At 39.4% G+C, this 72,089-nt stretch overlaps 3 protein-coding genes and 1 pseudogene across 4 annotated transcripts; all 4 read left to right on the forward strand.

The window, feature by feature from the left end:
* The first annotated feature begins 3,525 nt into the window (after window positions 1-3,525).
* LOC133786122 (uncharacterized) lies at window positions 3,526-13,810 on the forward strand. Its single transcript, XM_062225337.1, has 20 exons — window positions 3,526-3,624; window positions 3,727-3,836; window positions 3,938-4,035; window positions 4,119-4,283; window positions 4,794-4,902; window positions 5,281-5,937; window positions 6,021-6,381; window positions 6,469-6,682; window positions 6,774-7,302; window positions 8,962-9,070; window positions 9,586-9,695; window positions 9,991-10,088; window positions 10,183-10,347; window positions 10,418-10,526; window positions 11,467-12,016; window positions 12,279-12,376; window positions 12,454-12,699; window positions 12,787-12,901; window positions 12,978-13,191; window positions 13,275-13,810. The coding sequence occupies exons 1-20, from the start codon at window positions 3,526-3,528 to the stop codon at window positions 13,808-13,810; spliced, it is 4,692 nt and encodes a 1,563-aa protein (XP_062081321.1).
* A 2,046-nt stretch (window positions 13,811-15,856) lies between these two features.
* Window positions 15,857-19,455, forward strand: LOC133783421 (subtilisin-like protease SBT5.4). Its single transcript, XM_062223047.1, has 11 exons — window positions 15,857-15,946; window positions 16,030-16,139; window positions 16,235-16,332; window positions 16,417-16,581; window positions 16,669-16,777; window positions 17,247-17,796; window positions 17,909-18,006; window positions 18,089-18,334; window positions 18,421-18,535; window positions 18,620-18,833; window positions 18,920-19,455. The coding sequence occupies exons 1-11, from the start codon at window positions 15,857-15,859 to the stop codon at window positions 19,453-19,455; spliced, it is 2,331 nt and encodes a 776-aa protein (XP_062079031.1).
* A 1,021-nt stretch (window positions 19,456-20,476) lies between these two features.
* LOC133786123 (subtilisin-like protease SBT5.4) lies at window positions 20,477-38,606 on the forward strand (annotated as a pseudogene).
* A 2,410-nt stretch (window positions 38,607-41,016) lies between these two features.
* Window positions 41,017-45,989, forward strand: LOC133783418 (subtilisin-like protease SBT5.4). Of its 2 annotated transcripts, none has more exons than XM_062223044.1 (11): window positions 41,017-41,145; window positions 41,255-41,364; window positions 41,468-41,565; window positions 41,673-41,840; window positions 42,531-42,642; window positions 43,236-43,800; window positions 44,095-44,195; window positions 44,338-44,583; window positions 44,668-44,782; window positions 44,883-45,096; window positions 45,318-45,989. In XM_062223044.1, exons 1-11 carry the CDS (start codon window positions 41,044-41,046, stop codon window positions 45,854-45,856), a joined length of 2,370 nt encoding a protein of 789 aa, XP_062079028.1. In that variant the 5' UTR covers window positions 41,017-41,043; the 3' UTR covers window positions 45,857-45,989. The 2 variants fall into 2 exon arrangements, with proteins under 2 accessions (XP_062079028.1, XP_062079029.1); XM_062223045.1 differs by having other exon boundaries at window positions 44,359-44,583.
* Window positions 45,990-72,089: the final 26,100 nt, after the last annotated feature.

Raw genomic sequence — 72,089 nt, forward strand, 5'->3', positions numbered from 1 at the left:
TTCGAATAATAATTGGAATATTATTAGAATCTTCTCAATTAATCAGTATGGGCCTAGACTTCTTTCTTAGCCTTTTACATAGTCCATTGGTCAACTCCAGGCCTATCCAGGGCTGACCCTGAATCTTGGGACCCAATGCGAAAATATAATATTTTTGCAACAAAATTATATATTAAATTGTATTTCTCAAATTTGGTTGCTTGTTGTATGTAATAAGTGATCTTATTTTAAAAAAATTATAATTTCTTTATGTAGAAATTACTTGGAATATAATTTTTTTTTGCTATAAGTTTGATAAATATGGAGTTTTTAACTGTGTATTTTTAATGGCTTTTTTTAATTATTTATTTTTATTTTTTATGGCTTTTTTTCTTCCATATTTTGATAATATTATTTTTGTTTACCATATATATTTACTTATGTGATGATAACCGTTTATTAATGTCAAATAAGTTATTTTAGTGTGTTAGAAATCGGTTACCATTATCAAAATAGATTTTATTTTATCAACTTTTAGTGTGTTAGTGATTGGTGGTAACCAAATTATCAATTTTTTTGTGAGATGTGGGAGTAACTAGTTATCACTATCAAAATCTTTCTTATTTTTTTTAGTGATTTGATGGTAACCGGTTACCACTATCAAAATTACGCTAACAACAATTGGATCTGAAATATTAATAAAAAATAAGTTACTTAACCTAAATCTGAATTAAAAATAATATTAGATTTGAAAAATACATGTTTTAGAACATGATAGTAATTGATTATTTAGTCAGATATTAAAAAACAACTATATTCCACTGCAGAAGAAGAAGAAGAGCAGCGGTGCTTTTTTCGCAATTAGGGGCCGGAAAAACCACCACTGAAGAAGAACGATATTATGATTTTGTTCATGATAATCTATTTATTATAATTTATTGAATTTCCCATATATTAAACCTTTTTTTTTTGTTAATTTACCATATTTTATGGCAGAAGTTAAATGCCCATAATATAATAATTAACTTAAAATTTATTATATTTATGTTTATGTAAACTTTTCTTTTTCTCACCTCGGGGCCATATGAGCATAGCTTTTCATAATAAATTTTGAGAATCATAAACTATACATTTGGAGTGATAATTTTTCCAAAATTAAGAAAGGTTTTGTTTCCATTTACCAATTTTCTAAATTAGAGAAATCTTTGATTTTTTAAATATATATAAATTTTTTATTATTAAAAAAGGATGATCAATCAAAAGATGTATACCAAATATACAAAGGCTATCAAACAAAAGTTTAAAATGGCAAAATGTATTAAATTAGGGTATACTAGTAAACTAGTATTTAAGTGAGTCTTTTATTTTTTGAGTATTAAATAAATATCTCACATTTTTCATAGACATCCAATATGAATGAGATTCTTTTTAAAGACAATAATATTGTATTATATAAACTAATCCTAAATTAGTAACAACCATGTGATAAAGATAAATACATTTATTTCATATACCAAATACACTCGGATAAACATTGTGATAAGAACCCAAAATCATATCAAATAAAAGTTTAAAAAGGCAAAAAGAAAATTATGCTTAAAGGAACTCTCTTCAATATAATTTATCCCTCAATAAATTCCACACTCAATATAAGCTTCGTAATTAAATAACTTTTTCAAAAGTGACATTTTTTCTCTTAACATCTTAATGGTATTTGCCTATGCATACTTTCAACCCCTACTATATATTTTATTTCTAATGAAAATAATAAAAAATGATAAAGAGTTTGAAATCAGTACACGCATAATTAAACTATTTTGGTTCATGCCATCCACACACTAAAATAAAAATTGGTCAAAATCTAGGGTCTATTGTCTATGTTCATTTATATAAATATAGAGAGGGTATTGTTATGGTGCATATTTTTGTGTTTTTTTGGCTCGTGAACAGTTATATATAAGGTAATTTTATAGTACATTTTTTTATATGTGTAGAAAACAATCTGTTTGAACTAGTTTTCGGGCATTATAAATTATTCAGAATTTTTTAAAAATTTGCAGGATGCTCTAAACAACTATAATAAACACAGACATAAAAAAACCGTATCGAAAACTGTTAATGAATCGAGAAATATAAAAAGTCATATGGTTATGCACCATAGAATTACCCTATATATATTAGCCCATTTTTAAGTCAACATGAGTCAACCACAAAGCTATATTGCTCACCCTCCAATATGATATTATTGGAATTAATAATAGTAACACAAGGTGAGTCACAAATCACTTCATTATTATTTTCCTTTTGATTTTGTAATTGATTTTCTTGATATAACACTTTCCTATTATTTACTATTCACTATTCTTGGCTATTATTGTTATTATTATTATTATTATTTTTGACCTGTCAACATCTTCCACTTGCTCCTGTTTTATTACAAATAATAAAAATAAAAATATCTAAGATCCTTAATTAAGTTAATTTCATGCCTAAAATGGTTAAGAATTAACCAATGTTCATTATTAGTGGAGATGAAAACAAATCAATCCAAATTTTGTACACAAATTTTAGAAAGTTTACTTAAACACCAAAGTTTGGATTTAAAAAAAAATTATATAATATAAATAATATTAACTAAACACAAATAAAAGGGTATGACTTCATTGGCTTGTATTTCTCTTCTTGGTTTCTTAGACGATTTGTCAAAAAAAAATTTGATTTAAGAAAGAAAAAACATGTAAGATTCTGAAAAAAGTTTTCAATGGTTTGAATTGGGAGATTGCTAATTGGATTTTGTTCATTTTTTACAATATGACATAATTAAAAGCCAATGTAAAACCTTATAGAATGTGAATATTTTTTTTAGTGGTCCTTAAACCAAAATAATAAATAAATAAATAAATAAAAAGGCTTTATTTGGCTCTAAAGTATTTAGTTGTTGAAACGTCCAGCAAACAAAAAACTTCCCCCAAAAGGTTAAATTTAAGAGGAAAGTTTTAAAAAAAATATTTAAAAGCATTTATTATAATTTATCCTTTTTGTAAGTTGGAAGTTTTCAACATTTAAGAAAGAAAAATATAATTTTCCAATAAAGGTAAATACTAAAAATTATCATTCTGTCTAATTTTGCCAGTTATTGTTTATCTTAACTGAATAAAAAAAATGTACATTTATAGTTTTTTTTTTTTTTTGTGTGTATCTAGACAATATTTGTAGGAAGTTCCATCTGATATGAATATTCATATTTTCAGGCCTATAATTTCGGATTTTAATTAAAGAAAAAAAAATCATATCTACAAAAAATTGTATCGTTGACCAATGGATTGTGATTATTTTTCTATTGATTATAAAAAATAACTGATTTGTGTCAAAATGTAAAAAAAGATCAAAACATACCGTTACACTGAAAATATTTGGTTCCAAAAATAGTCAAAACAGAGCCTTTAAAAACAGGGGAAACCGCAGCCTCCTCTGCATACCAAAAAACAGAGGATTGAAACAGAGAGAGAGAGAGAGAGGAAAGAGATATCAAACCCCAAGAAAGCCATGGCACATCTTGTGCTTTCTTCTTCTTCTTCTTTTTCTGTTATCTCATTTCTTCTTCTCTCGTCTCTGTTTCAATTTTCGACCGAAGCCATCAAACAGGCAAGCGTTTACACACACCATTTTCGGTCACCTTCTTCTCTTTGTATTCAACTCATTCTTTCTTGCTAATGTCTTTTGCTTTGAATTCTCTTATGTTTGCAGTCTTACATTGTCTATTTGGGAACACATTCGCATGGTCCGAACCCCACCACGCTCGATCTCGATACTGCTACTAATTCACATTACAGTTTGCTCGGAACATACTTGGGAAGGTACTCGAATTGTTTTGTTGTTGTCTTCTCTGTTTTGGTTTTTCTCTCATGCAATGAACAATGAAAATCTCTACTTGTTTTCTGTTTGAATTTTCGTGCAGCGAGGAGAAGGCGAAAGACGCCATTTTTTACTCGTACAATCGATATATCAACGGCTTTGCTGCGGTCATGGATGAGGCAGAAGCTTCTGAGATTGCAAGTAAGAATCTTGTATTTGCTCTGTTTTTCTACTCTGTTTCGGTGTCTTGGTTTTGACATTTGGTTTTCTTTCCCCAACATTAGAGCATCCGAATGTGGTATCGGTTTTCTTGAACAAAGCCAAGCATCTTCACACCACTCACACATGGGATTTTCTTAGATTGGAAAGAAATGGTGTCATCTCTAAGGATTCCCTATGGAGCAGAGCTCGGTTCGGCGAAGATACCATTATTGGAAACCTCGACACTGGTTAGTTTCTCAGCTTTTCGATATTGTTCGAGTGCTGCATGATTTTGTTTAGTTGTACGGATTCATGTTTTGTGGCTTTCATGATTCTTTGAATGAATCACATAAAGTTTACTTTGACAATTTATTTCTCTTTTTGATTGTGAACTGAATCCACATTACATGAAATCATTATTATCTAATTTTTCTTAAAAAGCTTACGCTTAAGTGCATACTTGAAAGTGATTTAATCATTTTTTTTATTTTGACTTTCTGCCAACCCAATAGCACAATATCTTATTGCCCAAATCCATATTTTGACCTTTCCACTTCTAAGTTTAAAAAAAAGCTGAACCATAGTTTTTGACCTATGTAAGAGTAAACAATAAAATACTCATTTTCCATTGAAGTTCCACTAATATTCTCATTTGGGTCATAGTTGTTACCATCTGCTATAAAAAATGACTATTCATGTTTTGTAATTTGTTAAAACTTTGATTGCTATTGTAACATTATGCTATGAAATTATGGTAGGTGTTTGGCCTGAATCGAAGAGCTTTAGTGATGAAGGGATTGGACCCATTCCATCGAGATGGCGTGGGATCTGTCAGCGCGGTGTCAACGATGGATTTCGCTGCAACAGGTCCATCTTCTCATCCACTTTTCTTTGTTTTGTCTTACTATTTTTAGTAGAAAATTCCTTTTTTCCTCGTCTTTTCATAACTTTTTGACCACTTAATACTGCAGTTTGTCCAGGGCGTTATACAATTTGTGGTAGAACATCATCCATAATAGAAAAGAAAAGTGACTTTTAAAAGAAGTAAAAATTTTACTTTATTACAAAGTTTGAAAAGAAAACTATGGCCCAAATGCTTAAGTTTTAGAAAGTTGACGTACTGTTTTTGAATAGTATATAATTCCATATTATTAATTTTCTAGTATCTGCATTTTTTTTCCCTATCTTTTCTTATATTATCCTATAGTTATTTGCCTTAATATTACCATAACTTTTTTCTTTTAGGAAGCTTATAGGAGCAAGGTACTTTAATAAAGGATATACTTCCTATCTTAAGACTCAAAACATCACCTTCTCCCTTAGACAAAACTCCACTCTATTCACTGTTCGAGACCATGGTGGCCATGGCACCCACACCCTTTCAACAGCTGCTGGTAACTTTGTTCCAGGTGCAAATGTTTTCGGCAATGGAAATGGCACTGCAAAGGGTGGATCCCCGAAAGCTCGGGTGGCTGCATACAAGGTGTGCTGGACACCAGTTGATGGCAATGAGTGCTTTGACTCGGACATTATGGCTGCCTTTGAGGCTGCAATTGCTGATGGGGTTGATGTGCTTTCAGTCTCACTTGGTGGTGGTACTACTGAATTTTTTGAAGATGGTATCGCCGTTGGTGCTTTCCATGCTGCTAAGAATGGCATTACTGTTGTTGTCTCAGCTGGAAATTCAGGACCACTTCCAGCCTCCGTTTCAAATGTTGCTCCATGGATGTTAACAGTTGGAGCAAGCACAGTTGACAGAGAATTCAGCGCTTATGTTTCTCTGGGGACCAAAAGACACATCAAGGGCGAAAGCCTTTCTGCCTATGCTTTGCCAGTTCAAAAATTCTATCCTTTGATTAGTGGTGCTGGTGCTAAATTAGCGAATGCATCAGCTTCTAACGCGTGAGTTTAAAATAAAATTGTTTTCCTTTCTTTTCTTTGACATGACTCGAAAATGTTTGACATGCTTTTTTTTTTCTTTGCAGGCTGCTATGTATGCCTAAAACTCTTGACCCAGCAAAGGTGAAAGGGAAGATCTTGGTATGCCTTAGGGGAGAAAGTGCAAGAATCGAAAAGGGTGAAGTGGCTGCTCTTGCTGGTGCGGTTGGGATGATTTTGGCTAATGACCTCAGCAGTGGAAATGAAATCATTGCTGATCCACATTTTCTCCCTGCTTCTCATATCAAATACTCGGATGGAAATTTGGTTCTAAACTACATCAACTCTACCAAGTCTCCTATGGCTTATCTTACTCGCGCAAAGACTGTACTTAACATAAAACCAGCTCCATTCATGGCTGCATTCTCATCTAGAGGCCCCAATAGTATTGAGCCATCTCTCCTCAAGGTCTCTGCATACTCATTTTTCTTGTTTAAGATAGGTTTTATGAACACATTGTTAACTTATTTTTTCCCTGTTATTTTTTTGTTGCAGCCTGATATTACAGCCCCAGGAGTGAACATCATTGCTGCATACACAGAAGCAACTGGTCCAACTGAGGTAGAAATAGACAAGCGTCGAGTCCCATTCAATGTCGAGTCAGGAACTTCCATGTCATGCCCTCATGTTGCTGGTGTTGTTGGTCTTCTAAAAACCCTCCATCCAGATTGGAGCTCTGCTGCTATTAGATCAGCTATCATGACTTCTGGTAAACAACAATCTCAAATTACTTAGCTATTTTCCCTCGTTCTGAATTCTAAAGAATTTTATTTACTTCAATATTCATTCTTTTCTTGCAGCAAGAACAAGAGATGACAAAAAGCAGCCAATGCTTGACTCAACCATGGAAAAGGCAACACCTTTTGCCTATGGTGCAGGCCATATCCAACCAAACCGAGCTATGGACCCTGGACTCGTTTATGACTTGAACACTGATGATTACTTGAACTTCTTATGCGCCCGTGGCTACAATGGAACAGTACTTAAAATCTTCTCCACCAATCCATACAGATGTCCCAAGTCAACAAGTTTGTTAAACTTCAACTACCCTTCAATTTCGGTCGCTAGTGTTGGATCTCGGCCAGTGATTGTTACTAGAAGAGTTAAGAATGTTGGCGCGCCAGGAACATACAGGGCATTCGTGCGAGCCCCAGCTGGTGTTTCGGCTTATGTCAAGCCTGCAGTCTTGAATTTCAGCAAAGTTGGTGAGGAGAAGACATTTGAGATTGTTTTGAAGGCTGAGGTTGTTGGAAAGCCTAAGGATTATGTGTTTGGGGAGTTGAAATGGTCAGATGGGAAGCACAATGTGAGGAGTCCTATTGTGGTGAAGTACTAGCAAGAAAAGAAAAGTGTGTCAAAATAGTTGGATAGGAGATTGTGTACATTGGTATAGTTCATAATGGCCTTTGTCCATAAATTATTACATCCTTTTCTGTCCTATTGGGAAAAAAAGATTGTTTGATGGTGGAAATTTCATGCAGAAATAAAACTTCCATGAATTAAATGAAATGTCAATATTTTTTTTTTATTCTTGACACATCTTATAATATATATATATATATTTTTGAATTTCCTGTTATGATATATATAATTCATATGTATATAGTTATATTATTATTCATCAAGGCAGACCATTTTTTTACATTAAAATCATGAATTTTAAGGGTCCATCGAGCTGGGCATCGATGTACATTGAGGTGTATTGAGGCACATCGGGTTTTCTGCAAATTTTAATATTTCAAATTTAAAAAAATTGCAAAAAAACTAAAAGAAAAATGCAAAAAAACTAAAAAAAAAAAGCTTACCTAGATCTGTTTGAAATGCATATATTAATGTCTAAATTGAACTTTAAGTTCTAAATCATCAAAAACTATTTTTGGATTATTACATAAATACCGAATATTTCACACTTGTTAGAGTTATATACCTAATCTTTTATTTTTACGGCAACAATACACAATGTTCAATATATGTTAAAGATAAATACTTAATTTTTTTTCATTGCAGCAAAAATACCTAAAGTTACTAAAACATTGCTTTTATTAGTACCTCATCTATTGAAGTTGTTATGTGTTGACTCACCAAATATGTATCATTCCGTAATTTTGGTATTTTTGTCCTCAATATATGTATTTTTAAAATTTGAATTAATTTAAAATGTATTTTTAATTCATTTTTCTAATTTAAAATGTTTTTTAAAAAAAATTATGAAATTGACCGATTGCAGAGTGACAATGTCAGCTTAATCAACATGTTTAACATCTCTAACATGCAATGTTTTGGCAACTTTATGTATTTTTGCCGTTAAGAAAAAAATAGGTATTTATCTTTACAATATATTGATCATTGTTTATTTTTACCGTAAAAATAAAATATTAGATATTTAATTGTAATAAGTATAAAATATTGAGTATTTCCTTTTTTTGTTATTATATCTATAGTCTAAACCCTTGTATCGTAATAGGAGGAAAAACTATTCTAATTCAAATCAAAGTTCAACCAAAAAAAGAAAAAAAAATAGACAGAAAAATGACCAAATGCATAATCAAAATAATCATTAATCCAAAATATTACATTATCCATTTTTATAAGATAACTTTATTAAGGGAGGATTAGTATATATATATATATATTCAAAATCGATGCTTTGAATTTTGAAATGAAATTAAGCAAAGACAAATGTTACAACAGATTTTTGTTTTATCGTTTATGACCTCTATGGAAATTTGTTAAGTTGACCAAAACGAATTGTCATTACTATTATTATTTAAAAAAAATAAAGACAAAAAAACTGCCCTGGCTCATTTATAGGTTTCTTACTTTCTTTTAGTAATAATGGGAGATAAAGATCACAACATGCAGTTATTCATAATAATATATTGCTTCCAATTATAGCCAAAATCAAGCTTTAAAAACAGGGGAAACCACAGCCTACTTTTAAAGCAAAAAAAAAAAGAAAACAATCACATTGTTTTTTCTTTGACACAGAGAAAAAGAAATGAAAGCCATGGGACATTGTGTAGTTTCTTCTCTTCTTCTTGTTCAAATTTTACTTCTTTTCTCTTTGTTTCACTCACCAACCGAAGCCATTCAAAAGGCAAGTAAAGCATAGACATTGGGAAATTATATGGTATGCACCCCCCAAAAAGGGCTGCACTGTACACCCCATCAAGTTTTCAATACCTGGATGCTTTTTGGCGCAATTTTTTCTATGACATTGTATATTGTAATTATTTAGAATATAGTGCAAATTTTTCGAAAAATTCCCAATAACTTACAATGCTAAAAACAAAATTAAAATAGTTTATTGAACGTGTGACTATTTTTTTTATACGTGTGGAAAATAACACATTTAAACTCTGTTTTCGACACTTTAAATCATTCGAAATTTTCTAAAAATTTATAGGATCTTTTAAATAACTACAATGTACAAATCATAAAAAAAATTGTGCCAAAAATCATCTAAGTATACCGAAAACACGAATGGTGTGCACCATACACCCTATTTTTGGGGTGCACCTAGAATTTCCCTAAACTATTTTCTCTTTCATTTTCATTTTCTTTTCTTTTCTCTATACTCAAAACTCTTCACTGTTTTTGATGATTATGCAGCCTTACATTGTCTACATGGGAGCACATTCCCATGGCCCGAATCCTACCTTAGCTGATTTCGAAAGCGCCACATCTTTTCATTACAACTTGCTCGGATCTTACATGGGAAGGTACTTGGATATGATACAAAAACTTCTCTTCTTCTTTTTCTTCTATGTTTTTAGAGAATTGCTAGGAGACACCACTCGTGCCCAACACCACAAAAGGGTGGCGTACCGCTGTTGGTGCAATCCAATATCAGATTCCACACATTTGAATTTAATAAATATTATGAGATATCGCTATCAACTACATAGTGTCACCTCAAGTGGTATTTGACACCTTAAGGTGTCAAATAACAACACTTCTGTTTTTATGAATTGTTTTGCATGTTCTCTGAAATTTTTTCGATCCAATTTTACGCAGTGAGGAAAAGGCGAAAGAATCCATGTTGTACTCGTATAATAGATACATCAATGGTTTTGCTGCAGTCCTTGACGAGGCAGAAGCCTCTGAGATTGCAAGTGAGAATCTTACTCTGTTTTCCCCTGTTTTCTCTATTTTTTTTCTTTATCTTCGGGTGTCTAATTACTTAAGTTTCTTATTCTCCTAATACAGAGCATCCAAACGTAATATCGGTTTTCGAAAGCAAACCGAAGAAACTACACACAACCCATTCATGGGATTTCCTTGGTTTGGAGGAAAATGGGGCTATTCCAAAGACTTCGATTTGGAAAAAGGCGCGGTTTGGTGAAAATACAATTATTGGAAACCTCGACACTGGTAAGTATCTCAACTTAGTATTGTGAAACCCCATGAAATGTTTGTAACTTTTTGCATGAAATTTTGATAGGTGCTTGGCCAGAATCGAAGAGCTTTAGTGATGGAGGGATTGGACCCATCCCATCGAAGTGGAAAGGAATCTGTCAAGATGATGTCAAAGATGGATTTCGTTGTAACAGGTTCATTCTCTTTGTTTTTTTCATTCTTCTATTTTTGGTACCAAATTCTTGACTTCTATTGCAGTTGCAGTTTGTTTTGGTCATAAACAAAAGAAGAAAGAATGTGTAGCTGACATAGTTTTAAGACTACGTAATGTTAGCATGGGAATGGAAAAGTATGAAGATATACTTATTTTATAGCATACTTGTAATTTTCTATAACGGAAAAGTGATGTCATTAATTTTTATTATTTAAATATTTATATAATTTACAGATATACACAAGAATATAAATATACATAGGGTGTTTTTATTGTAGGGTCTTGAAAAAGAGATAGGTGTACCTCTTTTGTGTTTTTATACTAGGAATAATTTTCAGAGCAATTTTTTTTATCATGTATATCGTAAATAATTAGAACATTTTGTAAATTTTTGAAAATTTACAATAATTTACGGTATAAAAAACTAGCCACGTGTGTAATGATATGTTTGCATATTGTTTTTGGCTGTGTAAATTATTTGGAATTTTCTGAAAATTTGTAGTATTTTCTAAATAACTAGAATAAACACGGCTATAAAAAAAAAAAAATCGTACGAAAAACTATTCAAGGTTGAGAACAAACTATTTTCTAACCCATAGCAAACAAAAATCCTGTATACATATATATCTTTCATCACTAACCACTACTTTTTATATTTCTAGAAATCATTTGGACTTTTTTAATCACAACATAACTATTATATTCTCCTTTTCTTAAGAAAAATCAAATAATTATTTTTAACTTTACGTACCAAACCACTTCGTTAATAAAAAATCTTACAACTGAAGAGTGCTTTCATTATATTAATTTTTTTATTTATTTAAACATTTAGACAAATATTAGTTATTACATTCCTACAGATTGTAGACAAATTTTTTAAAACAATATATATATATGTGTGTGTGTGTGTGTGTGTACAGGAAGCTTATAGGAGCAAGGTACTTTAACAAAGGCTACTCTATGTTTCTCAAGGCTGCCAACCAAACTATAACCCCTGAACTCAACAAAACCATGTACACTCCTCGAGACCATGGGGGCCATGGCAGCCACACCCTATCCACGGCGGGAGGCAGCTTTGTTCCCGGAGCAAATGTGTTTAGCAATGGCAATGGCACAGCCAAGGGCGGCTCTCCAAAGGCACGCGTGGCTGCGTACAAGGTATGCTGGGGAGGAGAAATGTGCTTTGATGCAGACATTCTGGCGGGCTTTGAGGCTGCGATAGCTGATGGAGTTGATGTGCTCTCGGTCTCTCTCGGTGGTGCACCTGTCGAGTTTTTTGAAGATGCCGTTGCAATTGGCTCTTTTCATGCTGTTAAGCAAGGCATTGTTGTGATTGCCTCAGCCGGCAATGAAGGGCCCTCTTTGGAGTCAGTTTCTAATGTGGCACCATGGTTGATAACTGTTGGAGCGAGCACCATTGACCGCGAATTCACCGCTTTTGTCTCTCTTGGAAATGGAAAGCACCTCAAGGTGAGTGATGAGTCTCACTCTTACTATGCTTTTTTGCTTTAACATTCAAGAATGATTCTTAAGGTTTAGAGGTTATTTCATGTTTGCATCTTACGTGTGTTTGTCGCAAAACTTTTGTAAATACAAAGCAACATTTAACCAATGTGTAACCTTACCATATTTTTCAAAATAAGAGAAAAAAAATACAATATTTTTCAATAAATATTTTAAATTCCCATATCTAATTTAAATTCTCTTCAACTTCAACCAATGTGTATGGCAGGGTCAAAGTCTTTCCTCCATACCTTTGCCATCTCCAAAGTTGTATCCATTGATAAGTGGAGCTGGTGCTAAGTTGGCCAAAGCGAAGTCTTCAGAAGCGTGAGTAAAATCTAAAAGTTTGTTAAAAAAAATATCTATACTTTTATACACTAATAAAGGTAATAATTTTATTGCAGTTTGCTATGTAAGCCTAAGACTCTTGATCCCAAGAAGGTGAAGGGGAAGATCTTAGTCTGTCTTAGGGGAGATACTGCTCGAATCGAAAAGGGTCAACAGGCTGCTCTTGCTGGTGCAGTTGGAATGATTTTGGTAAATGATCTTAGCAGTGGAAATGATGTTATTGCTGATCCACATTTCCTTCCAGCTTCTCATATCAATTACAACAATGGAAATTTGGTCTTTAGTTACATCAACTCAACCAAGTACTAGTCTGCAACTTTTCCTTTTCTGATCATAAGAAAAGAAGTTTTAGATATTTGTTTTGACATGTCACTTTTTTCTTCATTCAGGTTTCCTATGGCTTACATTGCTCAAGCAACGACTGTCTTTGATGTGAAGCAATCTCCGTCTATGGCTGCATTTTCATCTAGAGGGCCTAATTCCATCGAACCAACTATCCTCAAGGTTTGCATACTAATTTTTCAATGATGGGATTTTTTTTTAAAACAAAAAATTGAGTTTTTAATATTTTTTTTTGCAGCCTGACATAACAGCTCCTGGAGTGAACATCATTGCTGCATACACAGAAGCCAGAGGACCAACTGATGTTGAATCCGATCATCGCCGAGTCCCATTCAACGTCCAATCAGGAACTTCTATGTCATGCCCTCATGTTTCTGGAATTGTTGGCCTTCTCAAAACACTTCATCCAGATTGGAGTTCAGCTGCTATAAAATCAGCTATAATGACATCTGGTAAAGCATAATCATTATGTGTTATAATAAACATTCTACAACAACTCCATGTATTCATGCTAAAATTCTCACTTGAATTGCAGCCAAAACTAGAGACAGGACTAGAAAGCCTATTTTGGATTCAACCATGGAAAAGGCCACACCTTTTGCCTATGGTGCAGGTCATATCCAACCTAACCGAGCTATGGACCCTGGACTTGTCTACGACATAACTTTTGATGATTATTTGAACTTCCTATGTGCTCGTGGTTACAATGAAACAACGCTTAAGATATTCACTGGAAAACCTTACAGATGTCCCAAGTCATTCAGCTTGTTCAACCTCAACTACCCTTCGATTTCAGTCCCCAGAGTTGGTTCTCGACCGGTGACTATTACTAGAAGAGTTAAGAACGTTGGCTCGCCGGGAACATACAAGGCGTTTGTGAGAGCCCCAGTTGGCGTTTCGGTTTATGTCAAGCCTGCAATCTTGAAATTCAGCAGAGTTGGCGAGGAGAAGACATTTGAGATTGTTTTGAAGGCTAAGATTGTTGGAAGGCCTAAGGAGTATGTGTTTGGAGAGTTGAAATGGTCTGATGGAAAGCACATTGTGAGGAGTCCTATTACAGTGAAGTTCTAAGCTGATTTATGTGAATGTAATAAGTATTAGGATTGAAGATAATCTGTATACAACAATTTTACACAGAAATTGTTGTGATTACTAGAAAATTGTAAATTCAAGAATGTGCATTCTTACTACATATGAATTTTTATATACTTTTCATTAAATGTTTTTTTTTTAATATTAAAACCCTTTGTTGTTCCATCTATTATCAAAGACTATATATATATAATCTCTTTATATATAGAAGCGTGTATGACATAGAGATTTGTGTTTATTTTGCAAGGATGTCTCATTATGTATAATTGTGTGGTAGAGAGAAAAAATATTAGGAGACATTGCTCTTAAAAATTCTTATTAAAACTTATAATTATTTTTAACTTTAGTCTTGACAAAATAATAATTTTTGGAGCATTATATTTGCACTTAAAAAATATATTTGAAAAAACTCTTTCTTTTTGACAAATTTATATATATATTTTTTGTTAAAATTTTTATTTTATTTAAATATTTAAAATATATATTGTTTAGAATATGAAAATGAAAATTTTTTTTTAGAAAAATGTGAGCATAAGTTGATAAGAATAAATATCAAATTTTGAGGGGCAAATATAATCACCCTTATTTTTGTTAATTTATTATTTCCATATACAATATATGTATATATTTATATAAAACTATTATTGGTTACAGCTACAAACGTACACAATTATAACATATTATTTTGTTTTTTTAAATACCTATTTTTATATAAAAATTAGTCCGTATTTTGTGGGATTTACTTATGAATTCTTCCTATTTTCTTTTTATCATATTGATTTTTTGGCCTAATTTAAATTATCTTGATATATGCCTTATGTGTCACCATTTGAATAATGCATTTCCCCTTATACATATTATATCTTTGGTTGGAAGTTAAGGTGTCATACATTTCAATTTATTTATTTTACATGAATAATATTGACAATCATTAATTATTTATTTTTCTCTATCAAAATATCTCTATCTATATAGAATAAGACTTTTAAATATATTTTTTTTTCCTTTTTTTATATTATTCTTTTTCTTATTAATATATTTCTTTTGTAATTGGAATTTCGAACACACTTTCTTTTTTGACAAATTTTTTTAATATACTTACTATAATATTCAATGAATGGTTTTTATTAGGTCTTAATTTCTTTTGGCCTTAGACAATAATATTTTTCTAAACATAAATTTATATTCGAATATATGTTGTAAATATTTTAAGCTTTACTAGAAGTGAGTATGCATATAAATAAAATCTATAAGTTTAACTTTAAATATTATTTATTTTATTTTTTGTTCTTAAATTTTACCATCACATGATACATATAAACAACAAAATAACTTATTTTGAAATCATTTAAATTGATTATTAGATTTATTACACTAATGAAAGGGGTAGATATCACTATGAATGGGGTATTTTCCCACATATTATATATATATATATATTTTTTTTTTCACATGCTCTAAATTCTAAATATTGGATCATAGTTATATATAATAGAAGCAAATATACAGAAATTCCAAGTCAAATCAATAGGCAACATAAAAAAAGAAATAAAAAATCTTGGACAGAAAAGTGGCCAAAATGCATAATCAAAATAGTCATTAATCCAAAATGGCACATCATCCATTTTGGTAAGAGACCTTTTTTAAGAAATGATTAGAGCCTTCAATTTCCAGGCCAATAATTTAGGGATAAAATCAAGCAAGGACAAATGTTACTACAGATTTTTGTTTCACCATTTATGACCTGTATGAAAATTTGTTAAGTTGACCAAAATGAATTGTCATTACTATTATTATTTAAAAAAAATGAAGACAAAGGAAACCACTCTGGCTCATTTATAGGTTTCTTATAGTAATAATGGTAGAAAAAGATCACAACATGCAGTTATTCAAAATAATATTTTGCTTCCTAAAATAGCCAAAATCAAGCTTTTAAAACAGGGGCAACCGCAGCATATACTCTTCAAGCCAAGAAAAACACTTTGTTTTTTCTCTGATTGATACAGAGAAAAAGAAATCAAAGCCATGGGACATTGTGTAGTTTCTTCTCTACTTCTTGTCTCAGTTTTACTTCTTTTCTCTCTGTTTCACTCACCAACCGAAGCCATTCAAAAGGCAAGCAAAGCACAAACACCATTTTCTCTTTCTTTTCAATACACTTAGAACTCTCTAACTGTCTTTGATGTTTGTTTCTGCAGCCTTACATTGTCTACATGGGAGCACATTCGCATGGCCCGAACCCTACCTCGGCTGATCTCGAAAGCGCCACATCTTCACATTACAGCTTGCTCGGATCATACATGGGAAGGTAATTGGTTTTGAGACAAAAACTTACTCTTTTTCTCTGTTTTTTGGTGTTGTTTTTCTCTTCTCTAAAACTTTTTCGATCGAATTTTTACGCAGCGAGGAGAAGGCGAAAGAATCCATGTTGTACTCGTACAACAGATACATTAATGGATTTGCTGCAGTCTTTGACGAGGCAGAAGCCTCTGAGATTGCAAGTGAGAATCTTACTCTGTTTTCCTCTGGTTTCCTCTGTTTTTTTTTTGTTGTCTAACAACTTTGTTCTCATTCTCCTAAAATAGAGCATCCAAACGTATTATCGGTTTTCGAAAGCAAGCCAAAGAAACTACACACAACTCATACATGGGATTTCCTTGGTTTGGAGAGAAATGGAGTTATTCCTAAGAGTTCGATTTGGAAAAAGGCTCGGTATGGTCAAAATACAATTATTGGAAACCTTGACACTGGTAAGTTATACATAATCTATTGAGTTTTTTGAAAGTCCATGAAATGGTTATAACTTTTTGAGTACTATTTGTATGAAATTTTGGTAGGTTCTTGGCCAGAATCAAAGAGTTTTAGTGATAGAGGGATTGGACCCATTCCATCTAGGTGGAAAGGAATATGTCAAGATGATGTTAAAGATGGATTTCGTTGTAACAGGTTTATTCTCTTTGTTTTTTCATACTACTATTTTTGGCACCAAATTTTAAACTTTATTGCAGTTTGTTTTCGTCACAGAAAAAGGAAAAAAAACTGTAGGTGACATGGTTTTAAGACTAATGTTAGCATGGGCATATTATTTTATAGCATAGTTGTATTTTTCTATTATGGAAAAGTGATACGAGTCATTTTAATTGGTGAAATATTTATATAAATTTATGAAAACACACACAAATGTTAATATATACACTTTTCAAGGCTAAACAAGCACTCTTCTTTTACCTTCATAGAAATTATTTTTAAAAAAAAATTATATCACAACATACTATATTATGAACCATTTTGCTAATAACAAGTGAAGTTTGCTCTCGTAATATTAAAAATTTATTTATCAATATATTTAAACAAATAATAATTATTACATCACAAGAGATTATATACAATTTTTTAAAAAATTCACATTTTACAGGAAGCTTATAGGAGCAAGGTACTTTAACAAAGGTTACTCTACGTTTCTCATGCTTGTCAATCGTACCATAACCCCGGAACTCAACAAAACCATGCACAGCCCTCGAGACGATGGAGGCCATGGCAGCCACACCCTATCGACTGCGGGAGGTAGCTTTGTTCCCGGAGCAAATGTGTTTAACAATGGCAATGGCACAGCCAAGGGCGGTTCTCCAATGGCACGCGTGGCTGCATACAAGGTATGCTGGGAAGGAGAAATGTGCTTTGACGCCGACATTCTGGCAGGGTTTGAGGCTGCAATAGCTGATGGAGTTAATGTGCTCTCCGTCTCTCTCGGCGGTGCTATTGACGAGTATTTTGAAGATGCTATTGCAATTGGCTCTTTTCATGCTGTTAAGAATGGCATTGTTGTCGTTGCCTCGGCCGGCAATTCTGGACCCTTTCCGGGGTCAATTAGTAATGTGGCGCCGTGGCTAATAACCGTTGCAGCCAGCACGAATGACCGTGAATTCACCGCTCTTGTCACTCTTGGAAATAAAAAGCAGCTCAAGGTGAGTGATGAATGAACATCACTATCACTATTCTCTTTTGCTCTTAACATTCGTTAATTTTTAAAAATGTTTAATTGAAATTCTTTTAACATTCTACCGATGTGTATGGCAGGGTCAAAGTCTTTCCTCCATACCATTGCCTTCTTCAAAGTTGTATCCGTTGATAAGTGGAGCTGGTGCTAAGTTGGCCAAAGCAAATGCTTCAGAAGCGTGAGTTAAATCTCAACTGTTTTTTTTAACAAAGTTCTAAATACTTTTATACACTAATTAAGAACATGATTTTTTTTTGCAGTTTGCTATGTAAGCCTAAGACTCTTGATCCCAAGAAGGTAAAGGGGAAGATCTTAGTTTGTCTTAGGGGAGACACTGCTCGAATCGAAAAAGGTCAGCAGGCTGCTCTTGCTGGTGCAGTAGGAATGATTTTGGCTAATGATCTCAGCAGTGGAAATGATGTCATTGCTGATCCACATTTCCTCCCATCTTCTCATATCAATTACAACGATGGAAATTTGGTCTTTAGTTACATCAACTCAACCAAGTACTAGTCTACAACTTTTTCTTTTCTGATCATAGGAAAATATGAATTAGATATTTGTTTTGACATGTTTCTTTTTCTTCATTCAGGTTTCCTTTGGCTAAGATTGCTCAGGCAACCACTGTCTTTGACATTAAGCATTCTCCATCCATGGCTGCATTCTCATCTAGAGGGCCTAGTACCATTGAACCAACTATTCTCAAGGTTTGCATACTAATTTTCCAATGTTGGTAATTTTTTTATATTTTATTTGTGTTTTTAATTTAGTTTAATATTTTGTTATTGCAGCCTGACATAACAGCTCCTGGAGTGAACATAATTGCAGCATACACAGAAGCCAGAGGACCAACTGATGTCGAATCCGATCATCGTCGAGTCCCATTCAACATCCTATCAGGAACATCCATGTCATGTCCTCATGTTTCTGGAATTGTTGGCCTTCTCAGAACTCTTCATCCTAATTGGAGTTCAGCTGCTATAAAATCAGCTATAATGACATCTGGTAAAACATAACAATTTTGTGTTATAATAAACATTCTACAACAACAACTCCATGCATTTACACCAAAACTCTCACTTGAATTGCAGCCAAAACTAGAGATGGGACTAAGAAGCCAATACTGGACTCAACCATGGAAAAGGCCACACCTTTTGCCTATGGTGCAGGTCATATCCAACCTAACCGAGCTATGCACCCTGGACTAGTCTACGACTTAAATTTTGATGATTATTTGAACTTCTTATGTGCACGTGGCTACAACGCAACGACGCTTAAATTATTCGCTGGAAAACCTTACAGATGCCCCAAGTCATTCGGCTTGACTAACCTCAACTACCCTTCAATTTCTGTCCCCAGAGTTGGTTTGCGCCCGGTGACTATTACTAGAAGAGTTAAGAATGTTGGCACTCCAGGAACATACAAGGCTTTTGTGAGAGCCCCAGTTGGCGTTTCGGTTTATGTCAAGCCTGCAATCTTGAAATTTAGCAGAGTTGGCGAGGAGAAGACATTTGAGATTGTTTTGAAGGCTAAGATTGTTGGAAGGCCTAAGGACTATGTGTTTGGAGAGTTGAAATGGTCTGATGGAAAGCACATTGTGAGGAGTCCTATTTCAGTGAAGTACTAAGCATATTTATGTGAATTTAAAAGTATTAGGATTGTTTGTACATGGATTAATTTGGCAATGATTTATTATTGTTATTATTATTATTTAATGTTTGTTTGGAAAAATATATATCTCTTTTATATAATAAATGTGTAAATAACGGAAATTATTAGTTTTAACAGCTTTTTAATTTTTAAATGTTAATTTTAAGAGAATATTTCTTATATTTAACATAATATTCTTATATTTAACAGTAATTTCTAAATACTTAAAGTTAAATAAAATAAAATAAATAATTAAAAAAATTAAAATAAGATATTTTTGAGATATTTTATCATGATAATTATTTAGAAATAATAAATAATTAAAAAAAAATCAAAATATGATATTTTAAAGATATTTTACAATAATAATTATTTTAAAATAATAAATAATTAAACAAATTAAAATATGATATTTTTAAATATTTTATAATAATAATTATTTAAAAATAATAAAATCATATGTTTTATAATTTAAATAAAATTTAATTAAACTTAAACTCATTTATTAGAATAACATCATTTTAAACATATAATATAATCTACGGTCACTTAGCAACAAATTGTTTTTTTTAAAAAATTAGCAAGAAACTTAAATTTAAAATCTATATATAATATTTAATATTACATTAAATATATAATATATAATCTCTTGTTCCTCTTAAATTTAAAAACTAACTTAAAAAAATTATTTAATTAAAATAAAATATTTATTTAAAATTTATATGACATTAATATAAATTTTATAAATAAAATTACATATTGCAGATATATCTAGTGTTTATATATATATATTTCATGCAAGCCTAACACTCAGAGTTACACATACTCATCGAATATACAATTAATCTAAGTGCCAAGAAAATCAGCAATTAATGCTGAGAAGTGAAATCATTAGGCACTTGAATGCGTTAAAAAAAATTGAAGTTCATAAGGGATATAAATTAATTAGTTATACAAGTTTGAAATATTTTACTATTACATTTAGAAAGTGTTGTTACATGTCGAAAGTATAAATATTAGAATATTTGACTAATCACTTCCCGAAATGAAATAAAATGTCAACAAAGAACACTAATTTTTTTTTTTATATTTTTTTTATTGATAGGAATTTTTCCTGATGGTGGTATAATCATTAAAAATTTAGCCAAAATATATATTTTTTCATTTTAAAAGAAAATATAATTAATTAATAAGAAATTGGTGAAAATAACTTATTTTTTTTAGTAATTTTATACTCTGATCTATTATTTTAATAATCTTTTACAAAATGACATCTGTCTCAAATTCGTCTAAATTTTTTGACAGCAAAAAAAGTCTAACCTCCCAACAAAATTGTATAACTAACCAAGGTGAGTCCTAACATAATTTATTTAGGTTACTAAATTGAAGGATTAATTTAATAACTTATAACTTATAAATTATATATTATCTCATTTTAGAAGCCTCTTGGCTACAAGAAGAACAAAAAGGGGACCATCACAATGTAATTAACTTCTTGTTGATAACATCTTAAATAACTTTTTTCAGTATTTTAATTATAAATATTTATTGCAATCTCAATCCTTTTCCCAAAAAACATAATTTGCAATCTCAACAAGTGCTAGTCCATTAATACAATATAATAATATATATTTTGACCAAATAACTCCCACGTTATACACACTGAAAATTAAATAAAAAACATTATGGTCATTTAGTGACCCACTGGAGTCATCATCATGTCCTTTTGTAATAATTATAAAATTCCAACTCAAATGGGTTTCACTTTCTAGTACTGTTCTCTTAGTGAAATATCTTAAATTGCTTGATTGTTATTTGCCAACCAAATGACTTCATTTAATTGGTCTTTATTTGAATAATTAAAATAAAGATGATTCCACTAACATCACTTTATCTAAAAAAAATCATAATGAACCAAACAAAACCCTACACTTAGAGTTTTGTACCAAATAATCTTCTTGTCAGTGTTTGTACAAGACTTAAAATTCAAATAAGTTGTATATTTTTAGTGTTTAATTGGATTCTCATATTTTCAAATATACATCATTTATCTTCAGAATTACTCTTTTGTGAATTTTCAAATATACAGTTTTCTCAGAATACTTAGTTATAAATCAAAATATGTTAAATAACTAAATATGCTTTCCCATTGTGAAAAGAATTAAGGACCATATATAATTAAAAATGATAGGAAATTATGAAAATATTTTCTTTATTAAACTTTCCCGAATTTTTTTACTCGTTAAAATTACTGATCGTCATTTCAAAAATAAAGGTTGTATTTGGTAAATTTTTTGTTTTCGAATATTTTAAACACAAAAATAGAAATTTTATCTTATTTTTATTTCTTTATTTTTAAAAAATAAAAATATGTTTGGTAATTATTTTTGTTTTTTGTTTTTAAAAACAGAAAAAATAATAAATGCGCTTAATAATTTTTATTTTTATTTTTTGTTTAACAATATGATGTGTTGATTTAAAGAAAAAAAATAAAAAATTGAAAACTATTTAAAAAAAAATTGAAAGTAAAAATAGAGTTACCAAATAAGTTTAATTGTCAAATATTTAATTAATTAAATACAAAATTATATTTTTATGTGTTACCGAACAGCACCAAAGTATTGGAGTAAATTATATTCCACAAACTTTCTTACATACTAATGGAAACACACATATAAATAAAGGAGAAACCGCAGCTAGCTGCTTCAAACAAAAACAATGGCAGCACAATATATTGTAGTGTTGTTTCTTCTTCTCTTCTTTCAATAATATTTCTTATTTTCATTTTGCTTCAATCACCGGTGGAAGCCTCTAAAAAGGCAAGCATACCAATGTGTGTGTATATATATATATATAAATTTATACCAATGTGTGTGTGTCTATATATATATATATATAAATTTATAGACCCTCTTTTATTTGTTTTGTTTTCTCTTCATTCATCTAAAGTTTCTCTTATATGTATGTATTTAGCCATATGTTGTGTACTTGGGAACACATTCACATGGTCTGAACCCTTCTTCAGTTGATCTTGAAAGGGCCACAAATTCTCATTACAACCTTCTTGGATCATACTTAGGAAGGTACGTAGTAATCTACCTTAACAATGCTATGTATATTTGATACATCGTTTTATGATTTTGTTTTCTCACAGATATATTATATATATGCATATATATATAAATGTTCGTATTGTGTAGTGAGGAAAAAGTTAAGGATGCCATCTTTTACTCGTATAATAGACACATTAATGGCTTTGCTGCAATTCTCGACGAAACAGAAGCTGCAGAGCTCCAAAGTAAGCAGCCTTTCAATCATTCATCATAATGTGCTTGATCAATATTTTTTGTTATATTTCTAAGAATTGGTTCTACTATATATATATATATATATATATATAACATTAATATTATTACAGAGCATCCAGACGTGGTGTCAGTTTTTTTGAACAAAGGAATGAAATTGCACACAACACGTTCATGGGAGTTTCTTAGATTAGAAAGATGTAATGGATTCGTTCCTTCGAAATCTATTTTGAAAAAGGCACGCTTTGGTGAAGATTCAATTATTGGAACTTGGATGGTGGTATTTTTCTTAATCTCTACCTTAAACTCATATAAATCTATATATTCTCTCTCATATATACATTTAGACACAAAACTGAACTTTAGATAATTCCAATCAATCAATGATATGTGTTTTGTGGGGTTGTGTTTAACACGAGAATATTTTATATATAATTAAGTAATTAAATTTTAATTTTAATTCAAAATTCATACAACTGTGAACATATTAGTAATGAGTAGTGACTTGATTGGTAGGTGTTTGGCCTGAATCAAAAAGCTTTAGTGAGTACGAAGGAATTGGACCTGTCCCATCAAGGTGGCGTGGAAGTTGTCAACTTGTAATTAATGATAAATTCCATTGTAATAGGTTCATCCTCTATCTTATGGTGCATTTTTTGCACTATTAGTTTCTATTTTGTTATTAAATTGTTAGTTTCTATCACTGTTTTTTTTTTGTTGAATTTTCCATTGTTTAGGAAGCTAATAGGAGCAAAGTACTTCAACAAAGGATATTTAGCATATCTAAAGACTCTGAACGCCTCCACAATCCCATCCTCTATACGTAAACTAAACTTTTTCACCAGTCGAGATGCTAGTGATGGACATGGCACTCACACCCTTTCCACAGCTGGGGGTAGTCTTGTCCCTGGAGCAAGTATTTTTGGGAATGGAAATGGCACTGCAAAAGGTGGCTCTCCCAAAGCTCGTGTGGCTGCTTACAAAGTTTGTTGGTCTCCAATCAATGGCAACCCGTGCTTCGAATCTGACATTTTGGCAGGATTTGAGGCTGCAATTAGTGATGGTGTTGATGTGCTTTCAGTCTCTCTTGGTTCTCAAGCAGTTGAATTTTTTTATGATCCAATTGCTGTTGGGGGTTTCCATGCTGTTATGAACAACATTGCAGTAGTTGTCTCAGCTGGAAACGATGGACCTGATCCTATGACTGTAAGTAGCATTTCACCATGGTTATTAACTGTGGCAGCTAGCACAATTGACCGTGAGTTTAACAGTTATGTAATTCTTGGAAATAAAAAGCAACTTAAGGTAATACAACACACTTTAATCTCTCAATAATTTAATCTTGTGATTTATGAAAATTACTTTCGATAACAAATATATGTATTTTTTGTTGGGTTTATATATTTTTTGTCATATTACTTGTCTGGATTCTGTATTTTAACAAATTACTTTTTGGAACCTGTATTTTGTAAAATGATTTAAATAGAATCCTAAACTCAATTTTGGTCGAAGTTTTCTCAACTGAAATCACAAATAATTCATCAAACTAATAATTTAGAATAAAAATAAAATCATTATGCATAAAAACTGTGTTGTTATATTCAATTTTTTCTTCATCAAAATTGATTTTAAGGATCTATTTGAACAATTTTACAAAATCTAAGGTCTAAAAATGAATTTTTTAAAATACAAGATCCAAACAAGTAATCAGAAAAAACACAGGGGTCAAATGTATAAATTATTTTTTGTAATATAATGTTAGGGAGCAAGTCTTTCTTCAAGTAGTTTGCCATCTCAAAAGTTTTATCCATTGATCGAAGGGGCTAATGCAAAAGTTCCTAATGTTAATCGTACTGACGCGTGAGTATATTTGATATATATATATTTTAAAATCATAATAATTATCTTATTTTCAACATTAATATTTGATAGAGTTTCATGTTTTATAATCCAGTCAACTATGCAAGCGTAAGAGTCTTGATCCAAAGAAAGTAAAGGGGAAGATCTTGATTTGCTTTGTTGGTGGGGACGAAATGGTACCTCTTGAAAAGAGTCAAATGGTTTCTCGTATGGGTGCTGCTGGAGTGATTCGAATTAATCTAATGTCAATTGATGACACCGATGCTGACACCCATGTTCTTCCAGCATCTAATATCAATGCCACTGAAGGAGAATTTATACATGAATACCTCAAAACTACAAAGTAGTAATTATAATTTTTCAGTTTATATCTCCAAGAAATAATTCTTTTAATTATCATCACTTTGACCTATATATATATTTTTATATATATATGCTAGTTTTGTGAATTCAGGTATCCTGTAGTTTACATAACTCGGGCAAAGACTGATGTCAGGTCCCGACCAGTGACCCTCGACCAGAGGGCGCGCATCCTGCGCACGGATTCGTACGGACGAGTGGGCCGAGTAATGTCACGACCAGTGACGCGGCCCACTAAGGGCCCATGGGGCTTGGGCGGTTTAGGGATTATTTAGCATGGATGTACTCCTTCTTCTTAAGTAACTTAGCATAGTGGGTTTACTCCCTTAATGAGCCGGCCATTTAGTTTATGGGCTTGTCCACATGCTTTAGATAGATATTTTAAGGGAAATGGATAGTGGGGAGCTTGCCACTTGTCAACCTAGAGTGTTCTCTAGTTGCCTATATATATGGCAATGCCCACACATGTTTAGGGGCTGCCATTACATTTCTCTATACTTGTAAACACATTTGTTATCAATACAAAGCACGGATTCTTTGTACCTTGTTGCCTTGTTCCTTTCATTAAGTTGCTTACACTCTTTCGGAGTGGTTTTCCATACCCACTCTTTTAGGCTGACTTTGCCGACGGACTGGTGAAGTGCCGCACTCCCTAACCTCGGTGGGTTCGGAGCGTGTCAGGTGGTATCAGAGCTGATTGTGTGGAGAAAGAGTAGAACTAATGGCGGAAGCCACGAAGCAAGTGTCTAAAAAGAAATCTGATCTTAGAGAAGTAGTAACTGAACTAGAAAAACGTCTCGAAACGAACATTTACCTTGTCCATGCCATGGATTCACGAATTGGAGGCCTTGAAGAAAAGTGCAATGATCTAGAAGCAGAAGATGCTGCTATACACGGCTCCATTTCGGATGCACTTCAAATGCAGGCCGAAAGTCTGCGAGATGAAGTTGGAACCATGAGGGATTTGCTGCTCGCAGAAGTAAATTCCATACGAGCCCGGCTCGATGTCATGGAGGTAAACGAAAGAGAGAGAGACGCAGAGTATCGAGAGATGCTCAACCGACAGGAGGAGGCGAATACAGCCACCATGGCCAAGCTTGAAGAAATCCAAGCCGATTGGGCCATGTGTAGAACAGCTGCGTCCGGAGGTGGAGTTTCCACCCCCTCGGTTCACAAAATCGAAATACCAAATCCAAAGTCATTTGGTGGGGCCCGAAATGCCAAGGAAGTTGACAACTTCATATGGGGCCTGTCTCAGTATTTCGAAGCTACCAATATCACCGATGAGGCAGTAAAAATTCGAACCTCGGCTATGTACTTATCCGATACTGCCATGTTATGGTGGCGCCAGAGGCATGGCGAGATTGGAAGACAACTCTGCGTGATGGACTCTTTTGAAGATTTCAAAAGGGAGCTAAAGAAGCAGTTCTACCCCGAGAACGCACTAGATGATGCGAAGGGCCAGTTGAGACGGCTTAAACAAACTGGCGGGATCCGTGAGTATGTAAGAGATTTTACAACTTTGATCCTAGAAGTCCCGAGCACTACCGAAGAAGACTCACTGTTTAACTTCATTGATGGGTTACAACAGTGGGCTAAAGTTGAGTTAAGGCGGAGGAATGTTCAAGATCTTTCTTCGGCCATTGCAGTGGCCGAGAGCTTAACCGACTATACTTCTAAAGAATCCTCCAAACCGAAGGAAACAAAGACGTTTGTTAACCCGAGGAGCGGAGGAGGAGAACGATGGAAGGCTAGAGGGACGACCGATGCTAGTACGAGTCAAAAGGGGAAGACTAAGGAAATGGCCACACGAGACACTGTTCGATGCTTTGTCTGTGCTGGGCCACATTGGGCACGGGAATGTCCACAAAAACGGCTGTTGAATGCTCAGGCAGTCGTTAAACAAAGGGAGCTCGAGGAACAACAAAGACTCGAGGAGCAAGGAGCCAGATGCGGCTCGATGAAATTGTTGAAAGCCCTGAAATCCAGGCCACGAACAAGAGCAGATGGCCAGATGTTCGTGGATATCATCCTCAACGGAATGAAGATGACGGCGCTGGTTGATACAGGTGCGTCTCACAATTTCTTGTCACCCTTTGGAGCGAGGAGCGTTGGGGTAAAGCCTGCTCACGAAGGCGGGGCACTGAAGACGGTAAATTCGGTGCCTATCCCAATAACCGGCGTTGCCAATGGCGTTGAAACCAGTCTTGGTGAATGGACTGGTTGGACTAATTGGTCGATAGTGAACATGGACGACTACAATGTTGTCCTAGGGATGGAATTCTTTGATCAGACAAAGGCCATCCTCATTCCCTACGCCAATCAGGTTTGCATCTTTGATGATGCCGGTCCATGTGTTGTTTCTACCCGAACAGCCATGGAAATTGAAGAGCGAGCGTTGTCCGCTCTTCAATTTAGGCGAGGAATGCACCAGGAGGGTGTGAGTTACCTTGCTATACTGAAGGAGTTTGATGATGAGGTATTATCAGCCCCAACAGTGGAACTCGATGAAGTACAAAGCGTACTGAATGAGTTTGAGGATGTAATGCCGGATGCCTTGCCTACGCAGCTACCCCCTCGACGTGGTGTGGACCACGAGATCGAGCTAGAAGCAGGTGCCAAGCCTCCCGCAATGTGTCCTTATCGGATGGCTCCGCCGGAGTTAGCCGAGCTGCGTAGTCAGTTGAGAGAGTTACTCGTCGCTGGCTTAATCAGACCCTCTAGGGCACCCTTTGGGGCGCCTGTGTTGTTCCAGAAGAAGAAGGACGGGAGCCTTCGGATGTGCATCGACTATCGGGCACTTAACAAGATTACCATAAAAAATAAGTACCCGATACCGCTGATCGCGGATTTGTTCGACCAATTAGGAACTGCTCGATACTTTACCAAACTTGATCTTCGCTCCGGCTACTATCAAGTAAGGATTAAAGAGGGCGACGAGCTGAAGACCACGTGCGTGACTCGATACGGCTCGTACGAATACTTGGTGATGCCTTTCGGTCTTACCAATGCCCCCGCGACGTTTTGCACATTGATGAATAAGGTATTTCAAGATTACCTTGATAAATTCATTGTTGTCTATTTGGACGATATTGTCATATATAGCAACACTCTGGGAGAACACCTTGACCACTTGAAATTAGCTTTTGCGTTGCTAAGGGAAAATCAGCTCTTTGTTAAAAGAGAGAAGTGCACCTTTGCGAGCAATGAAGTAATGTTCTTGGGTCACAAAATCAGAGATGGACTTCTGATGATGGATGGGGCCAAGGTGATGGCCATCCAAGATTGGGAACCCCCGAAGAAAGTCCCCGAACTAAGGTCCTTCCTTGGTTTGGTGAACTACTATCGACGGTTCATCAAAAGCTACTCTGCCCGAGCAGCTAAACTGACCGACATGCTTAATAAAAACAAACCTTGGGTATGGGACGATGCTTGCCAAAGCGCGTTCGATGAATTGAAGGATGCGGTTGCTGTTGAACCTTTGCTGGTCCTGCCTGACTGCGCAAAGCCCTTTGAGGTGCACACCGATGCATCTGACTTTGCCATTGGAGGAGTCCTAATGCAAGACAACAGACCGGTTGCCTTCGAGAGCCGCAAGCTCAACGAGACCGAGCGGCGATATACGGTCCAAGAAAAGGAGATGACGGCTGTGGTTCATTGTCTGAGAGTATGGCGCCATTATCTCCTCGGATCCTTCTTTGTTGTCACGACTGACAACATAGCCACAAGTTACTTTCAAACTCAGAAGAAGCTGAGCCCGAAGCAGGCTCGATGGCAAGACTTCCTTGCTGAGTTTCGCTACTCGCTAGAGTACCGACCAGGGAAAGTAAACGTGGTCGCAGATGCATTGAGTAGGAAGGCATCTCTTGTTGCACTCAGTCGACCACTGGGCACTCTTGTGGCTCGGATTAAAGAAGGATTGGCACACGATCCTTTGGCCAAAAGTTTAATCACTATGGTCGAGGAAAAGAAGACGCGAAAATTCTGGCTGGTCGATGGTTTACTCTATGCCAAGAGTCATCGAATATATGTGCCTAAATTTGCCAGTCTTCGAAAGGAGCTCATTAAGGAATGCCACGACTCCTTATGGGCTGGGCATCCGGGAATGAAGCGCACTCTGGCGCTCATAAAGGCGATTTACTATTGGCCTCAACTTCGTGATGATGTTGAAGCCTATGTCCGCACCTGTCTTGTCTGCCAACAAGACAAACCAGAACAGCGCTCACCAGGCGGGTTGCTGGTCCCTTTGCCCATTCCTGATAAACCATGGGAGAGTTTATCTATGGATTTTATTACTGGCTTTCCAAAGTCAGATGGTTGCGTGAACATAATGGTGGTTGTTGATCGATTCAGCAAGTATGCAACCTTTATCCCGGCCCCGACCGAATGTACGGCGGAAGTAACAGCGAGACTCTTTCTGAAACACGTTGTGAAGTTTTGGGGAATACCCTCAAGTATCATAAGTGATCGAGATCCTCGTTTTACTGGTCGCTTTTGGACCGAGTTGTTTAAACTCCTTGGTACGGAATTAAACTTCTCAACTTCGTTTCACCCTCAAACCGACGGACAGACTGAGAGGGTGAATGCGCTGGTCGAGTTATATCTGAGGCACTATGTTAGTGCGAATCAGAAAAATTGGGCAAGTCTGCTTGACGTTGCCCAGTTTTCATACAACCTTCAGCGAAGCGAGTCCACGAGCAAGAGCCCGTTTGAGCTGGTCATGGGAATGCAACCTCAGACGCCTCACGCGCTGGTCGCGAATTACGACGGGCAGAGTCCCGAGGCGTTTAGGTTTGCGAAAAATTGGAGTGAACAGGCCGAGTTGGCCAGGGCTCATTTGATGCGAGCCCAGAAACGGATGAAGAAGTGGGCGGATAAGAAGAGAAGGCAAGTCGAATTCCAAGAAGGTGATCTTGTCTTGGTGAAGATGTTGCCTCAGCAGTTCAAAGCCTTGCGGAGATTCCACAAAGCTTTGGTTCGGAAATACGAAGGCCCATTCCCGGTGCTCCGGAGAGTAGGCCAGGTCGCCTACAAACTTCAGTTGCCTCCACAGTTGAAGATTCATCCAGTATTCCACGTAAGTATGCTGAAGCCTTATCATGGTGACAAAGAAGACCCCGAGCGGGGAGTGTCTAAACGAGCCCCTACGGCCATGACTACTTCTTATGATAAGGAAGTCGAGTGTATTCTGGCCGATAGAGAGATTCAGAAGAAGAGGATCCCCAGATACACGGAATACTTAGTTAAGTGGAAAGGTTTGCCAGACGAAGAGGCTAGTTGGGAACCAGAATCCCTTCTCTAGCAATTCAGAGATCACATCCTACGTTACAAGGATGGTGATGCGACGGGGACGTCGCGAGCTTAAGTGGGGGAGGGTGTCAGGTCCCGACCAGTGACCCTCGACCAGAGGGCGCGCATCCTGCGCACGGACTCGTACGGACGAGTGGGCCAAGTAATGTCACGACCAGTGACGCGGCCCACTAAGGGCCCATGGGGCTTGGGCGGTTTAGGGATTACTTAGCATGGATGTACTCCTCCTTCTTAAGTAACTTAGCATGGTGGGTTTACTCCCTTAATGGGCCGGCCATTTAGTTTATGGGCTTGTCCACATGCTTTAGATAGATATTTTAAGGGAAATGGATAGTGGGGAGCTTGCCACTTGTCAACCTAGGGTGTTCTCTAGTTGCCTATATATATGGCAATGCCCACACATGTTTAGGGGCTGCCATTACATTTCTCTATACTTGTAAACACATTTGTTATCAATACAAAGCACGGATTCTTTGTACCTTGTTGCCTTGTTCCTTTCATTAAGTTGCTTACACTCTTTCGGAGTGGTTTTCCATACCCACTCTTTTAGGCTGACTTTGCCGACGGACTGGTGAAGTGCCGCACTCCCTAACCTCGGTGGGTTCGGAGCATGTCACTGAGGTAGAAATAAAGCCATCTCCAGTTATGGCTTCATTCTCATCAAGAGAACCTAATATCGTCGAGCCAGCTTTGCTCTACCTTCAAAATTCTATAACATATTGTGATTTTTCTCTTCTCTTTGTTAGTATGTGTTATCTTATCATTTATAAGAGCATACATTACTCCACTCATCACCAAATTAGTTTTGAGATAAAAACCTCATGCTTCTTATCATGCACTATTTCCTACTTTCTAAACCACTTTTCACATTCTAACATTGTATCATGAGCTAAATAAAACTCTAATAAGTATGTATCTGATCCAAATCAAACCGGTCCAAAAAGAGAGGGAAAAGAGCTCATTGTGATTCAGGGATAGTGAGTCGAAAAGAGCCAAAACAGCCAAAGAACCACCTATGATCAAGCTGTGCAAGATTGGTGAGCAAAATTAGCAAACTCTAACGAGTGTGTATTCGATCTAAATCCAAAACCGGTCCGAAAAGAGTGCCAAAAAGAGTCCATTGTGATTCGGGGATAGTGAGCTGAAAAGAGCCACTTACGATCAAACCGTCAAAATCTGGTGAGCAAAAATAGCCACCATCTTGGGGATGTTAGAGAATAGAATCTCACATGAAAAGTATGTGTGGGATCATCGTACTATTTATAAGAACACGAGTTACTCCACCCATCATCAATTGGTTTTGAGATGGAATTACATGCTTCTTATCATGCATCATTTCCTACTTTCTAAACAACTTTCCACATTCTAACCTTCTTTAATGAAATGTTAACTAATTTTCTTCACAATACATTAATTTACAGCCGGACATCACAGCACCCGGAGTGAATATTCTTGCTGCATTCAGTGAAGCTATTGGACCATCTTATCTAACGTTTGACAAACGTTGGGTCCCATTCAATACTATGTCGGGTACTTCAATGGAATGCCCTCATGTTGCTGGGATCGTTGGTCTTCTTAAGTCTCTTTACCCAGATTGGAGTCCAGCTGCTATTGATTCAGCTATCATGACTACAGGTATATATATATTTATAGTACAATTCTCCGATAGAGACTACACTTTAAGCTCTATCGGTGGAGCTTTTCAGTGTTCTCGACTCGCGAACAGTTTTCAGCGCGAATTTTTTTTATGACCGTATATATTGTAGTTGTTTAGAGCATCCTGTAAATTTTCAGAAAATTCTGAATAATTTACAGTACCGAAAACTAGGTTCAAACATGTTGTTTTCCACGTGCATAAAAAAAATTACTCACGCATGCAACAACATGTTTGAACCTAGTTTTCGGTACTATAAACTATTCATATTTTTTTTAAAAATAGCACCGATGGTCTAAATAGCTACAATATACACGGTCATAAAAAAAATTACACAAAAAACAGTTCAAAGAACGAGAACAATGAAAGCCCTACCAGTAATACTTAAAGATTCCCAATATTTATATACAACAAAATATTATATGTGTTAGGATATTCCATATTATTACTCATTAAAGTAAACTATTTGCAGCCAAAATACAAGATAGCAACAAAGAACCATTGTTGGACTGTAATATGAAAAAAGCAACACCGTTTGAATATGGTTCAGGCCATATCCAACCAAATCGAGCTATGGACCCTGGACTTGTGTATGATATAACTATTGATGATTATCTGAACTTTTTATGTGCTCATGGCTATGATGAAAAATTGCTTAAAAAATTCTCCAAGAAACCACATAAATGTCTCACCTCATTCAACCTAGCCAACTTCAATTATCCTTCCTGTTGTGTGGATCCAGTCATAAGCCAATACCAGAAATCAGTTACAACAAACTCTTAACAGTTTAGCAAAAACAGTTTATATCTAAACCTTACCAAATACAGAGATATATACATATATAAATACAACTAGTTCTGTAGAGCCGAATCTCACCAAAGCTTCAAGACTAGCGAGATCCAATAACCCAGCCCCTTTTTCCTTCTTCCTTGTATTCTCATTCCGAGAGAGAGAGAGTGAGGTTTTTGTTTTCATGCAAAAGAAAGAAACAGAGAGAAAGTGAGATTGATAGAAAAGAAGAAAGAAATAGAGAGTTTAGAAGAAAAGTTACAAGAGATTACCAGCTGTTCTTCTGTAGCTTGGAATCTCAGAAATTGTTGTAATCACCATTGTTTTAGTGCAAAAGCCAACCACATCTCTGAGGCGAGCTCAAGAGGACGTAGCCCAGTTTATTTGGGTGAACCTCCATAAATATGTGTGCTCTTCTTCCCTTCTTCCTTCTCTTCTTCTTTGATTGTTTTTGGGGGTACTTGCTGTGTATTTGTATATGTGCCCTAACATTCGTTTTATCTCTGTTTTGTGTGGAACAAAAGGAAAGCTTCATCTGATAAGTACAAAAACAGATGCTATATTAAATATCATTGATAAAGTAGAACAGTAAAGCAAACGTGTCTAAATCTTGGCCATATTTCTGTATTGAGTGAAAGGTCAGGTTTGACCTTGTGGTGTCTAATCTTTTTGCTGAGTTGGTGTAGGGTTATAAGGGTAATTAAACCTTACAGTGGTATCAGAGCCAGGTTTCTTGGCTGGAAGGTTCAACTCAGAGGTGACACCAAGATTCTACAAGATTGGAGGAAGAAGATCCCCAAGTGGCAGGAGACAATCAAGAAGAGTTTGAGGATATTTCATTATCCGAACCTACTGAGAATTCTAAACCTTTATCTCGTTTAAATTCTAAATTTACTAAAATAAGCAATATTAAAGTAGACATTGACAAGTTTGATGGGTCTGGTGATTACAGAATTTGGAGAAGAAAAATCAGATCTTTACTTGCACAACAGAAGCTATTAAGGGTGTTAGAGGAACCAATTGACTGGCCAGAGGGTACAACCAAGATACAGCAAGAAGAATACCTAGAAACAGCTATAGGGATCATTATCTTCAATCTTTCAGATGCAATAATAAGATTGGTAGATAAAGAGGAAACACCAGCTAAAATCTGGAAGAAGTTGGAGGAGCAATTCCAACAGAAATCACTCACAAACAAGATTTTCTTGAAGGAAAGAATCTTTGGGTACAAGATGAGTCACTCTAAGACTTTAGAGCAAAATCTTGATGAATTTTTAAGGATGCACATTGAGCTTGCAAATTCAGGGGAGAATGAGGCATTGAGTGATGAAAACCAAGCTATCATTATTCTAAATTCTCTACCAGATTCTTATAGGGAAGTCAAGACAGCCATAAAGTATGGTAGAACAGAAATCACATTGGAAGAAGTGATTTCAACACTCAAATCAAAGGAGCTTGAAATGAAGAGCGAGAAGTTGGGCTCATCAAATGGGGAACTTAATCTAAGTCATGGAAAACCACATCACAGAAAGCAACATCATCACAGAGGACGAAGTCATAGTCGTGGATTTAGTAGAGGCCCAAACAATGGAAGAGGCAGGGATTCAAAAGATGGAAAAGTCATACTAGGCAACAACCAATCATGTCAGATAGAAGGTTCAGGAACAGTAAGTTTTAAAATGTTTGATGGGGGTGATTAGATCTCTCACAAGGGTCAGGTATGTTCCTAAACTTGCTAGAAATTTAATTTCTATAAGTATATTAGATGACATGGGAATTGTAAGTAAAATTGAGGCAGGAACTATGAGACTAAGCAAGGGAGCTATGACAATTATCAAAGGCCATAAACATGAAGGATTGTACTACTTACAAGGAGAACCTGTGATTCAATGCAACAACACAGTAGCTCAATCACCTGAAGATCTAAAGGCTGTCCTATGGCATAAACGATTGGGCCACATAAGTGAAAAAGGGTTACAAATGATGAGTGAGCAGAATTTACTTGGAAATGATAAGGTTAGTAAGGTTGATTTCTGTGAGTCTTGCATCCTAGGCAAGCATCATAGACTTAAATTTAAAACTGGTTTGCACAAGACTAAGAAAATACTAGAATATGTTCATTCAGATCTTTGGGGGCCTGAAAAATGATCTACTTTTGGGGGCTGTGTTTATTTTATGTCCATTATAGATGATTATTCTAGGAAAGTATGGGTTTTTCTACTTAAACATAAGAGTGAAGCATTTCAAAAATTTACTCAATGGAAAATTTTAATGGAAAACTTAACTAATCATAAGGTCAAGACCCTAAGGACAGATAATGGACTAGAATTTTGTAATGATCAATTTGATAATTACTGTAAAGAGACAGGTATTTAGCGACATAGAACAGTAAGGTTAACACCACAACAGAATGGTGTTGCCGAGAGAATGAACCGAACCTTAATGAATAAGGTTAGGTGCTTACTAATCCAATCTGGATTAGCAAAAGGATTTTGGGGAGAGGCTGTTTTAACAGCAGCCTATCTCATTAACAGATGCCCATCTAGTGCTATAGACTTCAAAACACCAGAAGAAATGTGGTCCGGTAAGCCACCTGATTTGTCAAATCTGAAGGTATTTGGTTGTGCAACCTATGCACACCAAAGTGTAGGAAAGCTAGAACCTAGAGCACTTAAATGTATTTTTCTAGGCTATCCTGAAGGTACAAAAGGTTACAGGTTATGGGTAAGGGAAAATTCTGGTATGAAAACTATTATAAGTAGAGATGTTATATTTAAAGAAAATGTTTTCCCTTGTGTTTCTAACTCTGATTCTAGTGCAGGAACTCTATTAGAAACTAACAATGCAGGCACAACAATAAGCTACCAATCTAACATCCAATAAGAAACACAAGAGCACCATGAACCCGACACAAATCAGGTGGAAACAACCCAAAATGAAACAAATCAAGATGATATTTTTTAGGTGGAACCTACAGCAGAAACACAGCAAGAAACAGAACCCCTAGTTGACTATCAGTTAACAAGAGATAGAGCTCGAAGGATACCCAAGCCAAATCAGAAATTCAATTTCAATGCCTAGAATGATGTGTTGGCATATGCATTCCTAAGTGCTATGGAAATAAACTGTTCAGAACCTAACAGCTATGAAGAGGCAGTAAATGGCAGCAACTCAGTAAAGTGGAAAATGGCCATGGAGGAGGAAATGAAGTCTCTGTTAAAGAATCAGACTTGGAAGCTAGTAACTAGACCTAAAGGGAAGAGCATAGTGGCATGCAAATGGTTGTACAAATTAAAGGAAGGAAACAGTAAAGAGGAACCAACAAGGTACAAGGCCAGATTAGTGGCAAAGGGCTTTACTCAGAAAGAAGGAGTGGACTTCACTGAAATATTTTCCCCAGTTGTAAAATATAAGACCATAAGGATAATGTTGTCTCTAGCTGCTCAATACAACTTAGAAGTGAATCAAATGGATGTAACTACAACTTTCTTACACGGGGAACTAGAAGAAGACATCTATATGGAGCAACCTATGGGTTTCAAAGCTAAAGGAAAGGAGGAGTTGGTATGTAAATTAATCAAGTCTCTATACGGACTCAAACAGTCCCCTAGACAATGGAATAAGAGATTTAATGCCTTCATGTACAAAAGGGGGTTCACCAGGAGCTATTACAACACATGCTTGTATTTCAAAGGTTCAAAACTATATGATGTGATCTATCTACTACTCTATGTGGATGATATGCTGATTATAAGTAAAGAAAGGTCAAAAGTAGATATGATGAAGGGTTGGCTCAAAACTGAATTCGAAATGAAAGATCTAGGGGAGGCTAACAAGATTCTAGGTATCGACATCAGAAGAAACAGAGACAAAAGAACACTTACACTATCTCAGGAAGATTATATTGAAACGATTATAGAAAAATTCTCAATGAAGGATGCCAAGACCACTAAGCAACCTATGACCAACCAATATCAACTAAGTAAAGAGCAATGTCCCAAAAGTCAGGCAGAAATAGAAGATATGCAGAATGTTCCCTACTCTAATGCTGTTGGATCCATAATGTACCTAATGGTATGCACTAGACCTAACCTTGCCTATGCTATAAGTGTACTAAGTAAATATATGTCTAACCCTGGAAGAGAACACTGGAATGCAATGAAATGGGTTTTCAGATACTTAAAAGGCTCTACTCATATTGGTCTTAAGTTCACTAAGAGGCCAAACAACAACCTAATTGAAGGGTATAGTGATGCAGATTATGCTGGAGACAGAGACAGTAGAAAATCCACCTCTGCCTATTTTTTCTTACTAGGAGGTGATTGTGTAAGTTGGAGGGTTCAACTACAACCTGTGGTTGCCCTATCCACTACTGAATCAGAGTATATAGCAGTTACAGAAGCTATTAAGGAGGCAATCTGGATCAAAGGCTCAATGGAAGAACTACAACTACTCAAGGAAGAACCTATAATCTACTCAGATAGTCAGAGTTGTATACAGTTATGCAAAAACCCAGTATTTCACGACAGGACAAAACATGTTGAAATCAAATATCATTTTATCAGGGAAAAAGTGACACAAGGAATTGTACAAATCGAAAAGGTACCTACTGATGAAAATCCTGCAGACATGGGTACTAAAGTTGTATCCCTTAACAAGTTCACTCACTGCATGAACGTGCTAGGGATCAGTAATGGTGGATGACCATTACACAACTAAGAGTTAGGACCCTCAGAGATACTTGCACTATACTAAGTGACTTATGAATGAATCCAGGTGGAATTTGTTGTGTGGATCCAGTCATAAGCCAATACCAGAAATCAGTTACAAAAAACTCTTAACAGTTTAGCAAAAACAGTTTATATCTAAACCTTACCAAATACAGAGATATATACATATATAAATACAACTAGTTCTGTAGAGCCGAATCTCACCAAAGCTTCAAGACTAGCGAGATCCAATAACCCAGCCCCTTTTTCCTTCTTCCTTGTATTCTCATTCCGAGAGAGAGAGAGTGAGGTTTTTGTTTTCATGCAAAAGAAAGAAACAGAGAGAAAGTGAGATTGATAGAAAAGAAGAAAGAAATAGAGAGTTTAGAAGAAAAGTTACAAGAGATTACCAGCTGTTCTTCTGTAGCTTGGAATCTCATAAATTGTTGTAATCACCATTGTTTTAGTGCAAGAGCCAACCACATCTCTGAGGCGAGCTCAAGAGGACGTAGCCCAGTTTATTTGGGTGAACCTCCATAAATCTGTGTGCTCTTCTTCCCTTCTTCCTTCTCTTCTTCTTTGATTGTTTTTGGGGGTACTTGCTGTGTATTTTGTATATGTGCCCTAACTTTCGTTTTATCTCTGTTTTGTGTGGAACAAAAGGAAAGCTTCATCTGATAAGTACAAAAACTGATGCTATATTAAATATCATTGATAAAGTAGAACAGTAAAGCAAACGTGTCTAAATCTTGGCCATATTTCTATATTGAGTGAAAAGTCAGGTTTGACCTTGTGGTGTCTAATCTTTTTGCTGAGTTGGTGTAGGGTTATAAGGGTAATTAAACCTTACACTTCCATTGTGGTAACTAGTCTAAGTTCAAAATCAATGATAGTTACTAGAAAAGTTAAAAATGTTGGTCCTCCAGGAACTTACAAAGCATATGTGAGGGCTCCAATTGGAGTTTTTATTTATGTTAAGCCTCCTAGCTTGAAATTTAGCAAAATTGGTGAGGAAAAGAAATTTGAAATTATTTTGATGCCAAAGGTTGTTGGAAAGCCTAAAGATTATGTCTTTGGACAACTGAAATGGTCTGATGGAAATAAGCACTATGTCAGGAGTCCTATTGTAGTCAAGTACTAGAAGAAAGGTTGTATATATAAAGATAAAACATGTAAAATATTTTGATTATATATGTTATGACATTTTAGTTTATCATAACTACTACTATTCAAGCTAGAAATGCTCTAGCAATAATAATAATTTTTTTTTCTTCTAAGAATATTGTTGGAGTGATCGTTTGGGTATCTGTTTACCTATAGTTTAATTTATTCGATAATATCATTATTATTATCATGTTGAAGAGAACAAGAGTGTTTATGTTTGACAAGAATCATGAGGCTCCATCTAAAAACTAATTAATGATTAATGGAGTTATATGTGTATTTATTAATGATTCAATATTCTTACATTAATTTCATGTGGGACACAGTAGTCTAATATTTCCTCTCAAGATGGTGGCGATTTTTCGTTCACCAATCTTGAATCATCTGATCACAAGTTGCTCATTTTTTAAACTCACTTATTTTTTAGATCTCAAGTGTCTTTTCACACTATACGAATCTCGTGTGGCTTGGCTCACTCTTTAGATGGGTGTGGATCAAATGTCTGCTAAGGAATTAGCTCATGATATACCATGACAAGAATCATGAGGCTCCATTTAAAATTCAGTTGGTGATTAGTGAAGTTACACATATTCTTATTAATAGTTCAATATTCTTACACTTATTTCATATGGAACACGTTTAATAATGCTTGTATGGTTTGGACAATAATTAGAGATTTTGGTGTGGACATACATGGCCTTATCGCACTTGTCTCGTTTCCCACGTGCGTTGTTGAATTGATTTATATTAGTTCATAAAAATCTATGAAAGATATACATATATATATATATATACAGTAATTCTAAAAAAAAAGAACGAAGAAGATACAGAGGAAATTTTATGCTCAGCTCACACATGTCCCATATATGCATATGATATTTCCTTTTATTTTTGTGGCTATAATCACTTCCAGATAATTAAATAATTATTACAAAATTTATGAGATTTCAACTAATACTCAATTGATGATAATATAAATGAAGAAACCCATAAAAGTATATTAGTATTAATTTCTACATGTTTTCAATATACTCTTATATACTTAGATATATAATTTTGGTTGTGTCATAATAAAAGAGAAGAACTAAGAAAATGTAATATCAATAAGGTGCTAGATATGACCAATGAAAGCAATATATATACTTTTGATCTAGTCCATTAACACATATAATTCTATTTTTTTGACAAAATGCCCTACCACGCTATACCCACTAGCCATAAAAAGAGAGCACTTGTGATTTATGGGACATTTACTTTTTTGTTTAGTTGTATGTATAATAGTCTATAGATCAATTATCAATTGTTATTTAGTGGCAAGGAATCCGAGGGACCAACGATATGTATTATCTTTAATAATTCTATCCTCTTCTTCACTTTTCTTTCGTTCGGCCATTATATTTATATGTTTCACACTACTGTTTTCTAAATGAAAAATCTAGATTCTTAAATTGCTTAATTAATTGTTATTATTAATCTAAATGACCATACAAAACCATACACTTAGACACATAATCTAGATTCTCAAATTGCCAAATGAATTTACTTTATTTTTGTCTTCTTGTTTAGCATACAAAAGTTTACTTAATTAATGCAAGTTTAAAAGACTTGGAAGAAAATAAAGAATAATAAGTGAATATATATAGGCAAATTCTCCTATAAGAGTTTTACTTTAAGCTTTACCAGTAGGACTCTCAGTGTTCTCGACCCGTGAACATTTTTCGGCGCGGTTATTTTTATGACCGTGTATATTGTAGTTGTTTAGAGAATCCTGCAAATTTTCAGAAATTTTTGAGTAATTTACAGTACAAAAAACTAGGTTCAAATATGTTGCACGCATGACTAATTTTTTTTATGCGCGTGGAAAGTAACATGTTTTAACCTAATTTTCGGCACTGTAAATTATTCAGAATTTTCTGAAAATTTGCAAGATACTTTAAATAACTACAATATACACGGTCATAAAAAAAATCGCGCTAAAAACTGTTTACGGGTCGAGAAACACTGAGAATCTCACTGATAGGACTTAAAATGAAGACATTATAGAAAAATTGTCACATATATATATGCGACTTTATTTTAAAAAATGATTCATATTTTCCTTTTTTATCACTTAATACACTATTCCGAAATATATTCCCCTATTTATTAAAATACATGACCCAAATAAATTCTTAAAGTCATAAATTATATTCCACAAACGTATAGACTAATGGGAACACAGCACCATTTTCTTAGTCATTGTATAGTTAAAGTAAAAGAAACTGTAGGACCTCTTGGTCGATCAATCACAATCACAAAGATGTAAATGCAAACGTGTTACACTCTTATATTTTCATGTCTATAAGTGAAAGGAGAAACCGCAGCCATCGCTGCAATAGAACCATAGCTCTATCTGCTTCAAAGGAAATAAAACTATGACACTACATTGTACTACTCTTGTTTCTTCTTCTTCTTCTCTTCTTTCAATAATTCTCATTTACTTTTTGCTTCAATCACCGGTGGAAGCCACTAAAAAGGCAAGCTAGCTTAAATTTATATATATATATATATATATGTATGTATAGACCCTCTTTTTCTTATCTTTTCATTCATCTGATTTTTTTATATGTATATATGTATATGCAGCCTTATATAGTGTACTTGGGAACACATTCGCATGGTGTGAACCCTTCCTCAGTCGATCTTGACAGGGCCACAAACTCTCATTACACCCTTCTTGGATCATACTTAGGAAGGTATGCATGCTCTCATAGACATAATTTTTATGTTTTTGTCTGGTCAAATAATATTTTTATATAATTGTTTTTCTCTGGTTTGGATTTTCTTATTGCATAATAGTGAGGAGAAGGCGAAAGAGTCCATCTTTTACTCATATAATAAACATATTAATGGTTTTGCTGCAATTCTTGATGATGCAGAAGCAGCAGAGATTCGAAGTAAGCCTTTTAAAAAAATAAATTAATTTCATTCACGATGCAATATATAATAATATAATATATAAGAATTATATTTATATAATATTATTTGTTTTATATATATATAGAGCATCCAGATGTGGTATCGGTTTTCTTGAGCAAAGGAAGAAAATTACACACAACTCGTTCGTGGGAATTTCTTAGATTGGAAAAAGCTGGTGGTGATGTCCCTTATCAATCTCTTTGGAACAAAGCACGTTTTGGTGAAGATATAATCATTGCAAACTTAGACACAGGTAATAATATATATATATATATATATATATTATCTTTCATATATATATATATTAATATATATAGGGTAAGACTTCGGTGTGCTGCCAGGCTACAGTTCGGCTCTTAAATAATTTTTTTAAAATTTTATTTTATGATAGTTTACATTGTTATTATTTAAGACATTCTAAAAATTTTGAATAGTTTACGGTGCTGAAAACAAAGTTGTTGCACTCGTATCTGATTTTTGTATGCCCGTGTAAAATTCAACTATTTAAACATTATTTTTGGCACCGTAAATTATTCAGAATTTTTTGAAAATTTACCATCTTAAATAACAACAATATATAATGTCATAAAATCAATCGGAAAATTTTTTATTTAAGTGCCCGATTGTGTCCTAGGTGCACCGAAGTCTTACCTCTATATATATATATATAATTTTTAATGCTCCATCAACTCTTTAACAAAAGATGCACTCATTTCACTAATAAATTTATACGTAATATAAGTTGAAAGAGTGACTTGGCCGGATAGTTATTAGTGATTACAAAATACAATATATAGTACATGATGAAAAAACAATCTAGTATTTAATTAGTTTAACCTAATAAATATATAATTATATAGATCAGAAGACTTGTTATTTATGTAGTAATAATGAGAATAATATTGTTCTTTAATTTTAAGGGTAACGGTGTTTAGTTTGATAGGTATTTGGCCCGAATCAAAGAGCTTTAGTGAGTATGAAGGGATTGGACCTATTCCATCGAAGTGGCGTGGAAATTGTCAGTCAGTCATCAAAGATAAGATTCAGTGTAATCGGTTGGTCCTCATCATCATCTTTTCCATTTTTTCATTATTTGATTGGAAGAAAATTAAGAAAATCCACCACTTATTATTATTGTGTGTCCATATGTACTTCTAGAAAATATTTTAAGCGGTCCCACCACATCTTTCTTGCCCCTTCTCTCTTTCTTCATACCAAATTACTCACTTCTATAATCTTTTCAAGGTAAGAGTACATATCTAACATAATTAATACCCCATATATTAAACTCTTTTACTATATATAGATTTCACTATATATATAAAGTAAATGGGTATTTAAGCAAAATAGAAGGTATAAAATTGCATACATACATCATTTTCAAAATATACACCAAAATATTATACATGGTGATATATTAGTTTAGTGTAATTAATCACATTCATTAAAACTGGATACGACTATTTTAAAATACGTTTGTGTGCAACGTATCATTACTCTTCTATAAATAATATTTGATCTTTTGACCTCTAACATGTTGACTTTTAATATAGAAAATGAGCAAAATTTACGCCACTCATCAATGTCACTATGCATTATTTTTTAAATCTAATAATTAATTTCTTACACATTATTTTTCATTGTTTAGGAAGCTAATAGGAGCAAAGTACTTTAATAAAGGGTTTATTGCACATTTAAAGGCACTCAACGCCTCTTCCATTCCACCCTCCATACGTAACTTAAACAAATTCACTAGTCGAGACACTCAAGGACATGGAACTCATACTCTTTCCACAGCCGGAGGTAGTTTTATCCCAGGAGCAAATATCTTAGGCAATGGCAATGGCACTGCAAAGGGTGGATCTCCCAAAGCTCGTGTGGCTGCTTACAAGATTTGTTGGCCACCACTCAATGGTGATGCCTGCTTCGATGCTGATGTTTTGGCTGCCTTTGATGCTGCAATAAGTGATGGTGTGGACGTGATTTCAGCCTCTTTTGGTGGTCCACCTAATGAATTTTTTAATGACACGACCTCAATAGGAAGTTTTCATGCTACTATGAACAACATTGCTGTGGTTGCCTCGGCTGGAAATGATGGACCTGATCCTCAGACTGTATCTAATGTTTCGCCATGGCTATTGACCGTGGCAGCTAGCACAATTGATCGCGAGTTTAATAGTTACATAACTCTTGGAAACAAAAAACAACTTAAGGTACGTAAAACATACTTATAAAGTCTAACCAAGTAAATTTTTTACGTGCAAAATGACCTATTTTTTAAAGTTATTTTGCTTTCTAGTCTAGTTTTAATAATTATTTGCAAAATAGTTTCTCATAACTTAGACAGCTAGTCAAAAATTTTAGACAGATAGTCGAAAAATTTAGACAACTGGTTGAATTTTAGACAGAGACCATTTTGCAAAAAATTATTAAAAGTAGACCAAAATACAAAATTACTAAAAAAAAAAAGAAGACTATTTTCACAAATTTCTCTATATTTAATGCAGGGAGCAAGTCTTTCTTCAAGTCGATTGCCATCTCATCAAAAGTTTTATCCGTTGATCAGAGGGTTAAAAGCAAATATTGCTAAAGTTAATCCAATATTTGCGTGAGTATAAATACACTACAAAAAAACCTCACTTTTGTCGGCGCAAATTTACATTGTATTCTTATATATAAGAAATTGTATTCTTATAAGAAAGAAAAAAATCATATATATCGACATTAATAGTTGTAAATGTTTTAACCAGTGAACTTTGTTGGCCTAAAAGTCTTGATCCGAAGAAGGTAAAGGGGAAGATCTTGATCTGTTTTTATGGAGATGAAGTTACACCTCCTGCAAAAAGTCACCAAGCATCTCTTGCTGGTGCTGTTGGAGTGATTGTAGTTAATGATATCTCGATTAATGACATCGATCCTGACACTCATTTCCTCCCTGCATCTAATCTCAACTCAACCGAAGGAAGATTTGTATACGAATACCTAAACACTACTAAGTATACTAATTAAAATTCTCTTTCTGATCAGTTGTTTTTGTATGTCACATTTCACAATGGCTTATCAAACTTTTGTGAAATCAGAAATCCCACAGCTTACATAACTCCGGCACAAACTAAATTGGAAGTAAGACCATCCCCACTTATGGCCTCATTTTCCTCCAGAGGACCGAATTCCATTGAGCCAGCTTTGCTCAAGGTCCTCCTTATTACAAACTATATATATATTTAATCGTTATATGTATGTATAGTTTGTGATTCAAATGTTAACTAATAACTTTTCTGGTGATACACCACAGCCAGATATCACAGCACCAGGAGTGAACATTCTAGCTGCGTTCACAGAAGCTGTTGCACCAAGTTATTTATCATATGACAAACGTCGAGTCCCTTTCAACACCATGTCGGGAACATCAATGTCATGCCCACATGTTGCTGGGATTACTGGTCTTCTTAAAGCTCTTCATCCAGATTGGAGTCCAGCTATGATTCATTCAGCTATAATGACTACAGGTATATATATATATATATATATACATATATATGTATGATTACATATTGATTCACCAAGTATATACGTACTTATGTTATTAGTATTCCTCCCTATGTCCAGCAAGAGTTCGTTATCTACATATTTCTTATACAGAAGAGATATATATATGTATGTGTGATTACATATTATTCCTCCTTATTATTTCTCATTATTAAATTAATTATATATATACTATGTCCAGCAAGAGTTCAAGATAACAACAAGGGTCCAATGTTGGACTGGAACATGAAAAAAGCAACACCATTTGAATATGGTTCGGGTCATATCCAACCAAATCGAGCTATGGATCCTGGACTTGTTTATGACAGAACTACTGATGATAATCTGAACTTTTTATGTGCTCATGGTTATGATGAAACATTACTTAAGAAATTTAGTAGGAAGCAGTACAAGTGTCCCACCTCATTCAGTCTAGCCAACTTCAACTACCCTTCCATTGTGGTTACCAGTTTAAGTTCATCACAACCAATGATAGTTACCAGAAAAGTTAAAAATGTTGGCCCCCCAGGTACCTACAGGGCATATGTTAGGGCCCCAGCTGGAGTTAGTATTTTTGTTAAGCCGGCAAGCTTGAAATTTAGCAAAATTGGTGAGGAAAAAAAATTTGAGATTATATTGAAGCCAAAGGTTGCTGGGAAGCCTAAAAACTATGTGTTTGGACAGTTGAAATGGTCAGATGGAAAGCGCTACGTGAGGAGTCCTATTGTAGTCAAGTACTAAGAGAAAAAATGATGATGTTTTATGCCAGAAGAAGAGGAGTATGTAGGTACAATAGTTTGATTATATCATTGCATGTGACCTTCATCTCTTGAAATAACAAGTAAATGTATAATGATTTTTCTTTTTAGTTTAATATAATTCTTGTATTATATGTAATTGATGGTAGTTTTGTCGTATTAATTAAATTAGGATCTAGACTACTAAATATGCAAAAAAATTGAAATTAATGCAGTGTACCAAATATAATAAGCATTATTGAAAACTTAATTTTGACAAAATACAGTGTATCAAATTAATATCTACCCTTGAAAAAGCGAAATTGAAAATCAGACCAACTCTAAAGTTTAAATTGGTAGAACATATAATAGCCTAGAGTTTATAAACAAAGAGTTTAAAGAATTGCGTAGCAAATATTGAATTATAAGCCATAGAACTGTCACTCATACCCCACAATATAGAATCATGACTTTATTGTGAACAAAGTCAACTATGTTAAAATATAGAAAGTGGTCTAGAAGTAGAATGTGGTGCATAGTAAGAGCATGAGGTTCCATCTCAAAACCAATTGGTGATGAGTGGTGTTGACCCTGAATTTGGCCAACTAACACGGAGTCAAATTTGCTTGATGCGGACAAACACGTTGAAAAGAATAAGATGACGAAATAATAAAGAACACGAAAGTTTATAGTGGTTCGGCCCCAAAATCTGGTAATAACCTACATCTACTCGAATTGTTATTGATATAGAATTCAAATGAGTGATCAAAGAACTGGGGTTCAATGAGTTTCACCAACCTCTGAAGGACAAGACAATATATCAAATAGAATCACTCTAGTCTCAAATAATTCGAAGGCCAAAAGTCCCTTCCTTGAGCTATCTTTCTCTATTTATAGGCTCAAGGGGATTACATTAATTTGTTACAGATATTCTTTCCTAAATAATCGGATACTCAGGAAATCATGGGAGTCAATTTCGGGATTGACTAAGATCTTTATAAAAATATCATGAGATACGCGGCACCTGCGACCATACTGGTTGCAGGTAAACTTCGACTGACTTTTGCTTGTTGTTATCCCCATTTCCTGCATGGGCTTGGGGCCTTCGTCCAGGCCCATTGTCAGGGGCCATGTAGGCATGCGGGCCAAGGCCTCTTGGTACGGGGAGCGTCCAAGGGGAGGGATATGGACCGAGGATGCACGTCTGGGCCCATTAGAGGGGTCCAGCATGTCCCTCCGGGTCCGTCCTCCAGGACGATAGTCCGGGCGATGTACAGAACGCTCGGATCCCCGCGGCCTACCCGTCCAGGTCCCGGACCCTGATACGGTCCGGGCCTGTGGTAAACAAAGCGGGACAAAGGTAAACGGACCCGGATCGCCTCACCCCCGGTTGAAGGGGTCAAGCGTCCGGGACCCTGAAGCCGCCTCATTCCGCGTGGGCGTTGTCCCCACTTTTCACCTGCAGAAAAGGACATCTCGGGATTGCACGCCATCGTTTCAGGTCTGCGCTGTCAAGTACTCTGACTGATCTTGTCTCCTGAATCTGCCTCGTAACTCAAAATGTCCAGACCAAAAGCACCGTTTTGTTGGGCGAGATGTAGCTCTAAGGTCAACCTGTTGGGCCTTAGCTGGTTTGGAATTCATGTATTTTGTACCTTTTGTATTGGGCCTCCATTAGAAAGGCCAGGAATATCCCTATCTCCAACGGGCCCGGGTTGTACCCGGCCCAGACCCGGTGTTCCCATAAAGCCTATAAATATAAGCTACAGAACACTGTGAAGGGGGGATCTCTTCACCTAAGATACAGTAACTCTGTTGAAATATAGAGGGAAACTCCATTGTAAAAGGTTCTTCAAGCTCTAATAATACAGACTCGTGGACTAAGGCTAATTAACGCCCCAACCACGTAAAAACCCCGTGTTAATCCTCTGCTTTCATTATACTTGTCATATAGGTAATAGATATTGATATAGTTGCCAAAAATCTCGGTTAACAGTTTGGTGCTTTCATTGAGAGCTGAAGGAAGCTAGTGCTAACGTCAGGCCTTTACTACGATGGTGAACACACGACACACCACCTTCGACCCTACCAATCCAGAGCAGGGCAACGGAGACCCGATGCCTTCACAACATCTCCCTCAGGATCCGCCCGAAAACGCGCCTCCTCAAACGTCTCACCAAGACGAGTCACAAGACTACGAGGGTGAGACAGAATACGAAGAGGAAAACGAGGAGGAGTATTACGAAGAGGAAAATGAGGGGGAGTGCCACGACGAAGCTGCGGATCCCAAGACCCCCAAGAGAGAGCCCGATCAGCAAGACTTGGAGGTGACCAGACTAAGGCAGTAAGTCCTGGATCAGGAAGCGAGGATCGCTGAGCAAATAGAGGCGCATCGACGGATGCAAGAGTCTCTCCAAGCCCTGCAGGCACTCGTGGCCGCGCAGGGTCCGACAGCCAACCCCGCAACTGGCCCACTTCCGGAAACGCAGCAACCTGCCCCACGAGAGCAAGCCGGGGTCCCCAGGGGTGCCAGCCCGGCCCCTCCCCCGAAGCTTTTTCCCGAGCAAGCTCCAGGAGGCTCGGACAAGGAGCGGCGGAAGACCCGGGAGAAGACCCCCGTCGAAAGAGCCGGGGCCCGTTCCCGGCCCCCACCTAGGAAAGAGAAGGTGTGCCCTGTCCCAGGACGAGGCCACCCGATCGATCTGCAGGGGACACAGTCGCAAAATGCACAGCCCCGACACGCCCCAGGGCGAGACAAGCGCGGGGGGGGGGGGGGATCTTTGTACCCAAGTGCCTCGGTTAACAAGAACCGTCGGAAACGGCCTCGCCACGAGGAACGTCATGACCTCAGTTCAGGGGACGACACTTCCCGGATAGACTTACGCGATGGACTGAACGCTCGGAAAGAGCAAGCCCGCAAGGAAAAGATCCTCCCCCGAGATGGCGACCTCAGGAACAATATCAACGACAGGAGGAAGGAGAGAATCACCCTGGAGGACGGCATGGCCAGGCAGCTCATGGAGCAGATGGCCGCATTGAAGAAGGTCACGGATCGCCTGGTCCGCAAGCAAGAGGGCGCGGACACCGACTCTAACGAAGAGGATAAAGAGCCATGAGCAAGGCACATCCTGGACGCCGTACTCCCCAAGGGGTTCAAGATGCCAAGCCTCACTGCCTATACTGGAAATACTGACCCCAGGGACCATCTGTCCCGGTACAACCGACTCATGACAGTGGCCCATGTCAGCGACGACGGAAAATGCCTCTGCTTCTCGATCACTTTGGGTGGTCCCGCCGAAGAGTGGTGGAAGAGACTGAAACCGGGGTCCATCCAATCCTGGTCCGGGCTGCAGTCAGCGTTTCGAAAGCAGTTCGTGGCCGCCATGAGGATGGATATGCATATCAGCGCCCTCGCAAATATTAAGCAACTCCCCGCAGAGATGATGAGGGCCTACATCCAGTGCTTCACTGAAGAAGCCTCCAAGATGAAAGTAGACGATGGACAGCGCCTGGTGGCACTGCAGTCCGGGATCCGGGCCGGGTCCCCCCTTTGGGACGACATGCAGCGAAACAAGGCCGCCACCTTGGAAGAGTTCATCAGGAGGGCCCAAGGATTCATCAACTGGGAAGAAGCACAGATCCAGGCCTTCGGGTGGCCCTCGGCTCCGCATCCCGTCCCCCAGACGTTTCCGGGATATGCGGGACAGTTCTCGGCGCAGTCCTACACCGCACCCTCCGTTGCCCCAGGACCGACTGTCGCGCCCGGAGTAAGTTACACCCCTACGGTGTACGGCCTTGCCCCTTCGGGATACGCTCCGGCCCAATCCACCCATTTCTCCGGCTATGGAGTCGCGCCGGCAAGACACAGCATGGCCCCTGTCGGCGCCCAGTAGTCCCCGACAGGAGTAACCGAGGCAAGCGTGAATCCCTCCCGGGGGAAGCGGTCCGGCAAAGGCCAGAATCGGCCCGAGCTAGGCAAAAAAGGGAAGAGGGGCTATAAGCCCCAATATTCAGAATACACCAACCTGGTGGACACCAGGGAAAACATCTACCTGGCGAGAGAGAGGGCGGTTCACTACCGGAAGCCTGGCCCCATGTTTAAAGGATGGAGAAATCCAAGAGATACCAGCAAAAGGTGCGCCTTTCACAAGGATGTGGGCCACACCACCGATGAATGCCGGCAGCTGAAAGATGATATTGAATATCTCATCAAGCTGGGACACCTCCACCAGTGGGTAAGGATGCCCGTGGGAGTCACGGGCCTGTCAACAAGCCCCGAACAACCCGCGGCCCCGGGAACGACTCGGGCATACCCCCCCCAGGGAGGGTATGCCCAGGGACCCCCGGCGCCGGCCCCTCAGGGGACCCCCGCCGCGCAAGTTCCTGGCCCCGGAATGCCTTATCCCTCTGGGGCAGCACCCCCTCGAGTTGACGGGCATGTGACAACCATCTCGGGCGGACCTCACCTGGGAGGGGCATCAAGGAATGACCAAAAGCGCTACCTAAGCGAGCTGGACCACGACCAGGAAGTTTGCGCCCTTGTCCAAGCTCCGGCTCAGCGCCCTAAGTTGATGAACCTCCCCATCACCTTCACGGAGGACGACGCCCGTAACGTCCACTTTCCCCACCACGACCCGCTGGTCGTGGATGCTCAAATCGCCAACAAGTTGGTGTCCCGCGTGTTGGTGGATGACGGAAGTTCCGTCAACTTGTTGTTCAAGCCCGCCTTCACCGCCATTGGCTTGACGGAAGCGGATCTAGCATCCTGCCCGACCAAAATCTACGGCTTCAACGGAGATGCGCTTCTCCCCATGGCAAAGATCCAGCTGCCAGTTACGCTGGGGGGTGAATTGCAGCACTTGCTTAAGTTCTGCACCTTCGTAGTGGTGGACTGCCCCACCGCTTACAACGTCATATTTGGCCGGCCCGCACTGGTCGAGTTCGGGGCCATCACCTCCATCCGCCATCTTTGCATGAAGTTCCCGTGCGACAACGGAGGAATAAGGACCGTTCGGGGAGACCAAAAGAGCGCCCGGAAGTGCTACCATATCTCCGCCCGGCCCGTATACATGGTCCGCGAGGAGCCCGTCGAACTAGTTCCCCTCCCTCCTCATCAAAGGGTGGTCCAGGAAGCGGACGACCTGGACTCGCGGATAGGGGACGATCGCGTCCTGGAGCCAATGGAAGAAATAGAAGAAGTGTGCATCAGTGAAACCAACCCAACCCGGATCATCCAAGTCGGAAAAAGTCTGCCGGCTGACATTCGGGCCGCCATCATCGCCCAAGTCAAGGGGAACCAGGACCTTCTGGCCTGGTCCCACTCCGACATGACCGGGATCGACCACAATATCATTTGCCACGCGTTAAGTATTGACCCAAACGCGACCCCAGTCCGCCAGAAACGCAGGCCTTTGGGGACAGAGAGGGCCGAGGCCCTTAAACTGGAGGTTGAGAAGCTGTCTTCTATCAACTTCATACGCGAGGCTGTGTACCCCGTGTGGCTGGCCAATCCCGTCTTGGTGCCAAAATCTAACGGGACCTGGAGAACGTGCATTGACTTCACGGACCTCAACAAAGCCTGTCCGAAGGACTGTTTCCCGCTCCCCCAGATCGACCAAATGATGGATGCTACATCTGGATACGAGATCTTGAGCTTCATGGACGCTTACTCCGGTTACAATCAGATCTCTATGCACGTGGCTGATCAGGAACACACCAATTTCCAAACCGACAAGGGAATCTATTGCTACATAGTCATGCATTTCGGACTCAAGAATGCCGGAGCAACTTACCAAAGGCTCATCAATCGAATGTTTCGGGCACAGTTAGGGCGAAACATGGAGGTATACATCGATGATATGCTGGTCAAGTCTAAGACATCCTGGAACCATTCGGACGACTTGGCGGAGGCTTTCGCGGTTACCCAGAAGTACGGGATGAAGCTGAATCCTAAAAAGTGCACTTTTGGCGTGGCTTCCGGGAAGTTACTGGGCTTCATAGTGAGTTTCCGGGGTATAGAGGCCAATCCGGATAAGATCAAGGCACTGATCGACATGGCCTCTCCCCGGAAGCACAAGGACGTGCAAAGCCTGACGGGGCGAGTAGCCGCCCTGAGTCGTTTCATTTCTAAAGCCACGGACAAGTGCGTCCCGTTCTTCAACGTCCTCCGAGGAAGCCAGCGTTTCGAGTGGTCACCCGAGTGTAAAGAGGCCTTTCAAAAGCTGAAAGAACACCTGGCCAAAGCCCCAATCCTGGCGAAACCGGTAGAGGGGGAGCCCCTGTATCTATACCTGGCCGTGACCGAGCACGCGATTAGCGCCGCGTTGGTGCGAGAGGAAGAAAGGACACAGCTCCCGGTGTACTATGTGAGCATGCGGTTGCTAGACGCTGAATTTCGATACCCATTGATCGAAAAGCTGACTTTCTGCCTGCTGGTGGCATCCCGGAAGCTTCCTCCTTACTTTCAGGCCCACGCCATAAAGGTCTTAACTAACCATCCCCTGCGACAGGTGTTACAGAAGCCCGAGTCATCGGGAAGACTCCTCAAGTGGGCCATGGAGCTGAGCCAGTTCGATATATCTTACGTGCCCAGGTTGTCCATCAAGGGACAGGCCCTGGCCAATTTCATCGTCGAATGTTCCAGGGTTTCTCAGGAAGACAATATTCCCGAAGCCCCCGCGGCGCCCGTGTGGAAAATCTTCGTGGACGGAACCTCGAACGAGAATGGGGCCGGGATCATCTTGGTGTCACCACAGGGGCACCAGCTACAAAATGCACTCCGTTTCCAGTTCAAAGCGTCGAACAACGAGGCAGAGCATGAAGTTGTCCTAGCCGGCCTGCGCTTGGCCCAGGAGGTAGGGGCAGCGAACCTGGAAATTTACAGCGATTCCCAGCTAGTCGTCAGGAAAATTTCAGGAGAGTATCAGACCAAAGGAGAGAGGATGGCGGCATACATGACTCAAACGAGGGAAATGCTGCAGGCGTTCGCAGCACATTCCATCCACCAGATCCCTCGGGAGCAGAATGTCTTCGCGGATACCCTAGCAAAGCTGGCCACCGACGCAGTGGCCGAGCTGGCTGGACTGGTCCCCGTCAACCATCTCCACGTCCTGAGCATCAGGGCCCCCACCGTCCACGCCGTCGACCACTCCTTTTCCTCGATGGGACCACTCCTTCACTACTTGTCTACCGGGGAAGTTCCAAATGACCGGGCCGCAGCCAGGAAACTCCTGTACCAGGTCCACCGGTACGTCATGATGGACGGAAAACTCTATCGCCGGGGCTTATCCATTCCTTACCTCAGGTGTGTATCTGGGACTGAGCTGAGCGCCATCATGGATGAAGGTTTCTGCGGAGATCACACTGCCGGGCCCAGCCTGTCCAAGAAGATCCTGCGCCAAGGATACTTCTGCCAACCATGAAGAAAGACTGTATTGACTACGTCCACAAGTGCGAGCAGTGCCAGAGGTACGCGAAGGTCCCACGGGCCCCTCCGGAACTGAACCCTCACAATTAGCTAATCGCGGCAACAGAATGAAATTCCTACGTGGAAAAACAAAAGGAAGCCTGCATTAAAACCAAAGAAGGTAGCAGTGTTCTAAATTTAATTACAAGCCAAAAACACTAATAAAATTACAAGGCCGGGGTTCGGGCCTACAACTCATCCGCCTGGAGGTCCGCATCCTCCCACTTCTACAAAAACGGGCTTTCCCAACAGTTTTTAACTGTCGTTATTGAGCAATGACGACACTCGACTAACTGTTGTAATTGCCTATGCCGGCGTAGGGTAGCTACGCCGATAGTTAATAAGTGTCGTCGTTGCTGGCTACGCCGACAGTTAATACGTGTCGCCGTTGCTGGCAACGCCGATAGTTAATACGTGTCGCCGTTGCTAGCAATGCCGACAGTTAATACGTGTCGTCGTTGCTGGCAACGCCGACAGTTAATACGTGTCGTTGTAACATCAAATTTCTATATATAATAATTTTTCGATATATATTTTTGAAAATTTTTAATTATATTTTTAACAATTGAAGTTTGATATAAATTTAAATAAAAAAAAATTACTCACATAATTAATTATTATTACCATAACTTATAAAAAAAATTATATTTATCATAATAAAAATTCATATACATACAATATTTATTCATACAATTGAGATATAAATAATACATCAAATCATCATGAGACTAAATAATTCTCAATAAAAATTCATTATAATTCTTAATAAAAATTCATTATTCTCAATGTAAATAATACATCAAATCCTCAATGCACATAATTCTTACATGCAAGAAAGAAAATAATACCCAACTTGAAGAATTTCTTATTGTCTTGGTTCTCTTAAATATCCAAGTAGAGTTTTAGCCTACAATATAGAATAAACACCATTAAAGTCAGACCAAAACTAAACTAAATAGAGAACTTGAGGTTGCAAAAGAAATAAAAAGGGTGAATGTGGTTTTCGATCACAAAATTGATTTATATAAAAGTTGTATTTTTCTTATCAAATTGGATAGCCTCATCCTACCGATCTTTATTTAGTCCCAAATGCTAATCAAAGTCAAGCAGCAGCCACAGCTGCATGCTTTGCAACTTTATCAATATGCTCATCCTTCTTAGCTCCCGCAATCTTGTCAATAATTTCCCCTTCTTTGAGGAACAAAAGGGTTGGCATTGCCTCGATTTCCCACTCCTTAGCAACATCCTACATGCATATAACAATATAAAAGGCACAAATGTCATCAGATTATCTTTTCTCTTTTCTAAATATCATCAAAACCCCAAAAATAAAACCTAAACCATAATTGTGTATGAACAAATTATCATAGAGACTACTACTAATGAGAGGCCTCATCTTAACTCCTTTGTTAGTATAAAAAAAAAAGTTGTAGATTAATACCTGCAACTCATCAACATCAACTTTCAGGAATATGACACTTGAATTCTTGTTAGGTCGGTGAGGATTGGGGCAATGACACGGCAGGGTCATCACCATGATGCAGTGAAATCAACCACTACCTGTAAAGAATAAAAGAAGTTAAGAGCACAAACAAGAAAAATCGGCAAGAACTTTTGTATATTCTACTCAAAATTTACATATCAAAACAGAGCATATACATAAACATTAAAATAGGTAAACCCAAATCCACCAAATTATATCACCGTAGAATAAATCAAGCACCTTTCGGAGATAACAAAGCACGATGGGACAACCTTAATCAAAAAATTCTGGGTAATATCGTAATAGAGTTCTAAGCATTTCTTATAAAAAAAAAAACCTCAACTCACACAAATAGAAAGAATAACATAAGAAAAGTAATAATATCAAAAGGAAAAACCAAAGTAAAGCTTTCATTTTTTTTTTCATTACCAATTTCTTGGAGTCCTTTCCCTTCTGAAAATGGTCGAGCCCCGACCCCGACCCCCCTGTGCCATCGAGTCCAGACCCGAGACCCCAACCTGCCGTCGAGCCCTGCCCCGAGCCCCCTGCTGCTGTACAGCCCGACCCCGACCCCCTTCACCATCGATCCCAGACCCGAGACCCCCCACCTGCCTCAATCCCAGCCCCCGACCCCCCTGTGCCATCGAGCCCAGACCCGAGACCCCCACCCGCCGTCGAGCCCTGTCCCGAGTCCCCTGCCGCTGTACAGCTCGACCTCGACCCCCTTCGCCATCGAGCCCAGACCCGAGACCCCCACCTGCCTCGATCCCAGCCCCCGACCCCCCTGTGCCATCGAGCCCAGACCCGAGACCCCCACCCGCCGTCGAGCCCTGCCCCGAGTCCCCTGCCGCTGTACAGCTCGACCTCGACCCCCTTCGCCATCAAGCCCAGACCCGAGACCCCCACCTGCCGTCGATCCCAGCCCCCGAGCCCAGCCCCGAGCCCCCCTGCCGCTGTATAGCACGACCCCTACCCCCTTGCCGCCGTCGACCACCTTCTCCTTTTATTCTTCTTATGCTTTTGTGCTGCTAGGAAAAAATGACCTAGGATCTATTATGATATTAGAGGTGAAGCCAAAAAAAAAAATTGGACACCTATGGGTCCGTTTGGTAAAATTTTTATTTTTAAATTATTTAAACACAAAAATAGAAATAGTATTTTATTTTTGTTTATTTATTTTGAAAAAATAAAAATATGTTTGGTAACTATTTTTGTTTTTTGTTTTTAAAAACAAAAAATAATAAACATGTTTGATAACTTTTATTTTTATTTTTTGTTTAACAATGTGATGTGTTAATTTGAAGAAGATAAGGAAAAAATGAAAACTGTTTAAAAAAATTTTGAAAGTGAAAAATTTCTATTTTCAAAATTTAAATAATTTTGTTTAAAATTTTAAAAAATAAAAAATAAAAATAGAGTTACCAAACACTATTTTATGTTTAATTGTAAATTTTTTAATTAATTAAATAAAAAAACTGTTTTTTTAATGGTTACCAAATAACACCTATATAAATAGTTTTATATACATAATTGTTTAATAAGATGTTGGAGTAGTGGAAAAGAGTACCTGATTTGGAGGGTGGAGGTTCGTAACTTGCCTTCTCCATTATATATTAATTTTTTTTAAAATCAAAATTTTAAATATTATATGTACTATTTAATATCATTAAAAAGTTTCACAAAATTTTCAAATAATTTTTTTTAACTAAGACTTTAGTATTACAATTTAGTAATTAATATTTTTTTATAAAATTAAATTAAAGTATTGTTACTCTTAATATCATAATTAATTTAAAATTTGATATAAAAATTATTATAAAAACAAAAGTTAATATTAAGAAAAATTTAGAAACAAAAAAAATCTAATTTTATAAGTTTGTAATAAATACATATTTACATAATTTAGTTTATTTTTAAAATATATTAATTTTTTTTAAAATCAAAATTTTAAATATTATATGTACTATTTAATAACATTAAAAAGTTTCACAAAATTTTCAAATACATTTTTTTAACTAAGACTTTAGTATTACAATTTAGTAATTAATATTTTTTTATAAAATTAAACTAAAGTATTGTTACTCTTAATATCATAATTACTTTAAAATTTGATATAAAAATTATTATAAAAACAAAAGTTAATATTAAGAAAAATTTAGAAACAAAAAAAAATCTAGTTTTAAAAGTTTGTAATAAATACATAATTTTAATAAATACATATTTACATAATTTAGTTTATTTTTAAAATATATTAATTTTTTTTAAAATCAAAATTTTAAATATTATATGTACTATTTAATAACATTAAAAAGTTTCACAAAATTTTCAAATACATTTTTTTAACTAAGACTTTAGTATTACAATTTAGTAATTAATATTTTTTTATAAAATTAAACTAAAGTATTGTTACTCTTAATATCATAATTACTTTAAAATTTGATATAAAAATTATTATAAAAACAAAAGTTAATATTAAGAAAAATTTAGAAACAAAAAAAATCTAGTTTTAAAAGTTTGTAATAAATACATAATTTTAATAAATACATAATTTTAATAAATACATATTTACATAATTTAGTTTATTTTTAAAATATATTAATTTTTTTTAAAATCAAAATTTTAAATATTATATGTACTATTTAATAACATTAAAAAGTTTCACAAAATTTTCAAATAAATTTTTTTAACTAAGACTTTAGTATTACAATTTAATAATTAATATTTTTTTATAAAATTAAATTAAAGTATTGTTACTCTTAATATCATAATTAATTTAAAATTTGATATAAAAATTATTATAAAAACAAAAGTTAATATTAAGAAAAATTTAGAAACAAAAAAAATATAGTTTTAAAAGTTTGTAATAAATACATAATTTTAATAAATACATATTTACATAATTTAGTTTATTTTTAAAATATATTAATTTTTTTTAAAATCAAAATTTTAAATATTATATGTACTATTTAATAACATTAAAAAGTTTCACAAAATTTTCAAATAAATTTTTTTAACTAAGACTTTAGTATTACAATTTAATAATTAATATTTTTTTATAAAATTAAATTAAAGTATTGTTACTCTTAATATCATAATTAATTTAAAATTTGATATAAAAATTATTATAAAAACAAAAGTTAATATTAAGAAAAATTTAGAAACAAAAAAAATATAGTTTTAAAAGTTTGTAATAAATACATAATTTTAATAAATACATATTTACATAATTTAGTTTATTTTTAAAATTTTATTATTCATTAATTATAATTTTTTATTTGAATTTTGTCGACATTTTATGACTGTCGGCATTGAACTTTTATTAACTGTCGACATTGGGGTCAATAGCTACACCTTTTAACTGTCGGCATTGATCTCGAATTAACTGTCGGCGTTGGGGTCAATAGCGACACATTTTAACTGTCAGCATTGGTCTCGAATTAACTGTCGGCGTTGGGGTCAATAGCGACACATTTTAACTGTCGGCATTGGTCTCGAATTAACTGTCGGCGTTAGGGTCAATAGCGACACATTTTAACTGTCGGCATTGGTCTTGAATTAACTGTCGACGTTGGGATCAATATCGACACTCAAAAGCAATGGTGACAGCTATTAGCTGTCGGCGTTGGTCTCTATACCTACAGTTTTTAACTGTCGGCGTAGAGTCCCGATAAGCAATTACGACAGTCATCAGAGTTGACTGTCGTGGTTGGGTGTCGGGAAAGCCTAGTTTTGTAGTAATGTCCCTCTCCTTGGCCTCGAACTCGGCCCGCTTTGATTCCGGATCAGGGAAGACTAGGAGATTCATACTCTTGTCTTTGCACCAGGCCATGTAGATGGCCTCGTCAAAGGTGACATCCAGCAGGCCCTCGGCCTCCTCCTTTTCGCGACGGGTTGTGTCATGCGCCGCTTTCTCTTGAAGCAGAGAATCGCCCAGTTCGCATACACGGGCATTTAAGGCCAGAATCTCCTCTTTATCCAGGACAGACTGGCCCGCGGCCATCTCCAAAAGCGTCGCCCGTTCATCGGCCTCCTTTGATTTCCGGGACAACTCCTCCTCCAACTCGGCCTTGGCACAGTCGAGCTCCTCGCGCTCTGTCTTTGCGCGGGCCACCTCTGCCTGGAGATGGGCCTCCTCCCGGCCAAGAGCCTCATTGGCGGCCTCCCTCTGGTTCACGGTCGCCTCCAACTCCAGCTTGGTCGTCTCCATCTTTATGGCTAGCTCGGCCACCAAATCGGCACTCCTTTGGGACAACAGGTCAACCTGGAGCAAATAAAAGTTAGAAGATAAAACCCTCGTCAACAAATAAGGGAAGGAATGTAAGAGAGGTGAAAGTTACCGCGGTCGCATGGTGGCGGAGAGCTTGGGAGATGAACAGTACATCCGGATTGGATATCGTGGCGTACCTCTTTAGCTGGAGGTTGGACATGGTGTTCTCAACCTGGTCTAGCAAGTCAGCCGCCAGGGGGGCCGTGTCCTGGCCGAGTTTAGCGCGGAAGCCCGCTTCGGCGGCTGGCTGATCCACGATCGGCTGAGGAGCGCTGAACTCGGCAGGACGCTCCGCGAACTCAACCTGACGACGGATCGTCAGGGCCTTGTAAGTTTCGTCCCTCCAGCACCGGCCGTTTTCCCTGGTCCGGTTGATCATCCGGGACTGCTCATCCCGCAAGGCAGACTCCCCCTCCTCGAGAAGAGCCGGGCACAGGGGGAGAACGGGCAGTGCAAGGATTTCCTTCGCGGTCAGCCGGCTCTCACCATGCAACTCGTCAGCCGAGCCGGCTCGCCTCGTCCGGGGCCTCTTTCCGGTGTTGCCCTCTATGGCGCTGGCATCCGGGCTCCTCTTCCCCGAGCTCCGGCTGACTGCCGCGAACACCTACAAGTTGATCTAAAATTTAAAATTTAGTTTTTTAAATTTTAAAAACAATTTTTTTACTTTCAAAATTTTTTAAATATATTTTCTCTTTGTACGCCCTGGTTTTCCCACGGGCTGTTTAGCAGGACGAGCCTCGGACTAATCAGGTTTAGTCCGAGGCTCCCGCAGGCCGGAGGTTCTATTTCCAGGACGGACCCTTGTCAACTCGAGGGGGTCCTGTTTCCAGCTCGTGTTTGTTGCCCCAGGAGCTGAGAGTGACATCCGAAGGCCACGGACGGGAGAAGCTCGGGTTACGAACTGCTCAGGTCACGAGCTTCTCAGGAAGCTCCGACCCTATGGGAAGTCAACACGCAAGATAAACGTGCATATTCCTGCCATCACGTGCCCGATATCCCCCTGACTTCTCGGACACGCAGCAGGAACGTGCGTATTCAGACACCCACGGACGGGTTGGGCCGTGCGGCCCATTATCTCCTTCCATACTGATTAGACCACACTTGTGTGTCAGGTTTAGGAATTAATCATGAATGTCACATATTTGATATGACAAATGGTAAGGTCACGGGATGACCTCCCTACCAACTTCCAGGTGCCTTCTCCTATAAATAGGGAGACCCTGGGAGTTGATAGGGGTTGGAAAAAATAGTCTTTGAAGAACTATATACTTTGTAAACCAAATACCCAGAGAAGATCAATAATATTGACTAGTGGAGTAGAGGGATTTTAACCTTCGAACCACTTAAAAACGTGTCTTGAGTCACCTAGTTCCTTCCAAAAGATTTCATATCTGTGACGGTTCTACTTTTAGTACTAATCTCTTTCTCTTCTTCTCTTAATTATCTGTTGCCGAAGAACCGCGTCAACAGTGTGGTGCTTTCATTGAGATCAAGTTCGATTAGTACTACCACAAACATCCAACTATGGTGACCACTCGATCCAGGCATGGCAACGAGACAGAGCAGCATGATGGGCAGGAGGCCCACCAGGTTGCACTCCCTGATGAGCAAGATCCTGAAGTCCAGCAGAGACCAGGGAAGCAGCCGGCGGGCCAAGACGACACTGGCAGTTCAGCGCCCCGGCCGCCTAATCCGAATCCATGTTATTACACTGCGGTGGAGATGGAGAATGCTCAGCTGAGGAGCCAGTTAGTAGCAGCTGGTCAGCAACTCCAGGATATTCTGAGCCGACTACCCCCTCTCACAACCAACGGTAACGTTGGAGAGAGGCAAGGCGAGGCTCCTAAGTCTCGCTGGAGTAATCGGTCCAGACGTAGCCGTTCGGGTCGACTTCCTGCAGCTAACTCCGCCCCTTCATCACACCATCAAGGGGTGAACTTCAGGGAAATGCCTCGGACCGGACAGCAGCAGTACAACCGTTCGGTTAGGACGTCAACCCCCAGCTCTAAGCCTTCCTTGAGGACGCCCAGAAGAGATCGAGGAAATTCTCGGAGAAGGGCCGAGGAGAGCCAGAGGCGTCAGCCCGTCCCCGAAGAACGTCCAGTTCCTCGTCCAGCTCGCCCAGCAAGCTGGCAGGGCCGAGAGGGTCCCACCGAGTTTAGTCCGACCGGACGGAACTAGGATCGCCTCCCCGGTCAGGCATCCTCCTTCTCCCATCAGATATCCGTCTCCTCAACCCGTCCGAGACATCCCGACCTACGGAAATAGTAGGAGGGACCCGCCATCAGCCGGGCCCTCCCGGCGCAGCAGGGTGCCGGGGGAAGGATCAGGTCGGAGCCGCCAAAGACACACCCCGAGCCTGTCCAGTAGGAGTCACTGGACCGGCAGTGCACGGAGTGATCTCTCAGGAGGAGACCTGCGCCAGCGACTAAGTTCAGCACAAAGTCACCATACTACCCAGGGAGGCGACCTTCGAGATCGACTCAATTCTCACAGAGAGGGTCGAGTTAGGGATGGTAGCCAGGCCCGCTTAGTGGGGGTCCGATCCGAAGTACGTAACGGTGGAAATTCCCCAAATGACCTATCTCAAGATAGGAGGGGAAACAACCCGCCTTATATGTACAACGGGTCCGGAGCTGTTGAACAACCCCGGAATAACCCAGGATCTCAGGACAAAACCCTAGAGCGCCTAACTCAGATGGAGGAGCTGATGAAGAAGCTCCTATCGGAAAAAGAAAAAGACGAATATGATTCAGGGGATGAGATGGAACTCTTCGCCCCCAATATAGCAGCGACGGCATACCCTTCTGGCTTTCGTATGCCCCACTTGTCGAAGTTCAACGGGGATGGAGACCCGTCTGACCACTTAGGGATGTTCAACACCCTAATGATGGCCCATAACATCGGCCCGGAGCTGCGTTGCTTAATCTTTCCCTCCACCCTAACTGGGCCCGCCAGGCAGTGGTTCAAGCAGAGTAAAAGGCAGTCAATCAGCTCCTGGAAGACATTTTCGGCTGACTTCAAGAGGGCATTCAGAGCCTCTCAGGCCGCCCGAGTCCAGGCCGACTCCCTAGCTAACGTGAGACAGCAACCTGGTGAGACGCTGAAAGCCTACTTGAGCAGATTTGCAAATGTCGCTGCTCGAGCCAGAGACGCTGACGATAGCTCCAAACTCATGGCCATGAGGACCGGGATCCTAGTCGGTGGAGACCTGTGGAAGGATATTCAAAGGAGGGGGGTCAGTTCGGTTAGTGAATTCCTTAACAGAGCCCAAGAGTGGATAAACTTGGAAGAAGCTGAAGCTTCAGCCGCAGGGACCAGCCAGGCCCCCGAGAAGCCCGCTGGGACGGGAACAGAGATCGTAGTGGCGATTCCCGACGTTGCGCAGAATAACCAGCCCGGTGGTGGCAAAAGAAAAGGAAATGGTGAAAACAGCCAGCACGGTCAAAAGAAGAATAAGTCTGTGGATAAATTCAAGCCCGTGTTCACAACATATACCGAGCTCACCCAGACCAGGGAAAATATTTTCCTGGCCAACGCTACTCGAGTCCCCTGGAGGAGGCCGGAGCCATTGAAACACCCTAAGGGAAAGAGAGACGCTTCCAAATTCTGCCATTTTCATAACGACTTCGGGCACAACACCAACGACTGCAGGCACCTCAAAGATGAAATCGAGACTCTCATCCGAGCAGGTCCATTGGCGCAATACTCGCGGAACAAGGTCCCGACAGGTCGACCCGCTCCGGAGGTCCCAGCCAGTCAGCCCGGACCTCGGGTAGATCAGGACGTCCTTCCCCCCGTGGTCGAGGGAGAGATATCCACCATCTCTGGAGGACCGCACATGGCCGACATGAGTAGGGGCGCCCAGAAGAGGTATGTGAATGAATTAAAGGCCCACAACGGAGCGGAGTTCGTCCCGGAACAGCGTCAATCAAAACAGCAACGACTAGAGAAACAACCGATAACCTTCACGGAGGAAGACGCATGCCATGTCCAATTCCCTCATAACGATCCCTTGGTCGTAACAGTCTAGCTCGCCAACCGGAAAGTAAGGAGAGTATTGGTGGACAATGGGAGCTCGGTGAACCTCCTGTTCCGATCCACCTTAGAAAAAATGGGTCTGACTGTTGCCGAGCTTAAGGCAACCTCGATGATGCTGTATGGTTTTTCAGGAGAAGGGTCAGCAGCGATAGGAACAATCGAGCTGGTGATCACCCTAGGAGAGGAGTCCCGGACAGTGTCCAAACTACTCGAATTCGTGGTCATTGACTGCTCCGCTGCCTACAATGCCATTTTGGGCCGACCTACACTCATAGCCTTCGAGGCTATCACTTCCATCAGGCACCTCGCCATGAAGTTCCCCACTTCAACAGGGGTCTGTACTATCAAGGGCGATCAGCTCGCTGCCAGGGAATGCTACAGCATCTCCATGAAGGGAAAATCTAAACCCGGGCAGATGACGATGGCCATTCAGGACGAAGGGGAATCTCAGGGACCCAAGGCGGCTCCCGAGATTGAAAAACCTCAGATTCCCGAAGGCGAAAAGCTCGCCCTAAGCGAGGACATTGACCCCCGAGTAGGCGAGGACAGGTCCGAGCTCCAAGCTATTGAAGAGCTCGAGGAGGTAAGCATCGATAAACAAAACCCGTCACGGACGGTTAAGCTCGGAAAGAACCTCTGCGATAAAAGAAAGGCAGAGCTGACTACGTTTCTGCAGAAGAACCTAGACGTATTCGCGTGGTCGCACGAGGATATGACAGGGATCAGTCCGAACGTCATCATGCACACGCTCCACCTAGATAAAAGCGTCCCTGCCAAGTCTCAAAAGCAGAGACGTTTAGGGACAACCCGAGCCGAAGCCCTTGAAGAAGAAGTGGCCCGGCTAAAAAAGTGTGGCTTTATCCGCGAAGCCAAATTTCCCATTTGGGTTGCCAATCCTGTGTTAGTTCCAAAGCCCAACGGGAAGTGGCGAACCTGTATTGACTTCTCCGACCTGAATAAAGCCTGCCCTAAGGATTGCTTTCCATTGCCGAGGATCGATCAATTGGTGGATGCCACGGCAGGGCACGAGCTCATGTCCTTCATGGACGCGTACTCGGGCTACAATCAGATCACGATGAATCCAGCAGACCAGGAACATACCAGCTTCATGACCCCGACTAATGTCTATTGCTATAAGGTCATGCCGTTCGGTCTAAAGAATGCCGGAGCTACCTACCAAAGGCTAGTTAACAGAATGTTCGCGGACCAGATCGGGAAAAGCATGGAAGTGTACGTCGATGATATGCTCGTCAAGTCAAAGACTGCCAGCAACCACGTTGCCGACCTGGAAGGATGTTTTAACATACTGCGAGAATATGGCATGAGGCTCAATCCTCAGAAGTGCACTTTCGGTGTCGCATCGGGGAAATTCTTGGGTTTCATAGTCAATACCCGAGGAATCGAGGCAAACCCCGACAAGATCAGGTCACTGCTCGAGCTTCCTTCCCCCAGGTCGCAGAAAGATGTCCAAGGCCTCACAGGAAGAGTGGCAGCACTGAACCGGTTCATTTCCAAATCGACCGATAAGTGTTTGCCCTTTTACAACCTTCTCCGGGGAAATAAGAAGTTCGAATGGACAGTAGAGTGCGAAAGCGCATTCCTCGATCTGAAGGCGCATCTGGCTGAACCGCCTGTGCTATCAAAGCCCAAGGTAGAACCTCTTTTCCTCTACATGGCCGTCACTGAGGACGCAGCTAGTGCCGTTCTTGTGCGAGAAGAGGACCAGGCTCAGAAACCGGTATATTACATCAGCAAGAGACTCCTCGGAGCTGAATCAAGGTACCCAATGATGGAAAAACTGGCGTTCTGCCTAATCACGGCCTCGCGAAAACTCAGGCCGTACTTCCAGTCCCACTCTGTACACGTCATGACCGATCAGCCTTTAAGGCAGGTTTTGCAAAAGCCTGAAGCATCGGGACGCTTGCTAAAGTGGGCGGTCGAACTCAGTCAGTTCGAGATTTTCTATACTCCCCGAACTACCATAAAAAGTCAGGCCTTGGCCGACTTCGTGGCTGAATGCGCAGGATTCCAGGAGATTCCATCAGAAGACTCACCTCAGGTCGCCCCCTCACGCTCATCGTGGAAGATCTTCGTTGATGGCTCATCTAACGAGAACGGCTCCGGGGCCGGAATCATTCTGATATCCCCAGAGGGGCATAGATTCCACTTGGCGCTAAGGTTCGGGTTCAAGGCGTCTAACAACGAGGCAGAGTACGAGGCCTTGTTGGCTGGACTTAGGATAGCTAGTGAGCTAAAGGCGAGCTCTGTCCAATGCTTCAGCGATTCCCAGCTCGTGGTGAATCAGGTTCTAGGCGAATATCAGGCGCGAGGACCCAAGATGGCCGCTTATTTGGCAAAGGTAAAGTCCGAGCTATCTACGTTTGGGCGAGGTTCAATCAAACAGATACCTCGGGAGCAGAACGCCAACGCCGATGCTCTCGCCAAGCTCGCCACCTCGGGAGAGACAGAAACCCTGGGGTTGGTGCCAGTTGAGTTCTTGGAGAAACCTAGCATAGACGGGGATCGGGCAGAAATTGAAATGATTGACATCAGGCCGACCTGGATGACTCCCATTCTTGAGTATCTCATCGAGGGCAAGTTACCCGAAGGGCGCAATGACGCACGGGGAGTCCTTTATCAAGTTCCGAGATACACGCTAGTCGAGGGGTGCTATACCGACGTGGGTATTCCCTACCTCTCCTCCGATGTGTTCTTCCAAGTGAAGCGAAGGCCATCCTGCAAGAAGTTCATGAAGGATTCTGCGGAGACCACAATGGGGGGCAAAGCCTGGCCTTGAAGGTTCTCCGGCAAGGTTATTACTGGTCGACTCTGTCCAAAGACTCGATCTCATATGTAAAAAGGTGCGACAAGTGTCAGCGATTCGCTGCGGTTGCCCGAGCTCCTCCGGTCGAGCTAAAAATGATTTCGTCTCCCTGGCCATTTGCCGTTTGGGGGATAGATCTAGTAGGCGCCCTGCCTACCGGAAAGGGCGGGGTCCGTTACGCCGTAGTAGCCATTGACTACTTCACCAAGTGGGCCGAAGCAGAGCCGTTGGCGAAAATAACATCGAAAAAAGTGCTAGACTTCGTGGTTAAAAGCATCATATGTCGATTTGGTCTACCTAAAAAGATCGTCTCCGACAATGGCACTCAATTTGACAGCGATCTGTTCACCGAATTTTGCGAAAGGCACGGGATTGTGAAAAGCTTCTCGTCTGTGGCCTACCCCCCAGGCGAACGGCCAGGTCGAGGCTGTCAATAAAACTCTGAAGGCGAGCCTCAAGAAGAGGCTAGATGAGGCAAAGGGGGTCTGGCCAGAACAGCTCCCCCAAGTCCTGTGGGCATATAGGACCTCACATCGGACTCCCACGGGTCACACTCCTTTCTCCCTAACCTTTGGGAGTGAAGCAGTCCTCCCCGTGGAGGTTAAAATTCTATCACATAGATCACTCGCTACTTCAACACTAAGGTCAAAAGACGTGCCTTTAGCGTTGGTGATTTGGTCTTAAGGAGAGTTTTCCTGGCTGGGAAAGATCCCAAAGATGGGGTTTTGGGACCAAGCTGGGAAGGACCATACCAGGTCATCGAAGTCATCAAAGAGGGAACTTATAAGTTAGCTCGACTTGGTGGAGGGGCAGTCCCGCGGACTTGGAATGCTATCCACCTAAAGAAATACTATCAATGATCCACTTGTAAGGCCTAGAAGGTCACCTTCCATGTATAAATAAAAATCAAATGTTTCTCTTTATTTGCAAGTGTGATTTTAAAGTAACCACGAAAGACCATTTCCCAGTTACTTGGGGGGCATATGGTACCTGGATATAACCAGGTCTCCTTAACGACTTAGGTGTTAATTTTTATCCATGGATAAGAGTTATCACAAACTAAGCCTTATCCTGGTCTTAACCAGGTCATAAAACTTGGAAGTTAACTAAAATTTATTGACCGCGGTTCTTCTTTAAAGAGCCCGGGATATGGATAAAAGTTGACGCGAACTAAGTTTTCAAAATAAGTTCCTGGTTTTAACCGGGTCATAAAACTTAGAAGTTAACTAAAATTTATTGACCGCAGTTCTTCTTTAAAGAGCCCGGGATATGGATAAAAGTTGACGCGAACTAAGTTTTCAAAATAAGTTCCTGGTTTTAACCGGGTCATAAAACTTAGAAGTTAACTAAAATTTATTGACCGCGGTTCTTCTTTAAAGAGCCCGGGATATGGATAAAAGTTGACGCGAACTAAGTTTTCAAAATAAGTTCCTGGTTTTAACCGGGTCATAAAACTTAGAAGTTAACTAAAATTTATTGACCGCGGTTCTTCTTTAAAGAGCCCGGGATATGGATAAAAGTTGACGCGAACTAAGTTTTCAAAATAAGTTCCTGGTTTTAACCAGGTCATAAAACTTAGGGGTTAACTATTATTTTGATCGTGGCTCTTCTTTAAAAGCCCGGGATATAAATAACGGTTAACCCGAACTGAGTTCATAAAAATAAAGAGATGAATTGCAGCCAAAAGCATAAAAATATATATATATATATATTTGTTAAAGTTGCTGAGCAAATTGTCTCAAGGAGGAAACACCTCATGAAAAATTACAATGGAAAATAAAATAGTTCAAAATACTTAAAGAGAAGTATCCTAAGCCCCATCAGTTGGCCCTTTGGAGGTCGCGGTCTCGTCCTGCTCCGCCGCGACAGAGGCCTCTCCAGTCTCCGAGGGAGGTACCTCTTTATTTGGGCGGGCTTGGAGCTTTGGTAGCAAGAATGCCCAGAGGTCCGGCGGCATGAAAGAAAAGTCCGCATCTGGGTTGTGGGACCAGCAGTGATAAAACAGGTCCTGCAAGGACTGCTCCAAAACGGCCCGCTCGGCTTCCATGGCGGCCTGGGCCTCGGTCTTGGCTACCTCAAGATCTGTCCGCGATGCGGCCAGGGAGTTTTTAAGCTCTCGGTTCTCGGAGCGGATCTTCTCTAGCTCGGCTTTAGAGGCCGCCAACGCGTCTCTCGCCTCCTGAGCCTCCTGGAGGGCGGTTTGGCGCTCAGCTTCCAAACCCTCGAGCTGGACCTTGGTCCTAGCAATGCCTCTGTATGCGGCAGCAATGCCCTGCAAGAAAGGAAGGATAAATTAACTAACTGGAAAAAAAAAGGGCGGCGTGTGAATGTTAAAGCTCTAAAAGAATGGGGCAGTTTACCGTTAGGGTCATGTCCATCGAAGACTCCATAACTCGGACCGGGCTCGTTGTTTCGATGGCCCGGAGCTCCCTCTCCCTGAGATTGTAGAAATGGCTGACGACATAGCTAGCCGACTCATACACCGTACCCCGGAATGCTTCGGGCATCTTCTCCAGAGCCTGGGGATCGACCGGGATACGCACATCCGGGGCTGCCGCGGCCAGATTCCCGATCTCTATTACCCCGTCCTGGGCGGCTAATGGAGATCGTTGGGGTGGCGGGGGCATGGGCCCTGTCCTGGCAACAGGAAGGATCGCCCCCGCGACCTGGGATGGAGGGGCTTTCTCCTTCTCCTTAGCCGGGGATTTGGTGGAGGTCCCAGCCGAGCTCTTGGACTCCCAAAGCCTTTTCAACCTTGGCCCCGCTGGGGGGTTCCCGCCGAAGACCACGCCCCGTAGGTTACCTCCGGGCTGAGACATCTCTTCTGCCAAGAACAAAAAACATGGTTATTACAAGGTAGCAATCATGCAGAAGTAGAGGCAAAAGGTTTAAAGGCAATGAGTAAGCGAATACTAAGGAAGCCCTACCCCTCGAGCTGGAAGAGTCTAAGACGATTGTCTCACGAACTGGCGCAAGTTCTAGGTCCGGTTCCGACTCGGGGCTGGACTCTTCTACATACTGCCTAATCCCCGGGGCATAGATGCCCCTCTGGAGCGCTGGCCACGTGCGTAAGTTGGTCCCATAGTCCTAAAAAAGGATCGACCTAAAAGCTAGGGTGTTATCTACTACTACGGTACCCCTAGGACGACTCTCTTGGTTGTCCAGCACGAGCTGGTCAACACAATGGAGCAAGAGCGTGTCCAAGTCCGGATTCCTCGGGTGACGATGGACGAGCTGCCTAGGATTGAACCTAACCAGTCGGGGGTCTGTAGTGGCCCTATCTACATTCTTAAATAAGTAAGGGTTACCTTGGCCGGAAGGACCCGCGGCTGCTCCGGATTGGACCCTCTCCTCGCCCATACCCTGGGCGACCTCCAAGGTCCTCTTCCTGTTCATCACGAGGGGAATTTCGTCACCCTCCTCTTCGCCTTCGTCGTCGGCGATCCCCTCCGCGACGATCGGTCTGTTGTCGCGGGCTGGGGGAGGCCCCCGGGGCCTCTTCAAATTCAAAGTCTGATTTGGGAAAATCAGCTTGCAGAATACCATCGTCTCGTCCGTCACGAGCACGCGGTAATCTTTCTCACTGGGAGGCAAGTTCGCCAGTGTGTCGTATTGACCCCTGAGGGTCGCAGACTTCTCGGTCCTCGCGTAGATGGCTGCAAGGTTGGTTGAAGTCAGAAGTTGATTAAGGGAAGAGCTAAAATAAGATAACCTTTAAAAGGCGGGCTAAATCAAGGATCACTTACAAGGACGGTTGAAGTAGTGATGATCGCAGTTGCGGAACCCAGTTGACATAAAAAACTGGTCCTTGAAGTCGTTTGGATGGCTCGGCAGCTCGATGACCGCTGCTGTATTAGGGAAGCGGGTTAAGTAATAGAACCCGTCGCCTCGCCCTCGCTGATCCGGGCTGGCTTTGAGGCAAAAGAAGTATAAAATATCAGCAGGAGTGGGGACCTCCCACTCGTGCTTTTGAAATAAATACCTCAACCCCGCCAGCAGACGGTAGGAGTTGGGAGGGAGCTGAAATGGGGCCAACCCCACATAATTCAGGAAGTCGGCAAAGTACTGGTCCAGGGGGAGGAAGGCCCTGCCTTGAAGTGTTCACCGCTCCAGGCCGCGAACGATTCATCGAGCGGCGTGCAGCTCCGCTCGCCCTCTGCGGCAGGTCGGGCAATCACTGAGGCTTTCCCCAAGGGAATGTTGTGGGTGATGAAGAGTTTGGTGATCTTGGCCTGCTCGGTTATCTTCGAGACGATTCTCTCCGCCTCGAAAAACGCGTCAGGGGCCACCTCAGCCTGTTTCTCCACGGCTGGGCCAAAGTGGGGAATCGGCGAGCTGGGCATCATCGCCTTTCCTTTATCTTGTTGGGAGGCCGAGCTTCCCACGTTCTTCTGGGGCAGGTTCTTCTTCGGGGCCATCTGGTCGCCTATTGAACAAAAGAAAACACTTTAGAAAAGGCGACCTAAGTAGAAGGATGAAACAAATGTTAATTACACGAGCTGGGGTAAGCCCAGCCCGTGGAGAGTGGAACCACGCGGTTCAATGAACACGCGCCTAGGCCCTCAACAGATCCCAGATTACTCGGAATTCGTGTGTCAGGGGGCTCAGAGTAAAAATTTGCCTTGGGGGGAAAGTTTCAACAGGCAAAACGTGCAAAACCGCTTTTGAGGCGTATTCCCTAAGCTACCCGGTTTTGCACCCAAAATTCCTAAAGGTCCTACCCAGAAATTGTCCCTGAAGAAGCACCATGAACCCATACTCTAAGACGGTGTCCCATGGCAGGCATGCCCTAACCTAAGAAGGACTGTCACCCTCTGTATTCACGCAACTCAGAAAACCCCTGCATGTGGCTACAGAAATATTTTTTTTTTACCTAAGCTACAGTGGCATGCTTTCAAAGTGAACAGGGTCAGAAGAACTTACAGTATGTGGCTGGATGGTGAGCGAGATTGCTGCGCTGGTAGGAGCTTCGTTGGTACAGTGACCTCCAAGGCTTTGAAGAAACTCGTAAGCTTAAGCTTCGTGAAAGGAGAAGATGAGAACAGCAGAGATGAGGGTTTCGTTCTTTGGAAGGTCAAAGAAAGAAGAAGGAAATTTGGGAATTTTTTGAATGATAAGGTGGCCCGTGCGTGGGATGACCACCCCCTTTTATACAAGGGAAGGATCACGTGTAAAAGGCTCTTGGGAGACCCTCCACTCGAAATGTGAAACGACGGCTGGACAGTAGGCTAGGCCATTTAATGCGGTTCTCGTAGAGTGTACCGTCGCCACCCACGGCGTTCCACGTATCAGACGCCTGCGCAAAGAATGGAATGCGAAGGGTTGTGGGGGAAGTCTAAAAGCCCTTACTGTGGTCTCCTGTATATGACGTCATAGACCACGAGCAGGAGCTTGGGGGGCAGATGTACGCCCTGGTTTTCCCACGGGCTGTTTAGCAGGACTAGCCTTGGACTAATCAGGTTTAGTCCGAGGCTCCCGCAGGCCGGAGGTTCTATTTCCAGGACGGACCCTTGTCAGCTCGAGGGGGTCCTGTTTCCAGCTCGTGTTTGTTGCCCCAGGAGCTGAGAGTGACATCCGAAGGCCACGGACGGGAGAAGCTCGGGTTACGAACTGCTCAGGTCACGAGCTTCTCAGGAAGCTCCGACCCTATGGGAAGTCAACACGCAAGATAAACGTGCATATTCCTGCCATCACGTGCCCGATATCCCCCTGACTTCTCGGACACGCAGCAGGAACGTGCGTATTCAGACACCCACGGACGGGTTGGGCCGTGCGGCCCATTATCTCCTTCCATACTGATTAGACCACACTTGTGTGTCAGGTTTAGGAATTAATCATGAATGTCACAGATTTGATATGACAAATGGTAAGGTCACGGGATGACCTCCCTACCAACTTCCAGGTGCCTTCTCCTATAAATAGGGAGACCCTGGGAGTTGATAGGGGTTGGAAAAAATAGTCTTTGAAGAACTATATACTTTGTAAACCAAATACCCAGAGAAGATCAATAATATTGACTAGTGGAGTAGAGAGATTTTAACCTTCGAACCACTTAAAAACGTGTCTTGAGTCACCTAGTTCCTTCCAAAAGATTTCATATCTGTGACGGTTCTACTTTTAGTACTAATCTCTTTCTCTTCTTCTCTTAATTATCTGT

Source organism: Humulus lupulus, chromosome 6 (genome assembly GCF_963169125.1).
Source record: "Humulus lupulus chromosome 6, drHumLupu1.1, whole genome shotgun sequence".
Classification (NCBI taxonomy): domain Eukaryota; kingdom Viridiplantae; phylum Streptophyta; class Magnoliopsida; order Rosales; family Cannabaceae; genus Humulus; species Humulus lupulus.

Bases quoted from the DNA above. Each gene is read 5' to 3' on its own strand.
- LOC133783421 (XM_062223047.1), top strand. From the start codon at position 15,857: ATGGGACATTGTGTAGTTTCTTCTCTACTTCTTGTCTCAGTTTTACTT. The intron at 15,947-16,029 runs GCAAGCAAAGCA...TTGTTTCTGCAG, and splicing joins CAACCGAAGCCATTCAAAAG to CCTTACATTGTCTACATGGG. The intron at 18,335-18,420 runs GTACTAGTCTAC...TTCTTCATTCAG, and splicing joins AGTTACATCAACTCAACCAA to GTTTCCTTTGGCTAAGATTG.
- LOC133786122 (XM_062225337.1), top strand. From the start codon at position 3,526: ATGGCACATCTTGTGCTTTCTTCTTCTTCTTCTTTTTCTGTTATCTCA. The intron at 3,625-3,726 runs GCAAGCGTTTAC...TTATGTTTGCAG, and splicing joins CGACCGAAGCCATCAAACAG to TCTTACATTGTCTATTTGGG. The intron at 4,036-4,118 runs GTAAGAATCTTG...CCCCAACATTAG, and splicing joins AGAAGCTTCTGAGATTGCAA to AGCATCCGAATGTGGTATCG.
- LOC133783418 (XM_062223044.1), top strand. From the start codon at position 41,044: ATGACACTACATTGTACTACTCTTGTTTCTTCTTCTTCTTCTCTTCTT. The intron at 41,841-42,530 runs GTAATAATATAT...TTAGTTTGATAG, and splicing joins CATTGCAAACTTAGACACAG to GTATTTGGCCCGAATCAAAG. The intron at 42,643-43,235 runs GTTGGTCCTCAT...TTCATTGTTTAG, and splicing joins GATAAGATTCAGTGTAATCG to GAAGCTAATAGGAGCAAAGT.